The sequence below is a fragment of the Eretmochelys imbricata genome, chromosome 7 (assembly GCF_965152235.1).
Source record: "Eretmochelys imbricata isolate rEreImb1 chromosome 7, rEreImb1.hap1, whole genome shotgun sequence".
In the NCBI taxonomy this organism is placed as follows: domain Eukaryota; kingdom Metazoa; phylum Chordata; order Testudines; family Cheloniidae; genus Eretmochelys; species Eretmochelys imbricata.
Window position 1 is genome coordinate 82334941 of NC_135578.1, and position 71883 is coordinate 82406823.

At 45.5% G+C, this 71883-nt stretch overlaps 2 protein-coding genes across 2 annotated transcripts; both read left to right on the forward strand.

Moving 5' to 3' along the window:
• The first annotated feature begins 5961 nt into the window (after nucleotides 1-5961).
• Nucleotides 5962-6678, forward strand: NEUROG3 (neurogenin 3). Its single transcript, XM_077822846.1, has one exon. The coding sequence runs from the start codon at nucleotides 5962-5964 to the stop codon at nucleotides 6676-6678; it is 717 nt and encodes a 238-aa protein (XP_077678972.1).
• Nucleotides 6679-35095: 28417 nt separating this feature from the next.
• Nucleotides 35096-41120, forward strand: FAM241B (family with sequence similarity 241 member B). Its single transcript, XM_077822900.1, has 3 exons — nucleotides 35096-35167; nucleotides 36892-37019; nucleotides 39181-41120. The coding sequence occupies exons 2-3, from the start codon at nucleotides 36927-36929 to the stop codon at nucleotides 39433-39435; spliced, it is 348 nt and encodes a 115-aa protein (XP_077679026.1). The 5' UTR covers nucleotides 35096-35167; nucleotides 36892-36926; the 3' UTR covers nucleotides 39436-41120.
• Nucleotides 41121-71883: the final 30763 nt, after the last annotated feature.

The window sequence follows — 71883 nt, forward strand, 5'->3', positions numbered from 1 at the left end:
TATCACGTTTGTGGTAATATTGTGCTTGTTATGCTAACTATGAGTAAACAGAACCGACCAGTCATTGTGGCAATAGGAGAGAGTTATCAGAAAGTGCCAGTCTGAAGGTGATTTAACAATAAAGTTGCCTTGTTTCCCAGCAGGTGATGGCTGCCCCCAGCCCCATGATTAATGTTTCCCAAAGCACTCCACTTTACAATCTCTTGTAATTATTTATTAAACGAAATCTATTTATTATTATTTTAGCAAACAGTGGTACCAGGTGGGGCTTTCTTTTCCTCTTCAGCTTTTGTTTGAAGGACGTTTGAAGTGGGCAGTCTAAGGGTTGGAAACTCGCTCACCAGATTTTTGTCAACCATTTGCACAAGCACAAAAATCTGCCAGGGCCTTGCTATTCATTTTTCCCTTGTTGCAAATCTAAAAGGGCACACAAAATTCGAGAGGGAAGAAAAGTGTCCCCCCTTCCAGTCCCCCTGAAAAATGAACGAACAAGGCTTTCAAACCCCAAGCAGCCTCCCTTTTTAAAGCAATCACAGACACTCACCAGATGCACATGCCGTTGGGAGCCTCATGTTAACCCTGCCTCTCTCCTGCGCTTCTGGAGACAGCAGTGCGCAAAGGGGCACCATGTGCCAAGCTGGGGAGGGGGGAGCCCAAAGATCCCTGCTGAAGTGGGCAAGCAGCGAAGGGCCAGAGGACACGTTTCCAGCCCTAGAGAAGGAGCTGTTTCAGCACCACCGCTTTACACATAGATATCCGTTACAGCTCCCAGCTCGAATCCCCACGGCCAAACTTCAGTGATGTCAGGAGTGGTTTTGGTGAAGGAAAGTGAACCTTTAAAGGCTTCCAAACCATATTGTGTGTGCTTTAGAAGCACTCTTGTCTCTTCCCCGCTCTGGTCGATGAGTGGCTTCTGGACATTTAGAAATGTCATATCCTTTAAAATCGAAACCCTGGGAAATTAAACCTGCCTCCGCACAGACAAATCATGCTGCTCAGAATAGCTATTGCGCAAAAACCCCTGGCACGTTTTGCGCACTGAAGTGGCTGCTCCTGATCCTTTGCTCTGAGCGAGTTCTTCAGGAGGGAAAAGAGTTTAGGTCTCAAAATTGGTGACATCAGCTTTCCCTGGGGATTCTGTCTGCAGCAGGGCTCCAAACCATTCCCTGCGGGTGCTGGGGAAAGCTCCACTTCGCCCTTGGGAAAGAAAGCATCTGGCTTTGCTCACGGGGCGCCTCCCCACTTCTCCCGGACGGCTCGCAGGGAACAAGCTTCTCAGCAGAGCTCCTTTTCCCTGGGCTCCCCCCTAAGCTAAACACGTTATCTTTTTTGGCCAAAGGACCTAATAGCTCTTTGTTTAGTATAGCTGAGTCTTGAGAGCAAAACCTTATACTCATCTTAAAGGGGAACGTTTTTTTCTCACGCACAGGCTGGAACACCAGCCTCCTGCAATGTAAAGAAAACCAAATTGTCCCACGACTGGGCTAATAGCTGAATGCCATTGGTTTCCATCCTCACTGCGTGGATCCGGTCTGTTTTCTATTATTTTGGTCTTCTGCCTAATTTTTAGAAGCCTGCATAAGGTTCTAGTCCAGAGCTTTTGTTGTGCTCTCAGCTATTTATAAGGTTAAGCCCTCACCATCTAGTGGTGCTCCTCCATCTACTGAACTAGTGGTTCATTCAAACTAAATACAGGTATTGACTTACTTTTTCCTCATTCACATCATATATCTCTATATTTTTCCAAGTTAATTGGGTCCTGTTGGAAACCAGGATCACAGCCTGGCATGAAAACCATTCTGTTCTTATAAGGGAGGGGAGTGAGAGCCTGGCCAGAGAGGCCTTCCCTCTCAGATGCTCCTTGAATGAGAGGGGCAGCAGGCCTGCCTAGTAAGACATCCCTCCTCCCCCAAGTATCTGATTGTAGAGTAATGGGGGATGGGGAAGGGGCAGAACGGAATCTGAAGGATGGTTCCTTGATTATTGCTGGGCAAGCTGCTCAGATACCACAGTTTGTGGTCTGTATAAGCACTTAGATATAGATACAGAACCTTTCTTTGGGGGTGTGGAATGGCCTAGAAGAGGCCTCCCCATCTTGCTTTTCTTTATGGGGAGTAGGCGAGCACACTCTGGGAGACTCCGCCTGCTTTGCATTCTGCTGCATAAAGGAGGTGAAGTTGAAGAAGTTCACAGGTGGCTGCTGTCCTTTCCTCTCATTCAGTGGAGAGAGGGGAAAAGGGGCCAAAAGGAGCATGTGATTTAGGAGGTCAGTTTACATAGTGGGACAAGTGTCTCATGGGCAAGCGGATGTGAACTTGAGGCAGTTATGACGTACTATCTATTTACCTCGGCCAAGGCTAAACATATTACCCCAGCTCAATACACCTGCCCCCGTAAGCTTCTTAGGATCCTTGTGCTGAATTCACCAAAGAGAAAAGGGGTATATAAAAGACTGTACTGGATGCAAGTGATGAAAGGGTCATCCAAGGCATCTGAGCCTACACACATAGAATCAAGTTGAAGCAAACATGGAAAAACACGAAGAATTTTCTGGGTGCCCCTACATTGGCTCTCTTGCTAGACCTCTCTCTGTTACTACTTATTTACTTTTGTCTTAAGCCTTATTCCCTCCAGCTGATAGGTTAATATATATTTGATAGGAAGGTTGAGTATATCAGGAAGTGGGGACCGCACATGAGGAAGTGCCCCTTCACGGAAGGGGACCACGTATGGAGTTAGATGTCTCTGAAGGAGAAGTCTGCATAGGCATGGCAGATGTCTCACAGGCAGTCTGCATGAGAGGTATGTCTCTTTCAGGGGCAGTAGATGTATATCCCGGGCATCACGTTACGAGTGTGAATTTCTTGGGAAACAAACCATGGGGAACATACCGGGGAAGCGTACAGGGCGTGATCCTGCAAGCGGAGTCATTGAGAGCTTTGCCATTGATTTCAGTAGGCACAGGATCAAGCTCCAAAAGAGAACAAAATACAGCATTATCCTTTTTTTTTTAAGACAAGGAGAGGAAAAATAACTGGCAGTAACCTCCCACAAACATCCTCTAGGGCATCCCTTTTTGGAGCACGGGTGTCTTTTAGTTGCGTTGACTGTGCCATAGCTCTTGGGCACCTTTCTAGCAGTTACTCTGAGGCACGGCTACACGATTCCTTTAGCTTCGAGAAATGAAACGGCCCAATGAAAATGCCTAGATGAATGAGCTTTTATAGTGGTTAACCTCTCCATTTGATAGAGTTTGCCAGTTAGTACCACTTACCAGGTCATTTCGATACCGTGGCATTTCACGCCAGAGATGGCTGCCTTCCAATGGTGGTGGAAGTTATCCCTACCCCTAATCTGCATATCATCCTGCTGAGTTTGCATGATATAGTTTAGCTTGTCTAATACCCAAATATAAATGTAAGATATAAGTATTATTGCCAGTAACTATGATTCCACAGAGATATTGAATCCCTACAGTTTAATGTCAGCTGATCTATAGAAATATTTCCCAGAGCTCCCTGGACAGTACAGGTGTAGCAAGCGCAGGAATTCTTACTGCTTCAGGCTATGCTTTTTCTTTAAAGTCTCTCATTGCCTATTTTCTCAGCGTTGGGGCTCCTTGTTTTATTTTGCTAATATGGCACCTACATTTTATAATATATATATACACACACACATACATAGAGGCACTTAATTTAAATTTAAACATTTTAAATACCTCTAGTCAGTGTTAAGCCACGATGTGGATGTTAGGAGCTGCAAGTGGTCCGTCCACTTGGTGCAAGTGGAGGGAATTGATGGGAATTCTCTGCTATAAGACTACGGCAGCTAAACTAAAGAGCAAAGTGTATAAAATCGGGATTAGGCCAGCCATGAGGTATGGGTCAGAATGCTGGCCAATGAGGAAGAGAGAACAACAACTACTTCACACTGCCCAAATGAGAATGCTTAGGTGGATGCTGGGCAAGAGGAGAGCTGATAGGCTATGCAATGAAATACTGTGAGCCTGATGCAGGTTGCCCCCATCACAGAAAAGCTGAGGAGTATCTATTGAGATGGTTGTGTCATAGGAGATGCCTAACTGTGATATATGTTGGCCAGAGAGTACAAGAGCTTGTAGTCAGGGGCCAAAGACCATGAGACAGACCTATAAAAAGGTGGTTCAAGACACTGAAATAGGACATGAAGAAGCTTGGTGTCAAGAATGCTTGGTGATGAAGAACACCAAGAACCACCAACCTGGATTGACAGGGCAAGGCAAAGGCAAAGAAGATATACACAGAACATTGTCATTTTTCTCAACATATTTTTTCTTCCTGGAAACTCAATTTCTTGTATGAATCCAAATTTTAAAAAGTGCGTTTCAAGTCTCCATCTGTGGAAACCTCCAGTGTCTCTACCTGCTCCTAAAACAAATTGTGAAGTTGCTTATTATTTCGGGGACTTGTCAGTATAAGGAAATTGTTGCTTAAGTATCTCTGAGATCATGTTTCACCATCTTTAAAATCAGGTGGATTTACAGGAAAAAGAAAAGTTGGCACTGAGATCATTTAATTGTACCATTTAAAGTACGTTCCGAAGTGATTTACTAAAGAAAAGAAGTGATGTTGTTTGTTGTTCGTCCCACCATGTATTTCCCCGCAACCTCGTAGTTACTGGGCTACACCAGATCAGATATTTCAGATGCCCAATTCTCGGTAGGCGTTGAGCACAACAAGAGCTGTTTTGCCCTTGCCAAACCTGAAAACAAGGGATCAAGCGTGTTTAAGAATTTTGCCCCATTCTTGTGTAGCTTTGAAAGATTGTTGCGAGTGGTTTATTGTTGGTGACGCCTAGAGGGAACCGGAAATCTGAACCAGGGTGCATGGGAACTTCTCGGGATTTTGCTTGACCGCAGGGCTAAGGGGTCCCTCTCTCCCCACCCCCAGAATGGAAGAAATCAATAAACTGTGACCTTGTGAGAAGCTGGCGTAGCTAGTTGGGTTATTTACTTTGGATCATCTCTCCTGGCTGGAGCAGGTGCGGGCAGCACGGCGCATGGGGCACGCCAGTTAATCAGTTATAGTGAAAGAGCAACTGTCTGAAAGACGAGGAGAAGCAACTGAGCTCAGGGGCTAAATGAGCACCGATCCTGTGTAGGGTGAGCACCAGCCGTGTCCTGCCACAGCCGGGGGGTGCAGAAACAAATAGTTGCAAAGGAGAGTTTTCCAGCTGAAGGGCGTGTTCTCTGGTGACCCGAGAGCTGCTGAAACGATCCTTTCAGGACTATCGCCGAGGGAGAATGGGGCTGTAGCCTCCCCCCGTCTTCCTGCTCCTCCTCCCCACGCTGGCCTTTGTTGGGATTCCAGCTGTGCGAGGAGTAGTGAGGGGCTCGCGTGGCTCGGCCCCAAGCCGCCTCTCTGATTGGCCGGTGGCGGGCAGGAATGAGCCAGGCACACTCCAAACCGGGCTGATAAGATAAAGCGTGCCAAGGGGGCACACGCTGTATTGATCAGGAAATCCCCATTGTCTCAGGCCGGTATATATAGGAGCTCAAAGGCGGTCGTGTGCCTGACGCAAAGCCTTCACTCTGCTGCGCTTGAGAGGAGGCTGCTCCGCATCCCCAAGGGGTCAGAAGACGGGGAACCAATTTGGCTGGGCTCTTGCAACAGTGCAACTCCCACAGCGCCAGCTTCACCCCCGGGGGATCCAGGTAAGCGCCCTCTTCACTCTTTCTGCCAATAGCAGCGGGGAATTATTGCCCACTCGGATCTAAATCTGTATTTTAGGAGTACCTGGGCTCTCTCCCCCCACGTCCATAGCCTGCGCAGATCCAGGAGTCCCAGGGGACAGCTGCCTTGTTGCCCTGAATTAGACACAGGATCAGTCCCTAGAGTGTCTGTGTGAACAGGTTTTGTTGTGTAGCGTGCATGGAGCTGAATGGAAACTGACGATTCCCTGTGCGTTGGGTTTCCCTGCAGGATGTCTCCCAAGACCGATTGCTCTCCTGGTGCCCAGGTGAACAGCGAGGGGGATCAGTACTATGGTGTGTCTGACGATGAAGGCTCCGCTTCCTCCCCTGGCACTGGCAGCCTGCCTTCCTCTCCCAACCCTTCCCTGACTCGGCTGCAGGCAGGAGGCTGCCCTGCAGACGAGGGGCCCGGGAGAGCCCCCCCTCCGGAGTGCCCGCAGAAGAAACAGAAGGCCAGAAGGGGACGCACAAAAGCCAAAAGCGAAGTGGTGCTGACGAAGCAGAAGAGGAACCGCAGGATGAAAGCCAACGACAGGGAGAGGAACCGCATGCACAACCTCAACTCCGCCCTGGATGCTCTTCGCAGCGTCCTCCCCACCTTCCCCGACGACGCCAAGCTCACCAAGATTGAGACGCTGAGGTTTGCCCATAACTACATCTGGGCACTGACCGAAACCCTGCGGATGGCCGACCACAGCCTCCTGAGCGTGGGGCAGCAGGAGCTGGCCAGGGAGCCTTTCCGGCAGCCCCCTAGCACCGCTTGCCTGCTGGAGCTGACCAGTCCCGGCAGCATCTCGCCTTGTGAATGGGACTCGCTGTACTCTCCAGTCTCCCAGGCTGGCAGCCTGAGCCCCACTGACTCCCTGGAGGAAGGGCGCTCTTACCAGGCTGCGGACACCGCGGCCTGCCCCAGGCACAGCCCTCATGCCTTCCCAGAGTTTGTCTGAGGCCAGAACTGTGTTTTGGGGATTCCCCCCCAACCCCTTCTCTTTCTTTCCCTTGACTTGTTTGCAGCTGCAAACACAAAAACGATGCACGGATGGTCAAACCATGCACCTCTTTGGACACGCACTGCCTCCCGACCCCAGGAGAGGAGAATGATCTTGGAAGTGACTCTGAAATCAGCTTTTCTCGCTTTGCCTTAAAAGATAATGGGGATCAACCCAATGGATATGCACTTTCCAGGGCTCCTGCTAGAGCCGGAGCACGTAGGGTGCGTTAGGAACTCTGAATGCTTAGAGAGGGATACTTTTTTTCTTTTTGTAATTGGGGAACCTCTCGCTCACCTATGGGCGGTTTGGGTGTATGTGATCAATATTTCACCGGTTGGTAAGTTTCAGACAAAGTTCTTTTTGATGTAAGATGGTAGCACGTCTTTAAAAATCAAATTTTTGTACTTGGAAATGGTAAATTATATTAATTTTTTCACTGTTGGTATTTATTGATTATATTTCATAACGAATATATATTTTGTACATAAGATTATTTTTGGCACCGGTTTAAATGATTGTACTAAACAGGTTTGGTGATGTTAATTAAAAAACAAAAAAGGAAAATAAAGCCTGTCTCTTTTAGCGCTGTTATAGTATAGTGTCTTTTCAGAAGAATTTTTAGCACACACATTTGGGGGCTACCAACCAATGAGTCACCAAGGAGTTGAGCATGCTACTGTCCGTAGAATATTGCTCCAGGGCTCCACTTTAAATGCAGAAACAAAGAGAAACATAGAGATTTACATAATGCCTTTGATCCCTGCCTCCAACTCCTAATAGTCTCAAAATTTGCGGCCGATATTCTGTCCTGAAGTCGCACCATCCTACCGCCATATCTCAGCGGATCTCCTCGCCCACTAAAAACACATGCAATCAAAGCTTCACACTGAACTCAGACTAAACGTAACAACCCTAGCTGCTTGGCTGTTGTGGGCACTTTTGTGTTTACACTTATGAAAACATTCTGGGAGAGTTATGCAGCTGGTATGCACATTCCTCTCTGCAGTGTAAATCACTCACAGGGCGGCGAGCAGTTTTGAAAGTACCAAGTGCAACTGCTAAAAAACCGAGATCATCTTGATAATACAATAACCCCATAAGACTCTCGCACTTACTAAAGCCACCACCATACGCCATTTATATATAAAACTCAGTCTAATCTCTTTCTTCTTATCATCTTTCACAAGTAATCCATTTCACTTCCCCTGAAGTTTTCTACTTGAATTCAGAGAGAAGATATATGGCACTAATCAAAACCCGGATGGGGGGAACAGCAAACAGACGAATGAAGGAAGGTGTTGTTTAATGCCTGGGGATTTAATCTAATAACACGAGATTAATGAGTTATTGGTGGCTTATTGCAATATTTAGTTGTTTACAGGACGAGAAAAGTGTGCACCTGGAAACGTCAGGCTGAAAGTGTTATAGTCCCGCTGAATGAGAAATTCACAGCAGGAAGGAGGGTTAGGACAGTAATATATTTGGTTACTTTTTTTAAAAGTTGGGTTTTCTGGTGTAGCTGCTTCAACACTTGAGCAGTATTTTCATGAATGAAGGAGTAGATTATTTTTTTTAAGCAAAATTGCCTCTTTCCCTATAAAATCACTATTTCCTAGTCTTTGGTTAGATATGAAATGATTTCAATATGTTTTTGATATTGTTGAACTTCCCCCACTTTTCACGCACAAAGATTCTAAACTAGTCTCCATCTGAACACAACTCATGCATTTGTAAAAAAGAATATTTCATATTTCATCCCCCCAAAGAGATCTAGGTTACTTATACACTATGGGCTAAAGCTTCTTGCCTTACTAGAAGTCCCCATTAACTTCAATGGGGATATTTTCATGAATAAGAGTAGCAGGATTTGTCCTAGGAATCGCTTAACTAAGATGCAGCTGGCTCTGGGGTGGAACGTGGTGAGTATTCAACTGGTCACAGTTTCCTCACAATGCACATCTTGGGACAGAGGATCCATAAATTATGGAATAAGAAGTAGAGAATTGTATAAACAGTTTTGTGGCCTTGTGGGCAGTCGGAATGTGCATTGTATAACCTTTCCCTAGATAAAACCAAAGACACAATTCAGCTTCTCTTCCTTCTGCAGCACAGTTAGACTTCTCGCTGGCTTTTATCCTGCTTGATGTGGAGTAATTGGAAATCATGACCCAACTCCTGCTTCCTTTACTCTCTCTATCATTTCAGTGGGAGTTTTGCAAAAGGGGAGCAGAATTTGGCCTCATTATTGCGGTTTCAAATGCAGCTGCATCTCATCAGCATTTATACTCAGTATTCTAAGCATCTTTAAAATCCCTGAGGCGATTGCTCTACAGAATTCCATGGACTCTTTTCCCCGTGCCATTATCATTGGTTTAGCTGAACAGTTAAAAACGAAATAAAACATCTTCTCATTGCTGCTATCCCATGCTACAGATGTAAGTAACTTTCAGGAGCTGTGTGCAGATGAATGTAGCAAAGCATAGTTATTGCTTATAGTGAGAGTGCACTATAGGTATTTAAAGAGTGCTTTACAAACCATGTATACAGCTCCGTCCTTGCCCCAAGGAATTCCCATCACTCAGCCCAATGCAGTGACACAGCACTGAATGACGCTGAAAGTGGGGAAGCAGCTCTAAGGATCAGTGTGGGCAGGTTTAAAGTTTGTCTCTTAAATTAACTCGGTGCAAAATAATAAAATCTGAAACACGCTCCCGGGGACGGAGCCCTGGGGGATTTTGCAGGACCCAGACTCCAGCTCGCTGCCATGTCTTCCATTCCTTGCAACTGGAAGCACCCTAGCTTTGTCAAGCGACTTTACAAAATCGAGTTGCTAATTACAGTGTAGAGTTTCTCCATTCCCCATGGGTTTTGTCTGGGGCTTAGACTGGTTATAAAATGCTGTCTGAAAACATGAATCTTGTATTTTTTCCCCCTTCCAGGGGCTCAATTTGTAGTTGGTAGATTTATGGCCGCTTTTTATTTCCTCTTCTCCGCAGATTCTCGGAAAGCATTCTCCCCTGCCCCATTGCAATGTGGCCGAGAAACAAAGAGGTGCTGCTGGGCCAAAAGGCTATTGTGATGCTAATTGTTGTCAGCTGAGCCGATTTGCAAGCAGCAAAGAGACGCTATTGAGGCAATTTGTAGAACAAAAGAAATTTGGGTATTGGGAACAAAAACGCACGCACAGCCCCCACAGAAAAGGCAACAGTGAAAAATAACCGCTCGGGCTGGGAGCCTCTTCTCAGCTATTGTCACTGAGCCCCCGCCCCTCGGAGCAGCGCTCGCTCTTCACCGGCGCCCTGGACAGCCTGGCCCCAGGGGCTGCCGGAATGAAGCGTCCTAGGCCACTGCCCTTCCTCTCCTAACTCAGCGCGTGGGGAGAAAAGGGGCCCCCGGAAAGTCAGGAGCCGATGCAGCCGTTCCTAGGGCAGAGGCTGATTTGAAGGGTGAAGCCCAGGACGCGCCCTCTTCCCGAGCTAGCCACGCTCTAACCCGGCCCTCGCTGGCCAAGCCCCCCACGGGGCGTGTCCCGCTCTCCGCCCCGCGGCTGGCGGGAGCTAACTCTCTCTCAGGCCGTTGGTAGAGCTGGCCGCCGCTCGCAGGACTGGGGGCAGCGTCCCATGGCCCAGCTGGCACAAGACTCCCCCGGCGTAGCTCTGGGAGCCCCCAGCTTCGGTGTCCACGGGAGGGGAGTTCTCTGTTGAGAAAGGGGCACAAGGCCCCTGCCCATTTATCGCCCCTGGGCCGTGCAGGGCCCTAGCGCAGTGTGGAGGGCGCTTTAAAGCTGTTTGTCCTCAATTCTTCTCGCTCTTTTCTCTCTCTCCCCCCCCCCGCCCGGCTCCAGGCACCAGCCTCTTCCCCTTCCCCCCGCCCCATTGCGTCTGCTAGTGAGTGCGCGCAGTTCAGGAAGGTCCCGTGTGGGTGAGAGGGGGAGGAGAGAGACGCTGAGGGTGGTAGGATGGGGGTGAGGGGCGGGAGAGCGGGGCCTGGGGAGAGGAGGTGGGGAGGGAGAGTGGGGGGGTGAGGGGGAGTGGCGTCTGTGGGGCATGGGGGAGGGAGAGTGGGGGTGTGAGGGGGAGGGAGAGCGGGGGTGTGGGGGAGACGAGGTGTGGGGGCGGTGAGGGTGTATATACGAGGGGTGTGGGGTGTATTTATGTGGGGGGGACGTTGGCGTGGGTGACGAGAGGCGGAGCAGGGCTGTTGTGAGGCGCACTGGAGTGAGGAGGGGTGGCGGCTGTGGGGTGTGTCCAGGGGTGAGAGGAAGGGGAGGTGTGGGGTACACGCACGCGGGGCGAGGCGGCGACGGGGTTGCGGGTGTGTATGTGCCAGGTGATGGGGAGGGTGAGGGCCTCTACTAGGCGCCGGCATCTTCTGTTTCATTTAACAGCAGCCAGAAGAGTCCCTCGCATTGACTGCGGGCTTCATCGAGCACCTCCCTCAGGTGCAGGGCCACGCTGCCAGGACCTGGCCAGCATGTGGCTTGTGCTGTTCCTCAGTACGAGCGGGTCCCCTTTGGTTGATTGCTTCACTTCCCGCCTCTTTCCTTCAGACCCTTACAAAGGCTGCGCCCGGCGTGAGGCCCGCGACGCCCTTCCCGCCTCTAGGGCAGCGCCGCTGCGTGCGCCGGCCTGGCGCAGACCGGCTCGGCGGGAGGGTCCCCGCGGCGGCGGGGGGCGGGGAGGGGGGAAGCCAGGCCGTGCCCAGCCCTCGCTGCCGGCTTTGGGGCGCGTGGAGCAGCTTCGCTCTCCGCGGGGTTCGCTGGCCGCTCGCAGTTTGCCCGGCCGTGCCTGTTGCGCAGCCGCGCGGCTCTCGGTGCAGGGCTGCCTGCGCCGCCCAAGACTGGTGCTTGGAGCAAAACCGGGGGCGGGGGGAAGACACTGGCCATGGTGCTGAAAGCCGGGAGCCGTTCCCGTGACTGGCCGGAGCAGGCAGGGCAGCGGGTGTGCGGGCAGTGGGGGCTGGAGGGGGTGGTGGTTTGGGATTAAGCTGCCAGCCCCTCGTCAGGAGCCTGCTCGCCTTTCTGCTTCCAGGCGAGTCGCCATTTTCACGCTCCGCGGGCCAGAGTCAAACCAAGGCCTGCCCTTTCCTTTGAAGAGTTGTTGTTTGTTTAAACGAGTTTATAGAAAGTTTCTGTCACTTGCTTTGAACTCGGTGCTGGAAATGAGTTGGCTCTGGTGGGGCTTCCCCGCCCCTGTGTTAGAGACCTGGGCGCGCACGGGGAGGAATAGTGCCATGTGATGCTAGGCCCACTGCCGGATCAGAAAAAGTTGTGGGGGCACTGTGGTTTTTAGGGGCGGGGGGACACTGGCAATCGGTCCCATCCTCTGCTCAACTAGCTACTCAGCCCCAGCAAATGAACTCTTCCCCACCGTGACCCGGCACTGTTTTAGGAGAATATGCATCTGGAAGCACCATCAATCCGCCTTAGCTCCCCTCCCACCTCCCCGGCCTGCACCAGTTGCTAGCACGCAGCTCCCAGCCGCTGCTAGCATTTGAAGATTTGATTCGGCAACCAGGGACGGGACTCAGAGAGCTAGTAGCTGGGGCAGCGATTAGCGCGGCGCTTTGCTGCTCACTGTCTCACTGCAGGGCTGGGGCCTGCTCCAGGCATGGGTCTGGGGCCTTCCTCTTTCTGAGAGTTCCCCCTCTACTGGCAACCCAGGGCGGGGAGCAGCCTGGGACCTCCCTCTTTCATTGGCATTATGGAGTGCAGTGGTGTTGGTCCACTCCTCTGCCTGCACAGTGGATCGGGAAGCCACTAGGAAGGTAATTGGGGCTGGTAGAGGGGAGGGGAGAGAAAGCATGTGTCTAGGTGTGAGTGGGGTGTTATATTCCTGAATGACAGGTTTCAGAGTAGCAGCCCTGTTAGTCTGTATCCGCAAAAAGAAAAGGAGTACTTGTGGCACCTTAGAGACTAACAAATTTAGTTTATGCTCAAATAAATTTGTTAGTCTCTAAGGTGCCACAAGTACTCCTTTTCATATTCCTGAATGCTACCCATCCCCCACCTCCTTAGTGAAAGGCCTAATAGCATTACTCTTTCTGGCTCCTTAGTATATTAGTTTCCACACTGAGCGTCTTTTGACCCTTCCCCCCCAGTTCAGCTTGTCTCTGGTATCCGCCTTGTCTAAGACTGTCCCAGTGCCCTTTCAGTATGTGGATCAGGAAAAGAAGGATAAAAAATTATGACACTTACACTCTCAAACAATGGCTTGATCAAAATTGCACTTTTGCAAAAGTCATGGTGTAAAGTTCCATGTTTGAATGAGTGACAGAAGGGGAAAGAGCCCTACAATGCAACAAGTCACAGGTATTAGAGGAGGCCTGGAGGGTGATTGTTTCGTAAACTAGTTGTTTTTCTAGAAAGAGTTCACTTACGTGGGTTTTACTGTGTTGCAGCTCTTTTCTTTGGAGATTTAGGACGTCTCTGGTCTTTTAGCCTTGGTTCTGTGCACTGGCAGGGAAATTTACAACCACTGGAGAACTAGTGACTGCTTTAGGGTCTTGAATGCATCTTTTTTCTTTGCCTCCACATTATTAGGTTAATCATTGCTTGAACTGGTTGCTATGGTTTTGGCAAACCTTTGGAGACTTGATAATGAACACTGAAAGACTCCTTTTCCATTTATCTTTTTTTCAGTGTTTAGTGCATGATGGTTTCATTTCTGTTCACTAGGCTGTCCCAGATCTGGTGTCCCACCATAATAACCGAGGCTTCTTTAATGGCCTGTGCACTTTTGGATGTACAATAAACAGGTGGCCATTTGAAATGCATCCATTCCAAAGATACAGAAATTTACAGAATCTCCTGCTCATATAAATTTACAGAATTTCCTGCTCAAAATATAAATATTTTGAAGACTATTTAGCATGTGTTCTGACAGATTTAGTTGCTGAGAAACTTACTTGCAGGACTGACTTTTATTTTTGAAGACAGTCAACCCCTTGTAACATACTTACATGTTTTGTGCCTGAGACACACAGTTCTAGGTAATCTCTCTCTGTTTAGATAAAAGGATTTGAACAATGAAAGAATCATATGGAAACCAGAGGTGGCTGCATTTCAGTGGTGGGAGAATGTAAACCTTTATAGATTATGCTTTGTAAAGCATTTAGGGATCCTTTGGGATGAAATATGCTATGTAAAGACAAGACAATATATATTATGAAGGAGGGGATGCTTTAAACATCTCCAATTCAAACTCTCTCTTTCCTTAATGGTACATTTTTGGCTTGTTCTGGGTTTTTATATTAGTTTTCAGCCATAGAAGATTTGTTTTTAGGAACCACAGGCTTATTTTTCAGGCTGCATACAGTATTTAGCATTAGAGCAGGCTGGCTCATTGCTTGTAGCTGTAGATTCTTACATATAGATTGCTTATATATGTTTCTATCAAGATGACAAAAGGACAGTAAAAATAATGAACAGTGAAAACAGAGAAGGTAAATAATTTACATGAGTAAAATAATAAGCAAGTCTAATTATTAAAAGGCCTTGCCAAAGCTCATGACAGGGGAGCACAAAGCTGAGTAGTGGAAATGTTGGGGTTATTTTCCTATGAGAAACTTCATCAAACTTTTCTATGCTGATCCCTGCTCCAGGAGAAAGTAGCTGGATCAAATCATGTCAGATAACTGAGAAACAATTTATCTAGATTCCCATATTTCCAAGACAATTTATTTGACCTATGGCCTTCAGTCTCTGCTTAAATGTAGACTTAAGGGAAGTGCCTTCCCCAATATGCTGTATACATCTGGCATGTCTGTTCAGTCCCCATTAATAGAAAGCATCAAATTTTGTGAACTAGTCTCCAGTCCCTTCATATAATTAATTATAGATTAGCTGTCATTTCAACAAGTACGTCAAACCGTCTTGCATTTTCTGTACATCCTTCTTATATAAACCAGTTCTGTATTTAATCTGAGATACCACCACTGTGAAATATGTCTCCCTCATGTTTGTATTTTTCCCCAACCAATATTTAGCGGGGCTCTTTAATTATGAATAATTAATTAAGGAGAGGCCTTCATGCGTAATCTGCAAATTTGTACGCTTACATCTTAAAGAGAAAGGTTTCCTCCTCAGTGAGGAAAAGGTCTAAAGCCCATAGCTGTAAAGGCTAAGAATCAGGATACTTTCACATGGGCAGATTTCAAAAGTCTCTCTTTTTTTCCAGCTATAATGACAATCCAAAGAGTTCCTGATAGGGTTTTAAAAGATGCTTATTCATTCACTGTCCACCAAGCATGAAAATCCAGCTCATTTGTTTCCATTCTTAGTGCAAACGACCTCACAGGGTTCAGTTCAAGCTGAAGCCTGTTGCCCAGAACTTGTCACTCACACTTTTAACTTCTTTTTGTTGGGCTCCTTTTATTTAATTCTTCTGGGTCCCCACCTCCTTCACAGCCCCACCCTCTTTCCTAATCACAAAAAGAAGTCTGGAAATCTCTTTAAAGCTGCAGAGCTCCCTTTAAAAATCAATACAAAAAGCAATAGCTGAAAAGAGATCACAAGTATGTGTAAGATAGAAACTTCATTCTGTCTGGCCAGTGGACTCTACACACTAAAGGATTTAGAAAAGAAAATAGATCTGCTGCATGCCACAGTGCCTGAAAGCTGAACAGTTATGACCAGGAACCACTAGCTCTTTGGATATGAATCAAGTGTCACACTGTTAACATGAGTTGTTTTTTTTTTTTTGTATGAAAGGATGTGTAATTTGAGGGTTTAAGCACATTTTAAGGAAAACACAGCAGGGTTCTTCAAGAGCAGAAATGAAGGTTCAATGGAAGTGTCTGGAAGGATAAAAGCATCCCAGTGTACTGGGGGCAGAGTGAGAGTGTGGTTAGCTCGTATCAGCAACAGCACTGAAGGCCTCCCTGTTGGGAAGGATCACAGCATATTTTGGCCTCATGTCTCTGTTTGTTCCACTTGTCAGCAAAGAATAAGGAACCATCTTATCTTTCAGAAGGTGGATTTTCTTTTCAGTTTGGTGTTATTGGATGTTTTGGCGTATTGTGAGTAATGAGTGTTCTTGCTTTCTCAATGAAACCATCACTTGTATTCCTCTTGGTGTCCCAAATGACTGTTCTTTTTGATGGCTAATAGTCCATATTAGAGAATGAACAAGTTGAGAAGTCAGTTCACCTGAGTGTTGTGGATGCATTGATCCAGAAAAACACAGGTTTGTATTTGGTGTAGAGAATCTGACTAGAACCTGTTTATGAACATCTAAGCAGGGTCTGTGTGAAAAAAATGACAATGTTTGGTGGGAATATTAACTTTATTTCCAACATGTGGACATTTGACCAAACCTCACCACTCTGTGAAGGATAAACATGGTAAGAGTCATGACCTCTTACTTCATTCCTTTATATTGGAGTCTTAAAGTGGGATTTTCAAAAGCACTCAGCATTGGCCTAATTCTGTTCCCAATTGACTTCACTGGGAGCAGTAATATCTTTTGAAAGTCCTACAATTCATGTTTTATTGTGATTTCTAGAATACTATCTGTGAAGGTATCTGAGTCAGATGATTGGCTGCCTGAGGTATAATAGGAAAAAAATCTACACTCCGCTAGTTTTACAACAGTGTGCAGGTCAATGTGTCTGTTTTGAAGCAGTCATTTAAAGATGCAGCTAACACTCAGGAAATCCTGGCAACTGATTGAATGGAAAATTGTAGTGGGAAGAGAATGGTCATCTAGAAGTCTGAAATGGAGAACTTCACACTGTTAAACGCTTGTTATAATGCAAAGCACATCGTATTCTTTTCTTTTCCCCCATCACCATGCTGCTTTGCTTTCCTCTAGTATATTATAAGCAGAGGTAGGCCTGAGCGAAAAGTACAGATCTGAGCAGCCCCAAACTCTGCGGAAGCTGGATTCAAATGTGGCTTAGTATAAAGCCCATCTCAATAGCAAGGGTCAAAGATGACAATAAATGTTTACTATCTCTGTATCTCATGGTAAGATTTTAGATGGAAGAAGCTCACATTTATGGTAGTTCATACACATCACAATGGCGATTTGCAAAGGCACAAAGGGGAGCTGGGCACGCAACTACTACTCATGGCTTTGAAAATTTGTCCCCATGTTTCCCTTTGATCTATCCACTCATTTGTCGGGTAATCATATTCTGTACAGAGTTTGCTTTCTAGCTGCCTCTAGCTGTTTTTTTAATTTGTTCTTGGTTATATCTTTTATTGCTGTTGTTGGCAGTTTGATCCATTCTACACATTGTAATTACTGTATGGGTAAAGCAATTCCTCATTACTGTTTTAACTCCATTTTGTACCTTCAGCTCATGCCTTCTGTTTGAACCCATCATCCTTCCATGAAATAGTTCAATGGAATTTATCTTCCCAATACTCGTCAGAATGCCGCACACCTCAATCAATTACTGTCTTTTCTAATGGATATAAATGGAGCTTTCCTACTCTCTACACAACACTAAAACCCCTGAGACCCTTTATTATCTTTGTTGCTCATTTGGCTTTTAATTTAAAATATTTACACCATTCCATGTATGGTAGAGAGACATCTGCACAGTCATGAACTTTCCCCTTTCCTTTCCAAAAGAAACAGACTGGAACCGAAGAAAAAAAATCTTTACCTGCCAGGTACCAATCCATCACCCATAAATACTTCGGAAAACAAGGAGTGTCAAATCCATCTGGTTAGCATCTGCAGGTAGAGTGAAATGGGGTCCCTACCTCTGATTTTGCTCAATCCTTTTGCTTGGTCAGCAAACAGCTTGTTTTAAATACAGAGACCTCATGTATGTGGGACAGAAGAAGATTAATTAAACAGGTGCTTTAAGCCCAGAGCTGGAAAATTCACTGATAACGTTTCTAACTGAGATATGGCTAAGTCTAACTTAGTTACAACCACTGTTGTATCCACCTGGAGAGTGTGCCTGGGTATGAGTAACATGCAGAGGGGGAAACAAAGGATATGCTCTTCTTTGGGAAGGAGCAAGGACTAGTTTGTTTGTTCTGCATTATAGATTCTACCTGAGGAAGCTGACTAGTTTTCAGGTTTACAGTGCTGTGAGACAAGAAGGAATGAGAGGAAGATAGAGTAAAAGAAAAGAAAAACATTGTTTCCTTCTGGGTGGTGGAGAGGGGTTTGTGGAATAATGCATCAGTGTGCTCTCTACTCTGGAGAACTGAGCTGAAATCTTGGATTAGGTCACTGGTGAAGGTGAGTATCTGGGTCTCAGAATAAGGCCTACTGAGCTTTTGTCTGCATTACACTTCTTCCCTGCCCTCTGCCCTCCCACAGTTTGGCACAATTTAAAATGATTGTGGGTTTTTCCTCAAGAGAGACTCAGAAGTTGAATACCAAGTAGCGTGGGAGGGCAGCAGGATTGAAGAGATTTCACAGTACTGTGTAATGATCAATGACTGGGACAGCAGGGATGCTGCAGGTCAGAACTGAGAAGGATATGGGAACCCAGAACTGAAACAGCTAGAGTGTTCCATGTCAGGGAGGAGATGCATTGACTGGAGCTGTGTGGGTGAAGCTTACCCAGTGCTTGCCCACTCAGGCCATGTCTATATTACAAAATTAAGTCGACTTTATATAAGTCGACATCGAGCCTCCAATTTAAGCAAGTCAATCTTGGATGTCTACACTATGCTCATTGTGTTGGTGGAGTGCATCCTCACTATCAGGGCTTGCACCGATGCACGGAGCACTGCACTGTGGGTAGATATCCCACAGTGAATGTAGCTGAGCGGAATTTTGGGTAGCCGAGTGAAATTTTGGGTTGGGCTTGAAATGCATTACGGGACCAAAATATTGGCCTGGGTGATTATGGGAACATGGCGTTAGCCTCCCATGATGCACTTACCTCTCTCCCTCTCTTCTCCCCTCCCTGAAATCAATGGCAAACAAACCAAGCCTTTTTCACGCTTCGTTGCATAAGCCTGGGTTACCCACCCAGATGCCATAAGCACGATAAGCATGGACGCTGCTCAGCTGTACAGTATTGTGAGCATCACAAACACCTCGCACCTTATCCTGCAGTATTTACACAGCTGATACAGGAGCTACTGTGTGGAACAATGTGATACCACACAAACAGCTCTGCTGGAAAACATAGAGCGGAGCAATTCGCAGTTGCTGGCAACAGTCACGCATCACCTTGACATGGCTGAGCGCTGATTCTGGCCCAGGAAACAAGCACTGACTGGTTATGCAGTTATGGGATGATGAGCAGTGGCTGCAGAACTTTAGAATGCATAAGGCCATTTCCCAGGAACTGTGTGAAGAACTTTCCCCAGCCCTGAAGCACAGCAATACTAAACTGACAGTTGAGACGTGAGCGGCAATAGTGCTGTGGAAGCTTGTAACTCCAGACTGCTACCGGTCAGTGGGACATCAATTTGGAGTGGGTAAATCTACCATGGGATTTGTTGTGATCCAAGTTTGCAGAGCCATTAACAGACTTCTGCTAAGAAGGGTAGTCACTCTGGACAACATGCAGGACATAGTGGATGGTTTTGCCACAATGAGGTTCCCTAACTGTGGTGGGGCAATAGAATGCATATCTTCATCTTGGCACCAGACCACCTTGCCAAAGAGTACATAAACTGCAAGGGGTACTTCTCAATGGTGTTGCAAGCGCTGGTGGATCATATGGGCCATTTCACCAACATCTATGTGGGATGGTCATGAAAGGTGCATGACGCATGCATCTTTAGGAACACAGGTCTGTTCAGAAAGCTGCAAGCAGGGACTTTCTTTCCAGACTGCAAAATAACCATTGGTGATGTTGAAATGCCAGTCGTGATCCTGGGAGATCCAGCTAACCGCTTTCTCCCATGGCTCATGAAGACATAGACTGGCAGCCTGGACAGCAGTAAGGACCAGTTCAACCATAGGCTGAGCAAGTGCAGAATGGTGGCGGACGTGCCTTTGGATGTTTAAAAGGTTGCTGGCACATTTTGCTTACTAGGTTAGATCTCAGTGAAAGCAATACCCCCATTGTTATTGATGCCTGCTGTTTGCTCCATAATATCTGTGAAACAAAGGGAGAAAAGTTTCCACCGGGCTGGGAGGTTGAGGCAGATCTCCTGGCAGCCAATTTTGATCAGTCAGACACCAGGGCAATAAGGAGAGCACATCGAAGGGCTCTGCGTCTTTGTGAGGATTGGAAAACCAGTTTCAGCAATGAGTCAGAGTAACGTGACACTTATCTGTGTTGTTCCTTACCAAACTGATTCCTCCATTGAATTTTCTCCCCTGTAAGCATCACGCCCACCAACCACCGTGTGTTGAGTGAATAAACAGCCTTTTCTTCTCAATCCGTTAACTGTTATTATGCACACAAACGCAGAGAGACAGCAAAAGAAAGTAAGATAACTTGAAGCAAAAGGGCTGATAACACTGTGGGGGGAGAAACAAGGAAAGTTTGCTTACAGATGCACTGCAATAATCAAAGGTGTGGGAATGGGCACCTTCTGGTCCTTGTACCCTCCTGTGGTGTTGAGTGCAAGGGATACTGAATTTTCCTTCCCTCACCCCCATAGGATGTTTGTGGGAGGAGGATGTAGAACTGGGCCATGATGGCAGCAAGTTCAACGTAGGCTGCAGAGGGACTCTAGTATCCAGCTGCCTCTCTTGAACCTCAGCCATACGTCTCAATATGTCTGATTGCTCCCTCATAATCTGCAGCATCTCTTCCTGTGTGGCACGCTCTTGTTCCCTGCATGCTGTCCTGTCCTCCCTGTCCATATCGAGGTTCTCGGACAATGTAATCCTCCATGCTCTGAGCTCCGTCTTGTCACTCTCTGAGATGCGCATTAACTCATTGAACATGTCCTCCCAAGTCTTCATTTTCCGCCTTCTATACTGGGAAAGTCTCTGTCTCGGTGTGGAGGATGCACTGATGGACAAGGTTTCAGCTGCAAGGAATGCAAAGCACAAGGGTAGCATTGACAGTGCATACATTGTTTCTGGGGTGCAAGGTTAATTTTTTTTATAACAAAAACACCCCTCAATACACTTCACTGCAAGCCACAACATAATCACAACCACTTACAGGCCACTTAGGTCAGCGGAAGGGATTCAGTAGAGTAGAGACATACATTATTAGATCAACCTAATGCGGCTTATGTGGACCTACATTTGTAATGTAGACCATGCCTCAGTGACCAGATTTTGGCTTTAAGCCACTAGCCACATTTGAGGGGTGTGATCAGAGGCTGTACAGCAGGAAGCCCCAAATGATTTCTAGCTGACTCAGCCACATTCCACGAGGGGGACAGGACACATGGTGGAGCAAAGCACCTACACTCTATTGTAGCAGTCAGCATGTATTCTCCCCATAGGTTAGGCCAGCTGTGCTGACTGGTGTGGAGTGGGGTGGGGGTGGAGTGGGGGCTGGGGGTGGGGCAGCCTGTGCCTCCCGCATAGGCAGCAGCAGTAGTCTAGAGCAGTGCATTGTGATTATGGCGGGCTCCTGCACAGGGATGAGAAGGATGTGAGATGGCTCCTTGTGCTGTCTTTCTGCTCCCCTTGTGCACCTGCACAGGATAGCCACAATCTGTCCCTTCATCTTGCTTTAGGGTCTGATCCTGGAAAGAGATCTTCAAGAACAGAAGCTTATGCCTGCATAGAGCCCCATTGACTGTAATGGGTCTTGTCTCTTCATGTGCCCATATAGGTTCTTGCTTGCAGATCCCTTTGCAAGGTTTGACCCTTGGCCATACTATCAGCTTCTCATTTTCTTGAGAACCACATTCAGGCACATACACAGAAACACACATGAAACTAAAACAAAGGTACCTTCAACTTTAACATGCCTGGAACTGTTCATTTAATGAATTATTTAATACCTCTCGCTTATATAGCACTTTTCATCAGTCAATCTCAAAGGGCTTTACACAGGAGGTCAGGATCATTATTGCCATTTTTACAGATGCGGAAACTGAGGTGCAGGGAGGTGAAGTGACTTGCCCAAGATCACTCAGCAGGCCAATGAGAGATGTGATGGATAAAAAGTAGTCCGCTTAAGCAGGATGTGACTGAGATGTTAATGGAATCTTTTCAGTTGGGTCCTAATCTGGCACTGTTTTGACTGAGTAGATCTCTGTATGTAAGTTAGAGAAGTACCACAGTAGTTTGGTAAAGCCAGCAGGGACGCTAATGGAAACTCTTTGTGTTTATATGTAGGAAAGCCAGTGGGCACTCATATGATGGACTGACTTCATGAGCTACGATCCTTCTTGCCCAAATCTTCCCAAGCAAGCACCTAAAAGAAATACTATAAATGAACTATAGCTGTGCATCACATCTTTGACCACGATCATTCATGTGGCAAGGTAAGAAAAACTGATGCACTTTTTCCTGTTAGCTATCAGTGAGCTGCACTTCTTTCTCTTTATTTTGAATGTTTCTTTCAATAGATTGAAGGTGTGAAAACGAAGTATCTGAGTTGTTCTCCCACCTGAGAGATGTATGAAATGACACACATTAAAAGTGACAAATCCGCCAAAGGATTTGGAGACTCTTGAAATTAATAAATACTTACATGTTAATATTTTCATTATACCATGTATTTTAGCAATTTACCGACCTCACAGGGGTATTGAAGATTAATCTTTGTGAAACCACATATTATATTATTTATTTAGATCAGGATTTTCAAAGTGGCCTAAGAGAGTTAGGCTTCTATATCTCATTGACATTCAATGGGAGTTGGATGTATGATTTTTTTTAGACTGCTTCAAAAATGATGATTTGTAACCCATTAACAAATTAGCCTCCAAAGGAGTGCCCTGAAAGGTGGGAGTATATTTGAATGTCCACTCATGTCATTGCTTTGAAGATGGAGGAAGTGTTGCCCCTCTTTTAGCCTGCAGACATTTTCAACATAAAAATTAAACCAGGAGAAGAAAACGCCACTTTGAGAAATGTAATTTTTTTTAAAGGCATAAGCATCTAACTCACTGAGGTCTCTGTGCAGCATGACTGAAGCTAACATCTTACGTTCTTTTTTTAGTAGCTAAGATTCCAGTTTCTAATAGAGTTTATCAGCTTTGTGGTTAACCTTATCATGGCTTTACTGATTGAGACAGACCGTGACAAAACAGGACTTTCACAGTTTACATAGTCTGATCTTATGAGTTAAACCTTTCCTGCAACACACACACACACACACACACACACACACACACACACACACACACACACACACACACACACACACACACACACACACACACACACACACACACACACACACACACACACACAGCATGTAGTGGTGGCATCCATATGATAAATTGCATTTATCATTTGTGGTCTGGCCAATAATCCATCTCCACTAGGTCTAATCATAGAATTCCATTCTGAGGAACTGTTTCAGATAGTTGCCATTATAACAGTTACAGTAGCAACAGTAGGGGAAAAAAAAAAAAGAAAAAGAAAAAAAAGCCAAAGAAATGTTTCCTCTCCCCTCCAATGCATGTAACAAATTACACCTGCCTGAGGCACAGCATGGGCAATAGACTCTTCTAGACCAGTGACGTGTTCAAGTCCACTTTCTTGTGAGCCTTTAGGGCTAGAACTGGGGAACTTTATATCATTGGAAAGAGGAGATTTCTAGCTTTCCAATGGGACATACAGCATTAATTTTATCAGGCTTCATAGAAAAACTGTTTTAAGGTAAGACTTAGAGAATTTTAAAATTTGTTAGGCCTGATTTTATTCTCATTTATATCACCGTAGATAGAGAGTAACTTGATAGAAGTCCCATGACTAGATTATTGGGTCCAGCCAAGCCCAGTTCAGCATAGTACCTGAGGAAAAGGGGGCCAATGGTGGCTGTATGCCTGTTTCCTGGGATAGTCTCACATCTGGAATTGTGTTATGTTAATTGTTGTGTAAGCTTGTGAGCCCTCTGCTCCAAAGCCACTAGGGCAGGGGAGCAGTTTGTGTTAAAGCAGTAGAAAGCATGCACGTGTGTGTGGTAGTTAATGGAGACTGGAACTGGGGTGCAGGAGCCCTGTGTCAAAATGGCCTTTGCATCAGACAGTCTGAAAGTGTGTGCGTGTCAGGAGGCCTCTATGCTTAACAGTATTTCTATAGAAGCTAAAGAAACCAACCCCAAACCCTCATACAAACAAGCCAAGAAAAGGTCGATTTAGCCCTTAATGTGAGGCAGCCGGCTTGGTGTCTGACCTTGTGGCTCTGGTAATGATTTAACTCCCTGAACGAGACATTCGTAAACCTGTCAGGAGTGAGGTTCTTGCTCCCTGTCACTGTGCAACTCCAGCCAAGCACTCTAACTAAGGGGGAGGAATAGAGGGGGAAACCTTCAGCTCACGGACATAGTCTCTGTCCTCAGGGTCCCCCACCTGGCCTCCCTTCAGCCATCTGCTCTGGCTGGCTGGTTCTATTGATCAAATTCCATTCAATAGCCCTACTCTCCGGCTAGACTGGGCAAAGCCAAGGTTTCAACCTCCCTCCCCATTAATGATTCCAGAGGGACTGCTGACTTAAAATTTATCACTACTCCTTTAAAAATAAACCATTATTTATCTCCCCTCTCCCTCTCTTTTTCTCCCTCTGTCTCTCTTTCTTAAAGCTCTGGTCTTTCATCATTCTGACCAGTGACTTCCAAACACTCCCCCCTCCATTTTCTTTTGGTTATACGAGGTCTCCCCCACCTTCCCTTGGGTGATTGATGATTGTTTCATTATTGTTACTGACATATATATTTTCCTGTTATTTCTCTGAGATTGTATCTATCCCCCACCCTCTTCCTCACTAGCCTCCTGCTATGATATGTAAGTGGCTGTCTGCCCAGCCTCTCTCCAGTTCATCCATAGCCCAGACCACAATAAAGCTGATCCATAACCTCCAAAGCATCAGGAAACATCTTTTGAAATGGCTCTTCCTAAGAGAGATGGAATTCTGATGGTCACACATGCAAACTTTGACACCCTGGAGAACTGTAGGCACTAAACAATATTTTAAATTGTGCTGCAACTGAGTTAGAGCTGGGTTCACACTAATGAAAAGTATGGGTTTCAGTTTAAATAAATACCAAAAATATTAGATGCTTATCTTGATATGGGCACCTACATGACTTGATATAGTCTCTTTTAATAATCCTAACTACCAGTGACATGGCCTGAAACAGAGAATAATGTATTCTGTTTGTTGCACGGCCTTCTGTATATGTCATGTTCCTTACAGGTTCAAAACCCACCATTACTGCATCCACCTCTTGGCAAATAATGAACTCTACAGTATAGTGTTAACTTCATGTAATTCCTACATAGGCAATTATGCCCCATCCTCTGGAAGGCATAATTGTAAGGCCCATGTAAGCCATGCTGAATTTTGTTCACAAAATGGTTTTCAAACTGAACCCTGATGGCAGGCTCAGAGGGATTGGAAGAAAACCAACTCCTGTAGAGGTACTTGAAGGTACAAGATAGAAAGAACATCCCACACCTAAGCTCTACTGTTCCCTCCATCCTGTAACAAGCCTTAGGACTTCTTTACCTTCAGCATCTTCAGGGGAATCTGGCAACTTATCATCAGGAAGGCTGTCAGGTTGGAGCAACAGAGCATGGCATAGGGAAGGGAGGTTTGCTAGCTTCATAGTTCTGAGAGAATCTTAGGCTCATGGTCATTGAACTTTCATGAGCATGGGTTGAGATTAATGCATGCAGGTCTACCTGGAACCAAGGCTGATTTTAAGTGCTTTGTGTTTTGAGTCAAAACATTTTGCAGAGCTCTAATAACTGTACTCTTATTTTTTTTCCTGCTATGATCATTTATTATGTATCCCTCTGTGATTTTTTAATTTTGAAAGTGATCATCTTTGAAATCATGTTTGTCAGGTACCCACTCTGTTAAAATGTTGTGGTTAAAGGTTCTAGTTTCTTTGTATTTTATTTACTGGTTTACAATACAAAGCTAATGGGTCAAGTCTGCAGTGGAGGTGGGTCCAAACCAAAACTCTGGATAAAAAACACCTTGAAATATGGGAGCAAGTTCAGATAAATGCCTTGGCTGAAATCCTGGCTCTGTTGAAGCTAATGGGAGTTTTGCGATTGCCTTTAATAGGGGTTTCCTCTCTAGCCTTTGTGACTTGCCTCCATCCCTAACTATCAGTGATAACATGTCCATGGCACTTGTGACCCTAAATTGAGCCACAAACTCCTAGCCTGGCAACCTCAAACATTTCCAACAGCAAAGCAGTTTTGCAATGGGTACGTGAAATAAAAAAGCTACTGGAAGCCAATACAGTATAATTGGAGATAATTTTTTTGTCACTTTTACAATGTTAAAAGAGTTTTTTTACTTTGGAAATACATTACTTCAGTTGTCCTTGCATACTAACGATCTGCCTTTAAACACCAAAAGCCAAGTTTGCCAGTATTGGTACATGAAAGTTTAAGCTTTTCTGTTAGTGAGCTCCCTATGGGGGATTCTCTGTGAGGAAGGGCAGCCTCGGGTACCCTCTTGGTCTTTCCATGTTACCTTTCCATTTTGTGCCACCTGCTTTTGGGGCCTTCCACTTTCCATCACTACAACTTCCCCTCCTGGTGGAGTTTCCACAGCTGAGGTATCAGAAACTGATATAAACCAGGGCTATCTGGACCCAAATATCAGCTTGTAAGGAATAGCTCTGAAAGGTGGAGTTTATAAAGGAAAATGCTGGAAACATTATTCACCGTAGTGCTGTCCCTGCAGTCATGGTGCTGTATGTTCCATATGGAATGCTGTTGTCTCTCACAAGCATTTCCAACCAACCGTGGTCTTTGGCTATATTCAGCTATAATGCAGCCATGGATTTTTTCTTTGGGAGCGGGGGGAGGGGGGGGATCAAAGAAGAAACCCAAGTCAGAGAGGAAACTAATTCAGAAATAAATAAGTGCAGCTGGCGATGGAATAGGAGCACAGAATGGTCACTGTGCAGAACTAGTGCATACTGGACTGGAGAGCAGTCTCAGCTTCCTGCTGGAAGATGTGGACATGTCTATAGAGTGTGGCAGCTAATTGCAACTGAAAGGGAAGCAGGAGAATCTCAACCCCTGGGAAGGGAGGAGTGCCCTGCAGGGACTAACTTGGCTAGCTAGTTTCTAACCTTTTGACCCTGGAGATACTGTTTGGGACCCTAAGATCATTCACTGGATTGGAAAAGAATCTTTACCCCCCCCCTCCCATTTTCTTCTATCCCATCCCCGCCCCCTGCCCCATACCCTTCACTGAGAAACCCCATTCAGTCATTCCGGGAGAGGAGTTCAATTAGCTCAGTCAATCGTCAGTAGAAGAAAGACACAAAGGGGCACAATGTGTGGGCCTCACCCAAGCCTGCGATGGCTTTGAAGCTGTGATTTGCTCACCCTGGGCAGAACCAAACGAATGCTAATTCACCTGCAGCTCACAGGGGCTGGGGGAGGGTAGGTGGGAGGTGCTGCGGCAAGGGGGTGAGGGGTGCTCTCCTCTCAGGCTGTGGATGGTTGAACAGACTGGCTGAATCCGACGGAGCAACTAGAAAGGATATCTAGTGTATGAACGGAGCCCCAGAATCTCATTACTTTCTTTTCCCCTTCCCCTGCTTTCACCCTGCCGTCTGGCCCCAGCTTCATTTAGGGTGACTGATGAAAGATATAATCCTTTTTCCTTTTCACTCCTCTGTGCTGGTGACAGGGAAGCAGTCTGCAGCCAAACAAGAGAAGCAGTGGAGAGAAAGCAGTGACTGATGAGCGTGTGCACTGATACTACCCCTGCCACACAGGCCTTGGCCATTGCTGGGTAATGTCCCATTTTAAGGTATTTCTGTCTCAAAGATCTATAGAGAGAGTTGTCCAGATCCTCTAGTCTGGCCAAGCTGAATTTGGCTTTATCCTCCTTTATACTTTTCTGATTCTGAGGTTTGCTGGGGGCTGATCAGTCCCTGACATAAATTAGAGCAGCCTACAAGTTGCTGTAATTTGTACCCAGCCGCCCATGACTCCGAAGAGCTGTTATGGCATCTGAGAATTGGCAGGGTATTGGAATGCCTGGACCATCCCCTCTTTCTCGTGGATATGCCTTCTGGGTTGAGTCTGGGGAAGGAGAACACTCTTGGGGCTGGTTCTGCTAGATTCTGTCTATTTTGCACTACCAGACGGATGAAAAAAACTGAAGTGGGACTAGGACTTGGCCTGGTTTCTCTCTGGGCCAACAAATCTTCTCTACCCAGGTCAAAAATGAGAATTTGCTCTGAAGTGCTTTTTTTCTTCTTCTTGGTCCTTTCAAAAAAGACTTTGCATTTAGAGACGTCCCAGGGCTAGTTGCATCTGTCCCACACTCATACAGGTAGCAACATTTTAATAATACTTTGCACAGCAGTTTTGGTCAAGGGATGTCAGATACTTTACCAGTATTAATTAAGTAACTCTCACAACACCCCCATAGTTGGAGGGGGAGTATTATTACCCTCATTTTATAGATGAAGTTAAGTGACACACAGCAAAGTCATATAGCCAGGAGTAAAACCCAGAACTCCTGGCTCCTAGTCCCATGTTCTAACTAGATTCCCTCTCTCTTTTCTTTTACAGCACTTAATTCTCTAATTAACAGCAGGAATTACACTTTCTTAGAGCTTTAATGAGTAATTTATATGCTGAGGAAAATTTTTAGATACCTCTCATGTAAGCATAAATCTATAGACCATTCACATATTTCTAATTTTTTGGAGGTACTTTGGCTCATTTTCAAAGATATTTGTGTTTAAATAAGGGGTTTTCTTCCCTCACAGTTCATCAGATGTCAAGAATTATAACATTCATAAACCAGTCGGAGAACACTTCAATCTCTCTGGTCACGCAATTACAGACATGAAGGTCGCTATCTTAAAACAAAAAAACTTCAAATCCAGACTCCAGCAAGAAACTGCTGAATTGGAATTCATTTGCAAATTGGATACTATTAATTTAGGCTTAAATAGAGACTGGGAGTGGCTAAGTCATTATGCAAGGTAGCCTATTTCCCCTTGTTTTTTCCTACCCCCCTCTCCCCCCAAGACATTCTGGTTAAACTTGGATTTGTGCTGGAAATGGCCCACCTTGATTATCATGCACATTGTAGGGAGAGTGGTCACTTTGGATGAACTATTACCAGCAGGAGAGTGAGTTTTGTGTGTGGTTTTTGGAAAAAAGGGGGGGGGGGGGAGAAAACCTGGATTTGTGCTGGAAATGGCCCACCTTGATTTTCATACACATTGTAAGGAGAGTGGTCACTTTGGATAAGCTATTACCAGCAGAAGAGTGAGTTTGTGTGTGTGGTTTTTGGAAAAAAGGGGGGGGGGGTGAGAAAACCTGGATTTGTGCTTGAAATGGCCCACCTTGATTATCATACACATTGTAAAGAGAGTGGTCACTTTGGATGGGCTATTACCAGCAGGAGAGTGAGTTTGTATGGTGGGGGGGGCGGAGGGTGAGAAAACCTGGATTTGTGCTGGAAATGGCCCACCTTGATTTTCATACACATTGTAAGGAGAGTGGTCACTTTAGATAAGCTATTACCAGCAGGAGAGTGGGGTGGGAGGAGGTGTTGTTTCATGGTCTCTGTGTATATAATGTCTTCTGCAGTTTCCACAGTATGCATCCGATGAAGTGAGCTGTAGCTCACGAAAGCTTATGCTCAAATAAATTGGTTAGTCTCTAAGGTGCCACAAGTACTCCTTTTCCTACCCTTAGCTTGGTTATGAAAATTCGCTTTTATCAGGGCTTCTTGGTTGCTTGCAGCTTGTTCAAATGCAGCAATGTGTTTATTCTCTGGTCTGAGCAAACGTGATCATATTACTTCTTACTACTCATATTACCATCCTACATTCATTACACTGGCTGCCCGTAAGGGCCAGAATCAGATTGATTTTAAATTGGCCTTGATGGTGTTTAAAGCCCTTACTGGTGTAAGCCTATATCTGTGACCTCTTTGAGCCTGGCCCTGAGCGGAACTGATACCACCTACCTTTCAGGGGCCTCACTGTTTCCTCTCATGTTAGCAGGTGGGCCCAGGTAGTGCAATTCACTTTTACATGCCATCTTAAAAGTGTGACTTTTCCCCCCATTAAGACTCTTGTGGGCCGTTTATCTACATCTACCCCCTCTGCCTTTTTCCTGTGTGTCACATCTGGTTTTATGAGAGCAATTTTATGACACTTCTATATATTTATTGAATTATTGTGCAGCATCCAAGTGCCCAAGATATGATCCATGCTGGAAATATAAATGTCAAGATTGACACTGGAAACAGATATTGCCATGATCTTTATGAATGCATTTCTCAGGGTCAGTGAGACCGTGATCCTCCCCCTTCAAGAGAAAAAGAATATATTTTTGGAATCAAGTGATGATGAGCAGAAGACTTATGTGAAAAAGTGCTGAGATTCTTGATTTTGGGACAGGATGGTCACATCAGTTATTAGTCTACAGTGGCCTAGAAATCTCAATGTGAGAGGCCAGTATTTTTTCCCCAATAGCAAGAGAATTTTTCATAGGGACTTTTTTTAAGCCTGACCCCTGGCATCTGTCTGGCCTTAATCCAGTCTTGCTGCAGCCGGCGGTCTCTTACTATGGCCTGTTCTTCTCTCTGCCGGAACGCTACGCGCATTGTTCCTATCTGTGATATGTGGACACTGCAGATCCCCCGCCTCCCTAGACTTGGGTTTGGAGAATGCTTCCCCACCTCTTCTTGCTCCCCACACACACTCTCCAAGTTGCATGGCCTATTAGGGAGCCCCTTTGTGATGTAATTGGATTTCTCCCCTTGTTAGTTTGCAATGAAAATGTCATCTATATCGGGGAGGCACTCATTCATCTCAAATTAAATTCGGTCGTCTCTTCGGTGAGCTGTGAAACTATTCATACAGCAGCAGGCAGCTGCAACTGGAGGCTTCTTTGACAATACCTCACACTGCTGTCTGAGTGCAGCTTCCCCAGTCCTGCAGAGCTGGCTTGCTCCCATAGGGTGAGTCAGGGGAGTACTCTGTTTCCTGAAAGCTGCAGGTCCGCCCCAAATTTATTACCGGGGACCAACATCCTGGACACACACGTACACACACACAAGAGAGAGATTAGAGGTGTTCTGCATCTACAGTTTAAAAAATGGCTACTGATTTTACGTGTCCAACAAGAGGCAACTTGAGCCCCCAAAAGAAAAGGATCCAAACTCAGTAGCCAGTTTTGAAAATGTCAGCCACAATGCATTGATTAGTTTACAATGGGGGAAGTACCTGTATACGTTTAAAATTAAAGGCAGTTGGTGGCTGAGTACAAGATGTTGTGATTAATAATTCATAATTTTATTAGGTTTTTAGGGAATTTTATATTGCGGCTGTTCTAAGTGAAGTGTGACTTCCAGCCATACTAGATGGAGAGCATTACCACTGCAATCTGTAGGGGAATGAACTTGATGGCGATAAGTGGAAATTGCCTTTATAATACAAAGCCATGAAGCGTTTTCATATTTTTGCTCAGATATCTTGCTTTAACATCACCATCAGACTACCTTTTGTTATGTTGTCCATTTAGAGAGAAACAAAGAGCCAAACTATCTTTTATTATGTGCTCTCATGCACAGCTAAACTTTTGGAATAGACAAAATATAGTAGATTAAGTCTGATTTTCATGAAATTGTACATATGCATTTATCTGGGTTTGAACTAGGTGAAAAATGTGACATATTTGTGACATTAATTTTGTATGCATTTTATTCATCATTAACAATATCAATAGACTGGAATTGCATTCTAAATACAATATGATTGCCCTCTGGTGGCCAAGTTAATGGCTATAATTTTTCAAACAACACTAACCTACTGAATACGGGGAAAAGTTTGTTTTAAATTTCAAAGCTATTTAATTCACATCCCATTGGGGCCAACGGCTAACTGAAGAGCCCATATGTTTCTTTTTTTTTTCTTACTGTCAAGTGATCACTACAATTTTAACATTTAATTATCTTTATCCTCCAAAAATACTCAGCAATTAAACATATCTAAACAACTTTACATATATATGACAAATATATGATAAACTTTAGTTACTAAGATGAATTTGGAATGAAAAAGCAACACCAAACAAAAAGGCTGGATTTTAGGGGATTTCAGTGCTAATGGGGTAGAGGGAAACTCTGGAAGAATAAATAGGAATCTCTGTTTGTTGAAACTTGTGGAGTTTGCTCTCCCCTACACTAAGGGAGAAGTGGGGCCCCAAACCAGTGTGGCATTGGTATACAACACAGCTGTTTAGTGGGATAGTTTGGCTAACCATCTAAATTCTGAACCTCTTGAAATTTCCTCATTTTTCAATTGGTAGGCTGGTTTGCTGAGTGCTTTTTTACTGATTGGTTCGTTTGGTTTTGTTCTGTGGAGGCTAGTCTACTACATGCTCATATGTAGTCTGTCTGAGATTTTATTTTTTTATTTCAGTTCTCTTGTAATGATAGAAGCAGAGTAAGAATAATTTAAAGTGGAAAAGAAAATTATTATTTCAGTTTAGCATTAACTGGGTAGTGGAAAACTGTTGGCAGTACTAAGAGAAGTGTAAGCCTCCTGTCCCTCCAATGTGTATTCAAAGCATGTGTTTAGTGAAGCATATACAGGTCAGATTCAGTAATGCTTTCCCTAAATACTTTAAACAGCGAGAAGGATTCTAACTGGGAAATCACAGGAGACCTGTCTACCTTTGCTACTGCTGATCCCGTGCCTGAATTTATTATGTCAATTTTATGGCTCATTATCACTCCTGTTGCTGTATATGTGCAGACCATAGGTCATAGGACTCAGTAATGCTTTGTCGTGTGTGTACACAATATATTGCAAATTCTGTGTGTGATTATCTGTGTGTTGCTCTGCCTTCCCTTGTCATCTCTCCGCAAGCCAAAATTGTGACAAAGAGCTGTCCTTGACCCCATATTTTTACTTGAAATTTTGAAAATTGAAGTTGATCCATGAAAAGTTTTTGGGTCCTCACAATTTCACAAAAGGCTAAACTGAACAGACTTGAACACTACATGGAACAAACTTGTAAAATCTCCCCCAGAGCATTTTTCAGCACTTTTGCTCAGGACTAAATATGATCACATTAAACTCCTAGAAAGTTGCCAGCATGGTTTATCTGGCCAATATAGATTGAACCTGCAGTATGTGTGGGGCCTGTAGCACAAACAGAGATTGCACATTTTATCCTTCAGATACTTGGAGTTGGAGAGATTGATTTTAAAGCGAAACCCAAAGGGATTTCCAGGAGTAAGAGGGCATCTGCAACATTCAGTTCAGTTTTAAAAGTAAGTGAAATGTGTGGGCTAAAGGGCTTGACAATGTCTCTTTAAGATTTTCTTTATTTCTGAAGGAGTGGGGGATTAATGTTGTGGTCCTAAACTCCAAACCAGCTTTCCCCACTTCCCTTTTGATTTTTGTCTATTAGAAAAGAAGTCAGCAATCTGTTAAGAGGATTAGCTCCATTACTTGAGCTCACAATGGGGGCCCCCCAACGAAGAAGGTCTATCTTTGTGAGTGTCCATCTTGGATGCTTTTCTTCCCCGTGGAGGTGCAAGCAAAGGGAGACCAGAGGAGATGAACAGGATCACCACCCTGTCTCTCTGTCCATGTCACATGGTCCCGCCAGTTGGTTTCAACTAAGCTGATGCCAAAGGCCTATTTAGATACAGACTGACAAAATATAACCCATTCTTATGTCAATAAACATGTCCCATTTAAAGCTTTCTGATCTAGAAAATGAACTGTTACTGTGAACTCTACACAGGGTAATTTGGACTGAGGAGAAATGGAGTGCCTCTACAAAGCAACATTTGTTACATCAGAACCTGGTAATATCCTCATGGTGTTATAGAGCATTGTATTCCTGTGTGGACAGAATTAACCAGGTTACTAAACTGTGTTATAGTCCTGGAATTTACAAGTCTAGAGCAGCCTAACTGTAGTCTGAACCCACGAACTCAACTGCTGCCAACTGCTAGCCAGGACTCACAAACCAGTCCCTACACTAAACCTAGCCTGGCCCCACAAACTGCTACCAAACTTTACCACAGCCCAGGTTAACAAGCATCCCCAAACCATATCCTAGCCTGCCACTGCCTACAAATTAGCTCTAAACTAGTCCCAATGTTAACCCTAGCATGGTCCCAGAAACTTTTGCCAGATCTCACACTCATCTGAGCACCCCCGCTGCCTCACAACCTTAAACCAGTCACAAGCCCTACCCTAGTTTCCTAGCCTACAAACTGGTCCCCAATTGGCCCCAAATTCAATCCCATACCATCCCCAGCCCATGAATTCATCCCAGTTTGAGGCACTTTAACTGCCCGGCAAACCTGGCTTGTGGGTTAGCTTTGTGAAAGTCAGGACAGTCCTACGGATTTGGAACAAGTGGTCGGTGTTTCAGATTTCTGATAGGCTGTAGCCTAGGCAGTGGCACTGGAACCCTTTTAATAGTGGGGGTGCTGAAAGCCAACCCCCTAACCCCCATTCGCGCCCCGCACCCCAGCTGGGGCCTGGAGCAGTTGTCCTGTCTCGGGGTGGGGTGGGGTCGGACAGAGGTAAGGAGGAAAAGTCTGGGGGTGGGCATGGGGCCAGGAGTGGAGTCCTGGGCACAGAGCCTGCAGCTGGGACCTCGCAGCTGGAGCCAGTAGCAGAGACCTGGGAGCTGGGGGCTGGGTGCGGGGCCCCGGAGACGGGGCCAGTGGCTAGGGAGGGGGCCAGCGCCCCAAGAGCAGAGCCCCAGGCTCGGGGACCCGGTCACAGGGTCAACGGCCGGGAAGCGGGGCCGGTGGAAGCTGGGACCTGAGCCCTGGGGGCAGGGCTGGGGAGCAGAGTCCTGGACCTGGGAGCGGGGCCCTGGCTTGGAGCCATAGCCGGGGAGCAGGGCTGGCAGCTGGGACCCAAGGCACAGGCTGGGGAGTGGAGGCCTGGGTGCTCAGCCAGTGGCTCAGTGTAAAATCTGGGGGTGCTGCAGCACCTCCCGCACACCTAGTTTCCACGCCACGCCTATGCCTGGGGCGCATTGCCCCATATTCCCTTCTCTTTGTGCCAGGGGCACTCGCCATGCCTAGATTTCAGATGCGTCGGGATTATTAGAGTTGTTTTGAGCAGGGTGATCAGAGTCATGGTGTGAATGAACATGCAGGCCAAGGGAGAGGAGTGTAGCATAAATACTGTGGAGACAGAGGGGCAGAGTTCAAAAGAGAGCTCACTTAATCTCCATAGCCAGTTCAGAGAACTGCAGTTTACTGTGGCGCCTGAAGAGGGGTTTGCTCAGCTCTGGAGAGCCCCTGGCTAGAAGAGAAACTGCCTGCTCACTCACCTCGCTCAGCTAACTTCCTGTGATGTCAGCCCGGAGGAAGCAGCAGTTTGGGTACAAGTCAGTCAGACTGTATGGAGTGAACAGAGAGAGGGAATCGCCGAGGTGAGTATGCTATTTCTGACAGTTTATCGGTAATCTGCTCAGGAAGCAGTACGGCCTCTTCTGCTTTCCCTTCTCCTCCCACCGCCCTAAGAGCTGCTTCTTGCAAAATTTCAAAATTATGTCAAGAAACGTGAGGCAAAGAAGAAGAGTTTCTGAGTACCGTGCAGAGTGACACAGGCAGCTTGGGTAGTATAGTGTTCCTGCTCAGGCTAATTTAAGCCATGTACCTGACCCAGAGGAATCTGTTAGTGCTTTGCTTCTACTTGCCCAGCATATGTGGTATGATCAGCATGCTCATGTGTCTGTGCATCTATCAGCCCTCCTGGGAATGGGAGAGACTGGCCTTCAGATTCATGTGACAAACTGGGTACAGGCCATTCTGAACCTGGTCTTGTAGAGGGGAAACACACTGCTAGTCTCTAAGGTGCCACAAGTACTCCTTTTCTTTTTGCGAATACAGACTAACACGGCTGTTACTCTGAAACACTGCTAGCTGTCTCTTTGAAAGGGGGGGTCCTATGCATTGTGCACTGTGGTGGTAAGGCATAGCTGCTATGTTGGATCTTCCTCATCCCTGGGCACTGGATGGAAGTTTCTAACCATCCCTTCCCCCCCCCCCAACCAACCAACCAAACAAACAAAAAAACAAACCCATAAGTTTGCATTATAGGCAAAGGTTCAGGTCAGTTCCAGTTTTCACCCTGTGCTTTGAGCATTGCTAGTTCTAATAGCCTGGAAACCACAAATGCCAGGTTTTAGAAACTAGATCCCTGGGATAGATGTGTTGTAATGGTCAGTTTTCCTGTCTGTGTTATAGATTTGACTGGTCAGACCAATTTTTAATTTATCAGCAGAAACGTGTTTGTTAAATCACAGCACAAAATATTCTTCTGTGCAGAGCCCTCCTGCATGTTTTTCCTAAGGTTCTGCTTCTTAGAGATTTGCTATTACAAGAGGGAAAACCTTACGGTATTTTAGAACCTTTTTTTAAGTTGTAAAACAGCTGACTTTATTGCAGTTTCTAAAACTATGTTCATATGACACTTTCAAAAGTAATTTTTGACAGCTTTTCAAAAATATTATTCTCTGGGGATTCCATAGCCATGAAAAAGTATCTTTTTCATTTTCTGGCAGTGGGATTTTTGCTGTGTCCATAAAAAAAATACATTTATAGTGTGGGTAAGTAATAGATAAAATGAGAGAGATAGACACACATTTCTTCCCATTCCCCAAGAGGCTAGATTGTGGCATTTACATCTCTACCTTTGGTATGGTGTAATGTGGAGCTGCATCACACCAGGATGTATGCTGGGGAGAAGGTGCCATGATGTCTCTGGGCTTCTCTGTGGGCACATTCCTTGGGATGGAGCAGATTTCACCCCTATTGCATAGGCCCTTTTCTGCAAGCTGGTGAGGAATGTGGGTTGCACCATGACGCTTATCTGCTCCCTACTCCTACCAACCCCTTGTTTTCTGTCTTTGCTCCCTGGTAGGCATCAGGATTGAACAGTTCCTACACTCCCCAGAGGCCTCTTGTGGGGGCCCTTATGCAGTCGTGCAAAGAGTGGGGGAAACTTCTTGCATGTCCCTCCTTGACTGCACTCACATTATGGCCCAAGATGTTTAACTGGTTCTCCCTGAGCCTCTCTTCCCTCCTGGATCAGTCTGAAGTAGCTAATAATGCTCAGAGGGGAACTACAGGTCCTTTCTCCTGTGTGTTACAGGTGTGACAGGGTGGGTATATTGCGTGACCCCAAGGATGGTCCGGATTTTGGCCAATGGAGATATTGTACAGGATGACGACCCCCGGGTGAGAGCAAATGCACAGCACAGGGAGAACACCTCCTGGCAGGTAATGAAACAGAAAAGTGTGAAGAAGTGCAGTGTATTTTTGTAATTGCTTAGATTTTTTGCTGAAGGAAATGGATGTGCATCAAGATTTACATCTTCAATGGATGCTTCATAATTAACATTCCCTTTCAGCTGTGTGCATGTGCGGCTGCAGAGCAGTGCGGTACCTACAGCACACCTCATGTGGCTGGAAGCATGGCTGGTAGCTGGGCCCTGCTTCCAGAACCTGCAGCAGCTCCTCTTTTGTGCCATGTTAAACCTCAAGCCAGTAGGGATGGGTAAGGAGTGTGTGTGTGTGTGTGTGTGTGTGTGTGTGTGAGGGACAGGAACCAGGGTTGCCATTTAGGTAGGGCACGGGGTGTTCGTGGAGAGGCTAGTCCCTGCCACTGGGAGCAGCCTCCAAGGGCTATCAGTGCTGAAATGAGCCTGGCCTGGCAGGGAGCTGTGGCATGGGGGAAGGGGGAGACTGTGCTGCCACTGCTGCTGGGGCAGGAGTGCCTGGTCTGTGTGTTCCTGCCCGCTCTGGGCTGCAATGGCAACAGCCTCCCAGGCACCCTGGTTTGGGAGGCAGGATTTCTTGGGAAGGCGTGGTAGCGGGCTCCCTCAAGGGCTGAGGCTCCTGGGAAGGGCTGGGTGTAGAAGCTTATGATAGGAAAGATAGGGGCTCCTGGTTTCCTAACTGTGTGTGTTTTTTAACTCAAGCTCTTGAAAGGTAATGGGTACTCAGCATGCATGTCTGTCCCAGATGCATGTGTATTACTAACACGTTGTTTTAAAAATTCCTTACACTGTTTAATGTAATATAGTGTAAAAAGATTTTTTTTAAAAAAGTCTCAGATTGCTACAAAAATGTAGCTCTCACTGGAATTTGGAACCCGCTCAGAGCAAAGAAAATGTAGAGGGAACATTGATCGTAACGTTCTGTCCAGAGGGCTAGGCAAGACAGAGTTGGGAGAAGCAGCATTCCACATTTTACTGCAAAATACTGGAAGAATCTTTGGGGTAGGCAGCGGAAATGACAAGTGCTGTTGTGGGTGCAGAATTTGGGTAGGAATCTGAGTTCACGTTTAGGGCCCAACCACCCCGACCAAGTTAAAACACACAGGAGGGGAAAAGATGCTGCAAATCACGGTGCGCTATGGCTGCTGGGCTCTGTAATGTGGGTATGTTGGCCTGGAGAATGGATTGACTGAGGCCAGGGATCTGCAGGAAACATTGGTTTAAGCTCTCTAATTCCCAGACATTGGTTCAGGGCCAGTTCTAGGGGTGGGTGATCACGGCAGTTGTCTTGGGTGCCAACTTCCAGAGGGCACTGTGCTGCTCTTTTCTGTTTGCTGTGTTTTGCTTGGCTGCTCTGGGGGTGCAGAAAATGTCTTTCATCCTGGCCAACAAAATGCCCACATTCCTGCATCGGTTGTCCCTCTGCCAGTCCTCCTAGAACCAGGAACATGGCAGCCTGGCTCTGGGGGAATCTTGTTGCTATCAGCTGTCCTACTGCAGTGGTGCATTGTAAGTCCCTTTGTGAGTAGTTGGTAATGTGCTGGGAGAGCTAATGCTGGTTTGAACAGCATTGACTCCATCTTGGATTTAAAAAATCTGGTAGTAGTTAGAGGAGCACGATCCTTGGCTCCATCCCCTTCTCTCCTGGCACACCCACCCCCCACCTCCACCAGTTCCATAAATCCCTGACCATGCAGAGTTTGGAAGGGCTTCAGGTTCTCAGGGAAGGAGCTTCTGTTTCCACCTGGCTGGGTTCCCCTTCACTTGTGTAAATGGGTGCGTGTGCCTGGCCCCAAGGGATTTACATACAGGGTGGGTGGGTGAAATTGTGTACTGTGAGGTGTAGCCCAAAAGGTGCAGTACCTGTAATTGTTCTAATGTATCCTACTCTCCATTCCTCTCTCCCCACAATTTCAACTTCAGTTTAGAGCGCAAAAGCCAAGCAGTTCCTAAGAAATGTTTGTGAGAGGAGGGGCAGTCAGTTGTGGTGCCTGCTCTCTGCCGCATTGTCTCTCTCGATGACCTCGGGATGATATTTTGCTCTGAATTAAGTAATAGGAACGTTTCTGAAATTTTTGCCTTGTTCTTTCCTTCAGCTTCCACCCCTTCTGTGAGTCTGATTCAGCGGGCTGAATTCCTTCTCTCTCTTGTTATGTTTGCAGGAGTTTTTCAACGTGGTGCCTAATGCAGGCCATGCTCGACCGCAGCAGCAGGCTGCCAGGCCTGGGGGGCGCTCTCCATTTTCAAAACTGAACCAGCAGCTAGTGAACTTGGGATTCCCCCTCTGGAACCTCGGGAACCAGGTGGTGGAGCCAGTGATGTCCATCCTGCTGCTCTTCCTCCTCATGATGGTGGGCGTGCGTGGCCTCCTCTTGGTGGGCCTTATCTACGTGGTCTCACACCTGAGCCAGCGGTGACAGTGCCCTCCCACTGGCCACCAATGCTTCCTGCTTAGTGAAAGAAAGACCAAGTTTCCTTGTCAGGCATGGGTGTGTTTGTGAGTGTGTTCCCCCACTGAGAGTGTGTGTATATGTGTATGTGTGTGCAGGTGCACAGTTATGTATCCTGAAAGTGTCTGTGTGTAGTGTTCAAGGGGAATTGAAGTGTGGAGTTGGGATGCCCGAAGGCACAATCCCAGGTGTAGCATTTCTTCTCACGTTAAGCTGCTCCTTTCTGAGGGTTGCCCAAGTGAGGCTTGGCTTGCCCAGGAGCTTCAGCCACTGGCTAGAGAGGTCATGCCAGAAGCCCAAACTTTGGTGCACCTATAGAAAGGGTCTGGCATGTCATGTTGTGTCATCCAGCACTTATCAGATACAGTGCCTAGACCTGAGGGGAACTGAAATGGGAGCTTAATTTTCATCTGCAGGTGTGAAGGGCAGTAGGGGTTTCCGAGGAGTAATAAAACAAACACGCATGAATGTGAGACAATTTGAAAATGGCCTGGTGAAGGCAGGGTTTACTTTGTAATTACTATTCTGATCTTAGAGGTGTATTGGAAGGGAAGTTTAAATTAAAAGAAGAAGAGGTATTGATGGGTTTGAGCTGACAGCACAGTATATGCTACATCTTAAACATATAGGATTGGAGAGCTGTTATAAGGGGCTAAAGGGGGACATTAAAAGAGAAAGTGGGGAGACCAAAAAGGAGTTTGAAGAAGATTAAAACAGGGAAGAAAAAAAGTGTCTGTAAAACAGGTCATGTCACCTGTACTTTTGTCTTGCCTGGGTTGTCCGGGATATTTGAACAAGAACTTGCTCCGGGACGTTGTCACTGTGGGTGATACCTTATCCCTGCTGCAGGAGGAATGATTCCAACATTGAGTAGCTGGGGAAGTTGGGCTTGGAAACGTGTGGATGGAGGAACCAATTTTTAAACAGTACAGTCCTTGATAATTTGCAGAAGTGGAAATTAAACATATCTGCTAAAAACATATTAGAGAGGGGTTATATTAGGTGTGTTGTATTTTAAAACTTTCTTCAATCCCTCTTTAAGGCCAAGAAACATAAGAACTTTCATCTTGATGAGCTGAGAATCAGTGAGCAATATTTCTCCTCTGTCTTATAAATAGGACTGGGCCTCAACAAAAACAGCAGATCCAGACTTTGGGGGAAGTTTACATCCCGATTGCATCCATACTTCAGGCCTGTCATTATAGTGGGCCAAACCAGACCACAGAATTTAAATTATCCCGCCCATCCTCCCACAAATTTCTGGAAGTTTGAAATCAGGTGCAAATACAGATCTGAATTGTGACTTGGGACCATATTGGCTTATAATAGCTTTACTGTGTGTGTGTGTGTGTGAGTGAATATGGAGAAGCCTTACTGAACACTTGTGTAGCATGCATGGACAAAGTGGTTCTTGTTTTTGTTCAATAAACTGAGTGAAGGAAATTGTGCATCACAAATTGACTGTAAATTTCTGCCTTCCCCAATGGAGTGTAAAAATGCCAAGAGCAACACCTCAAATTCTCCTCTGGTTCCTGTGATAACGAGAACCTTCTGCTAAAACAACAAGGAGAAAAAAAACGGTAACATGATGTTTTATTATAAGATTGAAATTGTTCTGTGACGCTAGTACATAAATCTCTTTCCAAACTGCCTGTTGTCTGAATTTCTTGCTGTTCTTGGGCCGGTGGCCAGCATGCCAGAGCTGGTGAAAGTCAGTGATAGCTCCCCAAGCGGAGCTTCCACAAATCCCAAGTGCTGGAAAATCTGGGAAGACACAGCTATGCTTTTAACTGGTGTATTGATTAAATACAACCCTACAAATGAACTGACTAGCTCATGGGATTGGAATAGCAAGCCTGTCACTGAGATGGAGTTTAAGAGTCTTACAGATAAAGGCTTGAGCCTGAATCTCACTGAGACTGTCCAGTGACCCAGGCTAGCTTTGTGGGGTGGTGCACTATCATCATGTTGTATTGCATTGTGCTGATGTTTTGGCAGGTTGCTTTGTTTAGGCTGAGGTTCTCAGTCACTCCTTCTAAAACTGAAGCCATCTTTAACTGCAGAGCTCTGGCATTAACTGAAATTTGTTACCTTCTGATGGTCGTTTGGTGACCTATATAAAATGATGTGATGATCTCAGCTCAGTTCCTGATGAACAGCTGTCTAACTTCATCGTGACTGGCACTTATGCTGAGAGTTTCAGCATAGAGATCAAGGACTGAATGGCATTCTGGGACTGAACCATGCATCCCTGGAGGGAATCCCTCCAAAGCCAACCTGAGGCATATTGGCAGGTTAGTGCTGGGGTGTGGGGCTTGCATGGAGAGTGGGCTAATTTGGGATACCAAGTCATTACATTGTGTAGAGATGGCAGGGGCTGACTGGCTTCCTGTACCCCCCTTGAACCCAAGTCAATCTCCCCAGTGGAAAACCAGCATAGGGGACTGATCCCATGGGATTCTGTGGGGTTTTTCCTGTCTGCATCACCAGCTCTTCCTCCACAGGGAGGCAGAGCATCTGAGAGGGACTCTGACAGAGATGGGACTTCAACACTGGGGGCCCCCCATTGTGAGCTCGAGTGACGGAACTAATCCTGTTAGTAAATCATTCCTGCTCTTTCCACAGAAGAGAAGCTCCTTGTGAAAAGAAACAATAAAGGTGAGCATAAGGGATTTGGGTGCTTCTACAACGGACGTGTTAATCACCAGACCTAATCTCCTAAACGACTGTGTTCCCGTGTCAGGTTGAATTTGAAGCCTGGATGCTCAGAGTGAGTTTGAGGGCTAGTGCAGTAGGCTTCATTCAGGCAGGAACTTAATGTATCCTAAAAACTGATTAATTGAAATGAATTAAACCCTGTTAATACCTTCTCCAGCCTGGTTGCTTTTATTTTCTTTTGTTACTATTCCATAGCAGCTCCAGTCCTAAACTTCGCACAATACTAGGGTGCTATGTCATTTTAACTTAAGGTAATTTGTCTCCTATACCTCAACAGGCATTAAGGTTGCGTTGCTGCTGAGGATGCTATGTTTTGTAGCCTGGACACGCATCCTTCCCCAGCATCCCAGAATTATGTTAAGGGATGCTATGCTAGTGGAGGTACTGTCCGTTTTAACGAGGCTATTCTCTGCATTCCAATGTCTCAATCAAGTGCTATGAAACATTATGTAGCTGATGTTTAGTGAACCATATTCCACATTAACGCAATTCTAAGAGATATTGGGCTTGTAGCAGGCAGGTTAATGAGTGTGACAATTTTGTGATAATTTACATGGATAAGAGTTTGTGAAAGACGAGGCAAGCTCCTAGACCAAGGTCAGAGCTTCTTAACACCTTCAACAGAAGAAAAAGGCCATGACTTGCATTGGCTTGCATCTGTACAAAATCAGTAGAGAAATATCTTTTAGGATCTTTCAATGTCTTGGAGATTTATTTTGATTCATATAGAGTACAATAACAAAGGGGTTGCTGGCCATGCCAGTCTTAAATCCTGGAAAACTCCCTTTCCAAGACTAGGTAAGTGGATGATGGTGAAAGTGCATGTCAGGGGAATGTGTCTATGTATTTGTGTGTGTGTGTTAAGCACATGTCAGGTATGTGCCTCAGGCACACCTGTCGTGCTAATTTTACGTGTCTTCTGCAGGGTCACTCAGCTATTTCCCATATGTAGATGTATGTCAGTCGTGCATGTCTCTGCTGGTGCTGGCCAGACACGTGTGCCTTCATGTTGGAGCTCTCGGCACCAATTTTGAACGTATTAACATATTAATGTAGTTAGTTAACATGCAATTAATTAGTTGATTGATTAACATACCTCTGTTAAGCTTTAACTCTAAGTAGACCTGAAACACTCATGGGAGAGGAGAGAGGGATGGAGGATTTTGACTGGAATTTTGGAATTTGCACCCTTCTCACATAAGGGCTCCTTTTCTGCTGGATCTTTTAGCTGAGCTTTCTCTTCTGGGGTGTTCTTATAAACACATTCATTCAGCCATGGCCTTCAGCTTCCTTTTCGGCTTCCCAGCCACTGTGTGTAGTTTGGAGGGTTGCTATTTCTTAGATGGTTAAGGGATGGGCTGAGAAGCGTAATGGATGTGGGTAACAGAGGAAGCAAGTCAGCCCTGTGGGACGGGAGCTGCGCTTATAGAGCAGCATGGGGTATTGTCAGGGAAGCCTCCAGTTGCAGCTGCCTGCTGCAGTGTGAATAGTTTCACAGCTCACCGAAGAGACGACTGAATTTAATTCAAGATGAATGGGCACCTCCCCAATATAGATGACATTTTCATTGCAAACTAACAAAGGGAGAAATCCAATTACATCACAAAGGGGCTCCCTAATAGGCCATGCAGCCTGTGTGTGCGGTGGGGCTAGAGGCTTCTGCGCCACAACAATCCATTGCAGAGGGAAGCCATGCAAGCCATCCATCAGCCACACAAAGCAGGGGGAGAGAAACACTCACCCAACCTTTGTGTGTGGGGGACTAAAAGAGCATCATTCGAAAGTCCAAGAGACACAGAGATTGAGTGAGTGGCCTTTAGCGGGGAAGGGGTTTAGAGCGTCCTTTCCAACCAAGCAGTTTGTGTGTGTGCAAGTGTGTTTACATTTTAGCCCCTGTTTTGTGAGTCCTTAAATGTGGGGTTTAGGAATCTAGGCTCTAAAACTCTCTCCCCCTCCTTTTGCTCTTAAGTTTCTTCCCTCCCTTCTCCCTCTCAAGCGAGCAACTGGAATCCTGGTGTCAGCAGCCAGGACTGAACTGAAGTCCAAGGAGCTACATCTGTTTATGTCATGGTTGCATTTGGCCTTTTGTTTCTTTCCTCTCCTTCTTTCACCCTTTCCTCCCCTTTTTCCCTTTCAGTCTTTTCCCCGTTGAGAATCTCTCATCTATGCTATTTTATTTGAGTTGTTATATTGTACCCATCACCCTCTTATATACTCCCTCTCCTCCCCTGTCCCCCATCCTTGCAACAAAATCCATAAATCCTCATTCAATTTTTGTCAGCAGGTAAAAAATACGTGGTACTAGGTCACTGAAATAAAAGGATGAATGCAACTTGAGAGAGAGAGAGGGGAAGTCTGGCTGTTGCACAAAGACTCTAATTGCAACACCTGTAACCTGCTTTTAGGTCCACGGGTAATGAATGTCAAGTCCCATGATAAAACCAAGAATTTTTCTAGGAGCTGGGGACATATCAGTTGGAAGCGACAGAGGAGGAGAAAGACTTGGGTGTGCTGGTTGACCACAGGATGACTATGAGCCGCCAGTGTGATGCGGCTGTGAAAAAGGCTAATGCAGTCCTAGGATGCATCAGGTGAAGTATTTCCAGCAGAGATAGGGAAGTATTATTACCATTATACAAAGCACGGCTGAGACCCCATCTGGAATACTGTGTGGAGTTCTGGTCTCCCATGTTTAAGAAAGATGAATTCAAACTGGAAAAGGTGCAGAGAAGGGCCACTAGGATGATAAGAGGAATGGAAAGCCTACCTCATGAGTGGAAATTCAAGGAGCTTGTCTTGTTTAGTCTGACCTAGTGAAGGGGGAGGGTAGACATGACTGCTTTCTATACATACATCAGAGGCATAAATACCAGGTAGGGAGAGGAGTTATTTAAGTTAAGCACCACAAGAACAAATAGATATAAACTGGTCATCATCAAGTTTAGGCTTGAAATTAGATGAAGGTTTCTAACCATCAGAGGAGTGAAGTTCTGGAACAGCTTTCTAAGGGGAGCAATGAGGACAACAAAACCTAACTGGCTTCAAGACTGAGCATGGTAAGTTTATGGAGGGGATGGTATGATGAGACTGCCTACAATGGCATGTGGCCCATCTGAGATTGCTCGTAGCAAATATCCGCAATGGCTGGTGATTGGGCACTAGATGGGGAGGGCTCTGAGTCGCTACAGTGAATTCTTTCCCAGGTGTCTGACTGGTGGGTTTTGACAACATACTCAAGGTCCAGCTGATCTCCATAATCGGGGTCAGGAAGGAATTTCCCCCCAGGTAGAGACCCTATGCTTTTCTTTTACCTTCCTCTGCAGCATGGGGCACAGGTCACTAGCAGGTTTAAACTAGAGTAAATGGTAGATAAATTCTAAGTAACTTGAAGTCTTTGGATCATGAGTTGAAGATTTCAGTAGCTCAGCCAGAGGTTCGGGGTCTATTACAGGAATGGATGGGTGAGGTTCTATGGCCTGCAATGTGCAGGAGGTCAGACTAGGTGATCACTATGGTCCCTTCTGGCCTTAAAGTCTATGAGGATATGTCAGATGAACACGCCTAGGTAGAAGCATTTTTTTCTCTTTAATAAACAAAAAGGGAAAATTTGCTGCTTTTAGAAGTGAGGGACAAGTAGAATTACTAGAACAAAGCTCAGTGCAGCAGGTATTGTGCAAGCTTACTCTGACCTCAATTCTTACCTGTAATGACTTCTACTATTGTAAACCTGAGCATCTCCTGAGCACAGACTGCCAATCCTACTGAGTGGTGTAATGAGGTTTTGTCAAAACAGAACCATTTGCTGTAGGGTGTGGATCTGATGATTTTCCCCTGAACATCATTACATTAATATATTAATATTAAAATTAAATAAATAAAAACATTTAAAATAGGAATATTAAAGAATCACTGGAGATCAGTGGATTTCCCCCAGAACTCTTTTAAATCATTGGCCTTCTAGCTCCATAGCGATAATTGAATTGGGGACACCTTTGGCTTGAGCCTAGTAGAAGGAGAGTGGAAACCAGAACAGGAAATGAGTAGAAAAGAGATGGGGAAATCAGCATCCTTCTCTCTGGATTTGGAACAGATCTGACTACACAATCCAAATCCAGTGCAGATGCTTCCTATAAAATCAAACAGGGAATTTTTGATACCTCGCATCAGTTCTGAATCTGTGCCATGTGAATGCTATGTGAGTTATAGATGGAAAAGACCTATTCAATGATCTAGTCCACCCTCTTTTTCCAAAAATCCTCCAAGAGAAAGGGTAAAATTTTAAAAAGCTCCGAAGTGGCTTAGAAGCCTTAGTCCCATTGACTTTCAGTGAAAGTTAGACCCCTAAGTGCCCAAGTAATTCTGGAAAACAGGATTCAGTCTCCTAAGTCACTTCGGAGCTTTTTAAAATTTTACTCATGATGTATCAGATTGTAAATCAATACTGCACTTGCTAACTCACCAGGCCAGAAAGGAATGCAGAGAAAATGGAAATGAAAAAATCTGGTTCTGACTTGATTCTGGACATGGGATTTGGGTACTGAGGGGTCACGTGACTTTGGTAACCAGGGAGAAAAGGAGCACTCCTGAGCCATTTCTTCTTTGTGGGTCAAGAGTCAGGGAAAGAGAAACAGAACAGTAAGGACTGAGGCCCAGATCCTCAAAGGGATTTAGGGGCCTAACTCCCTCTCTGGGGAGAAGATGAGAGAACAAACACCACATGACTGATGTGTAATCACATTGCTTAGCATACTTCTGGAAGGCACTCAGCAACTATGGTGATAGGATTGCCAGCCGTCTATTTCAGAAATATGGGGCAGACCTCAGATGTTCCCAGTCTTGACTTGAGCCTCTGGGGCAGAGTCCTTTCTCTGCCCCCTTCCTTCCAAGGGGTTCTCTTCAAAACCCAGGCCTGTGGTGCCTGTTCAGGTTCTGTGTGGGTGCTGGGAGCTGAGTCGGAGGCTGACGTTGATGGTCTCCGCCTATGGCAGTGCTGTGCACCGCCAAGGATCAGGGCTGAAAGAAGGGGTGTGGCCTGGAGGAAGACAGCAGCCGAAGGAGGCTTCGCTGCAACCGCCAGGGGCACCATTAAAGATTTCAATGGGAGGGGCAACTTTCAGAGGGGCGGCCAGGCCAAATTTGAGTGGCATTTTCATCCTGCGCATCAGGTCAAGCGGCCAACTTTACAAAGTGAAGTGCCAGAGTACAGCTCTGTCCTGGATTTCAGACTCCAGCCTGATTACCCATACTGCTCCAGCAGCACTACCCTCCTGGTTGGAACATGGGGTACAAGGCGTCCCACCCTGATTTTGTATGGAACAGGCAATTTTTTATTTAAATAAGGACGTCTGTTGTAATATGAGACTTGGCAACCCTGTATGAGCACAGTATAAGAACCTGCATATACTAGAACAGGACTCCCACTGATTTCTGATTCACTGTCCTTTGGAGCATGATGAACCCAATGTGATGGGACGCCTGGCAGAAAACATTGAGTCAGAGCGCCACCTGGTGGATCATGGAGATGTCAGTACATTTTATGCAATTTGTTGTACAATTTGAATGAAAGAGTTGCAAAAAAGCGACTATCCTGTCCCTTTAAAATAGGTTTTCTGTAGAGCCGCATCTCCTTCTTCTTATCCCATCAACTGGGATCAAGTCACTGTGCAAGTACATGCCAAAGTGGCAGTAAGGTCCATTTCCTTACCATCGTCTTTGATGCAATCCATCTATCACTTCCTTGGTTTTCTTTGGGTCTCTTTCCTATCACCCTCTCCTGCCATGCTGTCATCATCAGGTCCTCTTCAGGTACCCGAACCACTGGAGTTATGTTTCATGGATTTTGTCAGCCACATCTCAGACTTTGACCTCCATCCTAATACTTTTATTATGACAGCTGTCTCAGTGCAACTCCTATTATGGCACAAAGACATCGCAAACACCTATGGGCCTTGAGCCTGCTGTCTCTATTACCCATGCTTCTGCTCCATACAGCTTTAATGGAAGCACCACTGTTCTACAGAGTTGGCTTTTCGTGACATATGTTGTCATACACAACCCCTGAGATCTTATTCCACAATCTTTCAGCATGCTTCAAGCTGGATTGTATCTCACATTTAAGCTTGCCATTTTCTGTGACTCAGCAACCAAGGCTCTTGAACTGGTCAGTCTGGTTTAGTCTCACTCATTAGTCTCTATGTTCGCTCTCCTTGTGACACCTTTACTGATCCACATGACCTCAGTCCTAGTCATGCTCACTTTCAACCCACTACAATTGAGTCAGTAATGCCACTGGTTTACTGTATCCTCTACACCTTTGCTTGAGGATGCCATATTGCTATGTCATCTGCATACAGGAGCTTCTCACTTTTTCCCATTGCTGATATAGTCGATGAATATGAAACCTAGCCTTGGATTTAGGGCCGACCTCTTGTGCAGTCTGACTTTCACTTCGAAGTGAGCCCTATCTCATTGTGCCCCAGAAAGGACACCTATCCTCTACCACTCCATATTATGAGTTCTTCTATTTCTGTTACTTATTGGAAAGATTTTATTCCCCCAGGATTTTATTTCCCCACTGCTGAGGTATTCTTTTCTAAGATGTTGGTCTTTATTAAGCATCTATATGTGACTCTGAAACATGCTCCTCAGTGCTGCACTATTACACTTACAGACTTGCGCCTGAGAACTGGTTCAAGCAAGCAGTGGGTATTGTATTATTATTTTTATATCACCAGCCCCTTTCTGGAATGCTCCTGCTAACAAGGATTGTATTACTGGCTCAGATATGAGGTATTAGTAGCTATGTGTGATGGTCCATTGGCTGGGACACTGGCCTAGGAGTTGGAAGACTTGGGTTTTATTCCCTGCTTTGCCACAGACTTGCTGTGTGACTCTTAGCAAGTCACTTAGCAGCTCTGTGCCTCAGTTCCCTATCTGTAAAATAGGGATAATAGCACTGCCCTAACTCAGAGGGGTGTTATGAGGATAAATACATTAAAGATTGTGAGGTGCTCTGATTCTACAGTCATAGGGACCGTATAAATACCTAGATTGATCACAATTTATTTCTGTTTGTGTTTCTTCTTTCACGTTGCGTCTTACCAGCACTTTATATGATGCATTGGGCTGGGTCCTCAGGTGCTGTAAATTGGCAGAGATCCGTTGTCTTGTGTTCATTAGGAATACCGTGGTCTCTATCAATAGTAAAAAGAAAACTTGTGGTACCTTAGAGACTAACCAATTTATTTGAGCATAAGCTTTTGTGAGCTACAGCTCACTTCATCGGATGCTCAAATAAATTGGTTGGTCTCTAAGGTGCCACAAGTATTCCTTTTCTTTTTGCGAATACAGACTAACACGGCTGCTACTCTGAAATCTATCAATAGTATTCATTTAAAGAGGGCTGATGAACATGCATTTTCCATTTACTACCAATAGGTGCCGCTGGCCGCTCAGCTGCTGACTTGTGCTTGTTCAGTGAAGGTGCAATTTCAGAGCAAGAAAAGGGTTCCCTCATAGTGCCCCAAAGGTGACATTCCTAAATGAAGCAGAGTGACAAATGGGTCTCATGATCATACAGTCCTGCATACAATAAGCCTCCCTTGGGATTCAAGGGCGGTTGGCATGACCCAGGCTCCTTGGAACCTGCAGTCCAATGAGCAATTAAAATAATTTGTCAACCTCTTTCTTGCTGTGGTTTCACTGCTGAAAAGTGATGGTTTATGGCACCAGCAGGATGGAGGTCCAGTCTCAGGCTGTAAGAAGCTTCCATCCTGCTCCAATACCAGTTTAGTGATGAAAAGATCAACTGTAAAGCAAGAATAAAGTTCCTCTGCTGGCTTGTTTCTGTGACCTGGGCTCCCTGAGGAGTTTCAGTGCATCGCCTTCCAGCTGCCTCTCTGAGTGGGACCGAGGCCAAGAGGGGGAAGGTGCTACCGTCTCTCTAAGGGTGTGACTGAGCCAGGAGCAGCAGCCTCAGCCCCTTCTCCTGACTGGAGTTTGAGCAATGCCCCAGCGCTAACCTGGAGTTTGAGCAATGCCTCCCTCTGTGATGAGGGAGGACGGCTGCAAAATGCAGCGCTTTTGTGAGATTCTGCAGGGGCTGAACTACCAAGTTATCACTGAAAAGTAAGATACGGGTTGAACTGTAGAGACAGACCTGAGCACGCAGGTCTGAACTTCGCCAAAGATTTTCTCCATTCTTCTCTCGTCTTGACATCCATTCTTCTGTGTTTCTTGTGCTCTCTTCCATTTCCCTTGTTTTCTGGGTGAGGCAGTAGGAGACATGTCATAAGGCATTTCCATGTTAGCAGAGGTGGCGACTAGGCACAATTGACTGGCCATGAGCCTCAGCCCAAACCTTGAACTGAAACGAACCTGGGGCCAGAGCCTTTTCATGGGAGGTTTCAAAAGGCTTCCTCTCCCACCAATCCTTGCCTCCGTTGGTGAAATCTGGCTGGAGGTCTCAGCACGTCTGGCTGACTGCAGGGCTGGCTTCAAATCATTCTCGCATCTGAGGCTGGGGATGGCATGACGATGAATTACAGGGTGCCTCTGGTTCAGGGCGGCCCTAGTGCAGTGGATGTTTGAATAAAGCAATTGGCCAGAGGATAGCAGGGCGACAACAAGACCTGCACCCTCTTTTCCCGCAATGAACTGTCAGCAAGGTCTGCTAGGAGGGTGAGAAGAGTGTGATGGGAAGCAAAGGATGGAATTGGGGAAGGTAAAAGAAACTCGTTAGACTTAGAGGAAGGATGGAGCTGGATGAGACTTGGAGAATAAAGGAGATAAAAAAGCAGCAGAACTAAATCAGGGTATGTCTACACTGCAGCTGGGAGCGTGTTTCCTAGTGTGGGTAGACAGCCAGCTGGTAGCACTGCTGGAACTACGCCACTAAAAGTAGCAGTGTGGGTGCAGCGTCCCAGGCTAGCCCCCCGCAGACACACCCGGAGGGTGGGGGTTGGTACTTGGGCCGCTAGCCTGAGCCACTGCCTCTGGTGCTGCAGCCATGCTACTATCTGAAACACACTCGCCTGAGCAGAGCACACGCCTGTCCGGCTATCTGCCCTGGGAAGGGTGCTCCCAGCTGCTGGGTAGACATACCTATAGAGTGCAAACTCCCCCCCTGCGTCAGAGACAGGGCTTATCCTCTTTCTCCAGCATCCTGCACACCAAGGTGGGATAGACAGTAAGACATAAATAATTCAATTGGACTTGGAATCCTTCTTTCGTTCATCTATCTCCTGTGAAAACAGATGATGCTGTTCTCTTCCAGGATCGCACCGCTTTAGAGCTGGTGTGGGAAAGGACAGGCTGGGCAGCCGCAGCACTGAGTCATCCAAACCACTCTGAACATTATTACTTCCTGCTTATATTATGGATGCACCCAGAGGCACCACTCAGTATCAAAGCTGCACTGGGCCAGGCAAACACACATGAAGACAGGAGTGTCTGCCCCAAAGAGTTTACATTCTACAAAAATGAGCTGACTGTCCTTTAAGGGTCAAGTCAAATTTTCCTTGCTCCCTCCATAGTATGGGAGAGACATAAAACACCCCTCGTGGGCTGCTTCTGGGTGGGACAATGACACTCTTTTTTCTCTATTATACAGAAATTTTTGTTTGCCTCATGATATGGAATGATGAAACTGCCAGAAGAACGCTTCTGGACCACCTCCCAATGTCTCCTCAGACCATTTATGAGCTACATGTCACAGGCTGTCAGCATAACCCATGCGTTTTGTGTATCCACGTCTAATGGCTGGTGCACAAATGATACGAGTCCACTACAGCTACCAGCTAAAGGATACTTTTAGCAGACACTGTAGAGCTGATGTTTTTGTGGGATCAGGTTCAATCTGTAATAATGACCGCCAACGGCCATTACAGCAATCCAGAATGCAATACTAATCACACATTTCTCAAGCCAACAGTTTATGCTCCATCAGAGGTGCTGGCCAGATGCATGATATTAAAGCTTCAGGGCTGGCGTCTCCTACTTATGGCAGTGTAAATCTGCTGTATCTCACCTGAAGTCAGGGGAGTCACGCCTAGTAGAACTGGTGTTAACCAAGGGAGAAGCTGGTTCACTGTATCGTCACTACACAAGTACAACTACTTTGTTAATGTGCAGTAACTTGTAGAGGTTGCTCCCCACTTTCAGCGATCAAGCCATGGCTGTTGTATATGTTGGCATGACAAGACAGAGGTCATGTGAAACCGTCTGCCAAGCAGGATGCAGGATTCATTTGTCATAATTAATAAGTAATACCAGGAAATGAGAAAGGGGAGCTAACCATAAAGTGGGGTCTCAGTGGGCAATTCAGTGACACAACTGGCCCTTTGTTCTTAGTGTCTCAAACCATCAGTGCTGTTTCAAGAAGGTAAACACACTGCTTCAGTTATCCACCCTCTTCCCAGCACAGTCCTGCAAGAAATGAACGCCAGAGAGTTTCTCCCAAATGCCTCATCCCCACCACATCTGCTGATACTAATTGGGATTATTATAGGAAGTCTGTTGTTTTGATGTGGTTTCCATGACAATGGTGCCTCTCTTTTGGCTTGGAGGTCCCCAGCCTGGGCAGGCTGTCGCAGGACCCTCACTTCATTTGTAAGTGAGGTGTAGGGTTGCTCTTGGGGAATACCTCCTGGTACAGATGATATTTTCCCATCAGTCCCTAATTATTAGTTGACCTTTGGAGGAGATAATTAAGTATGCAAAATAATGTTATTTTCTCCCCATTGCCCTTAGTAGTCTCTTGGAAATCCCTTCTTCCTGTACATAATATATTTATTATAGTGAGAAATCCCTAACAATTTTGAGCTAGTCCATTCCCTATGATATGCCCAGGACTGTATTTTCCATGTATTTAGCCAAATATATATGTCATCAGTAGCAATGGGTGCATACTGTGAAAAAGTATTTGCAAATAATATTCTGACTGAAAACCACAAATTAATTTCCCTGGGATTCAAGGTCCAGTCTTTTTATCTGCTTGTGGCGGTGTATGCATACTCTGTCTCCTGTCAGGGTGGATAATGGGTGTGCTGACACCGCGGTTACAGTCTAACAGATTGTCTGGGGCCTCACCACAATGAGGTACAATGGTTAGAGTCCATACAGCAGCCCCCCAGCCACAGGGCAGTGTGACCTTGTGGTCGGAGTCCATACAGTGGCCCTCAGGCACAGGGCAGCGTGGCCTAGCAGCCTGAGTCCATACAGCAGCCCCCAGCCACAGGGCAACGTGGCCTAGTGGCCAGAATCCATACAGCTGCCCCCAGGCAGAGGGCAGCATGGCCTAGCAGCTGAAGTGCATAGAGCACAAAGCAGCGTGGCCTAGTGGCTGGAGTCCATACAGCCATCCCCCCTGCCCCCCCCGGCAGAGGGCAGTGAGGCCTAGCGGCTGGAGGCCATACAGCCGTCTCTCGGGCACAGGGCAGCGTGGTCTAGTGGCGGATGTCCATACAGCAGCTTCCTAGCCAAAGGGAAGAGTGGCTTAGGCTTTGGGACCCAGGCGGCTGGGGGGGTCCAACCTGACCTGGAATGTCTACACTGCTGTTAAACAGTCCTGTAGCCTGAGCCCCAGGAGCCAGAGTCAGTTGACATGGGCCAGCCATGGTTGTTTAATTGCAGTATAGACATATCCTAAGTGACAGCGGGCCAAATTCTCTGTTGGTGTACATGGGGTAAAACTCCAGTGAAGTTAATACAGCTACAACCACTTACACTAGCAGGGCATTTGGCCCATGATCTAAGTAAGTTATTAAACTACTAAGCCAGGGTGTCTGATTCCAAAACTGTTTATTGTCTCAGGAACAAGGTGAGGAAAGGTGTGGCTTGATTTTTCCTTTTTTTGTCTGAATCAATGAAAAACAGACAGACTCCTCCCCTTTGAAATGTTACACTGGTCCCTTATTTGCATGGGGCCACATGAGACTATATTTAAGGCTTCAGAAATTATATTTATCACTCTCTACTTTTCGTATCCCCCTATTGTGAAAAACATTTGTTAAAAAATAATGCATCTGTTCATTTGCGTGCGCAGTTATTCAGTTTGCAACTGTGTGCCTGAGCCCCCTTTTCAAAATGAGGCCCCATGCTGTTATTTTGGACAACAAACTCCAGCCACCAGCACACTAATGAGTGTTGCTATTTTTAATTCTTATGGATTTGAGCTTCTTTTCCTTTGGAAGGCAGAAGGGATTGCCCATGGGTTTGGGATCTGCATCTCAGAGTTAGCTCAGGAAGGATCTACTGCCATCAGGCTAAAAACAGGCTCATGAGTCACAATTAGTAACTTTTGAACAAGTTACACAGTATTTTGGGAGATCCCCAATAGCGCACTACTTCAAGAGAGAAACAACAAAAACTAGCTCAGGAAGTTTCCTATGATGCTGCAGGAGAGGACCTAATTTAGAAAGAGGTTCATGCAATAATTGGATTGCTTTTATCCTGACTTTACTGGCCACTTGAAAGGAGGACTAAGAGCATTAGACACTCTTCCTTTTCATCAATTAAATATCTTTGATACTGTACATTTCATCCCAAAGCACTTTACAAAGCCACACTGCATACACTTCACCCACCACTGACGTGTGGCAGGGTGGAGGGCAACAAAAAGAGTGACGGGAAATTATGGCCAAGAAACCAGGACAAACTTCTGCTTGAACAAAAAGTGCTAACTGATCTTTATTGTACATACAAGGTAGACAGGATCTCATTTTCTAAAGTCTTTTATGAAAGATCCATACACACGGCAACCTAGATAGAACTAAGGTACCTTGGAAGGAGCAAGGGTTGAGTAGGCCCTGTCTGGATTTGATCCTGAAGTTACTGGGAGGCTAAGTATTTCAAACCTAATGTTTAAGCCATTAAACTCTCCTCTATTAGACAGAGTAATGATAAATTACAAGAGAACACAAACTGAATCTAAGAAAGAACCTGGAACTCAGGGCATTCAGTTAAGAGAAGCCCCTTTACACAGAGGGCCATTAATATATGGAGCAAGCGCTGGCAAAGGCAGCAGTACAAGCTGTAAGCAGCATCACATTCAGTAGGTTCAGACAAGCTCTTAGAAGGAAAAATATATCACAGAGAAGGTAAAATGTTAGACAGCTAACTGGAAAGACATGGATTAGTCTGGTTACATGGCTCCTTGCCCTTCAAAACAATGCAAGCTCTATATCAAGCATTTGTTCTGCTGAAAGATGGCCAAAATTGGCGTTAGAGATTTTAACATAGGTTTTCTGGTGTCCTAGAATCCCAAATGGATCAGCAGGGAATTACTAAGCCTCTCCCAGTGGCCCATCCCTTCCCTTTGGCAATGATAAAAAAAGTATTTCCCTGGTCCCCTTCTCAGATGATGCAATCTCCTCTGTCATAGAAATCCTGCAAAACCATAGAAAGAAGGATGCCATTGTGTGACTGAGCTTTGACAGTGTCCCGGACTGGCCAGGCTGTTTGCCTGTAAGTACTGCTGTGACACTGGCAGACCAGGCACCAGCTCATGGCAAGGTCCCCATGTTTCAAATAAATAGGGCCCTACCAAATTCATGGCCATGAAAAAAGCGTCACGTACTGTGAAATCTGGTCTTTTGTGTGCTTTTACCCTATACTATACAGATTTCATGGGGGAGACCAGTGTTTCTCAAATTGGGGGTCCTGACCCAAAAGGGAGTTGCAGGGGGGTTTCAAGGTTAATTTGGGGGGGGGGGTCGCAGTATTACCACCCTTACTTCTGTGCTGCCTTCAGCACTGGGCTCCCAGCCAGCAGCCGCTGCTCTCCACCTGCCCAGCTCTGAAGGCAGCGCCGCCGTCAGCAGCAGTGCAGAAGTAAGGGTAGCAGCACCGCAACCCCCCCCTTACAATAACCCTGTGATCTGCCCCCACAACTCCTTTTTGGGTCTGGATCCCTAAACTTACAACACTGTGAAGTTTCAGATTTAAAGAGCTGAAATCGTGAAATTTATGATTTTTAAAATCCCATGTCTGTGAAATTGACCAAAATGGACCCTGACTATGGATGGGCCCTACAAATGAACATTGACGGATACATAGCTGGGATCTGTCTGGCTCACTTGTGGGTTAATATTGATAAGATAGGCACAGTAGAACTGCAAAGATATGAACACTAGAGTTACGGACTAACTGGTCATCCGGACACGATGGGGAGCCAGAAGTAACCAATCAGGCAGCAGCAGACACCAAAAAAAAACAAACAAAAAAAACAAATACATTTCTATGCCTGTATTGCATCTTAAAGACAGGCACATCTGGGCTGCCTGTCCTCATCCCCACCCCCTACTCGCCATGGCTCAGGGCAGCCACTTACAAGTGGTGAACTCTGTTTTCCCTTCTCCCTCCCCTCTATCTGGGAGAGGGACAAGCTTGCAAGCTCAGAGCCTAGGAAAGAAACTTCCCAAGCTGGTACTGAAACTTTGAAACTGTGCTCTGGAGCAGCAGCTCACTTTCAAAGGGCCACAGCCTGCACCGTGCGCCCACTGACACTGTGGTGCCCCAGGGTGCCTCCCTCATCACCCATGCAGCCAGGGGGCTAGAACCAGCTGCCTGTCCCCACCCCCTCTCACCAGGCATCCACTGCAGAGCTGTGAGCCCCCCGCTCCGAGCAGTCCGCCCTGAGGCGCATCCCATAACAGCTTGTTCAGAGTTACGAACAACCTCCATTCCTGGGGTGTCCGGAACTCTGAGATGCGACTGTATTAGAATTATGAGCGAGTGTTTTGGGTTTAGACTCGATGGAATGCTTGTGAGTTGCTGCATGCATTAATTTTACTTGTAATAACTGTGTTCCATACTGTAATGCAGTGGTTCTCCGCCAGGGGTACACGTACTCTGGGGGTACACAGAGGTCTGCCTAGTTTTCCTAGATATTTGCCTAGTTTTACAACAGGCCACATAAAAAGCACTAGCAAAAGTCAGCACAAACTAAAATTTCATACAGATAATGACTTGTTTACATGGTTCTATATACTATACACTGAAATGTAAGTACAATATTTATATTCCAATTGATTTATTTTGTAAGTATATGGTAAAAATGAGAAAGTCAGCAGTTTTTCACTACTAGGGTGCTGTGACACTTTTGTATTTCTATGTCTGATTTTGTAAGCAAGTAGTTTTTAAGTGAGGTGAAACGTGGGGTACACAAGACAAATCAGACTCCCAAAAGGGATCCAGTAATCTGGAAAGGTTGAGAGCCACTCAGTGTAATGTAATATATGAGTGGATGTAGTGTGAGCCTCTGTGACTAGGCATTGCCACACAGGCAACGGTGCCAGAACCGGGGGCACCAGGGGGCCTTGAGGCCATATCCCATACTTTTTAACATGGGCATAGTTTGTGGGGGAGCCCCCCAAAACTTGCAAGCCTTGGTTAGGCACAGAGCGGTGCCGGCAGGGGAACTGATCGCTATTATCAACACTGCCCTTTGCCTCCAGACTATGTCCAGGTTAAAAAGTGAGGCGCAGGTGCCCCCCCCTCTACAAAGGTTCCAGTGCCCTTGTTCAGAGGAGCGGGACATTAATTAGTGTGAGGAGCTGCTCTTCTCCAGAAATTGTTACGCCCCTCCCGAAAGAGGAGACCCATCGATACCTGACGGGCTTTTCGGATCATCTGGCAACTTCCTGTATCCAGACTGAGGAATTGTCAATAAAAGGACTAAAGACTCTTGCTGTAGTTCTGCTTTCCTCCCTGTGAATGGACTTCTCCCACCAGCTGAGTTTGCAGCTGAGAGCACATGGCAGGAAGGAGGGGGATAAAAACCGCAAACAAACGCAACTAAGGAACTCTATATTGCTGGGACTCAGGAGGTGCAAGGAGCTTCCTAGATAAGAACGAGTGCCCCCAGCTGTTTAGCCTGGGTTACCCTATAGGAGAAATAGAGCTTGCTGATTATAGAAGCCTATATTACCTTTTGAAACCTAAGACTGAAACTCATTTGTGTGTCTATATTTGCTTGCTTTAACTTTGTAAATAGCTCTCTAGCTTCCTTTTCCTGTTTAGCAAATCTTCAGATAATTTGTTGGCTACAAGTGTTGTCCTTGGTGTGAGATCTAAGGTGCAACTGACCTGGGGTAAATGACTAGTCCTTTGGGATTAGGAGTAACCTGAATGTAGCTGTGATTCTTGGTTTTAAGGACCATCTATCACAGAGATAGACTCACGCTCAATCCATTCCCTGCACTGGTCCCTGGTCCGGTGAATCCTCAATGCTGCCAGCTTGTCTGCTATTTCTTGGTACACAGGGCCATTTCTGGTATTCTGACTGAAGTTGAATGTCTTGCTCACCTCCAACCACAGATTTATCAGAATCTGACTCTAGTCCCATGACCAGGTAGCTGCGTGCTTGGCAATGGACTTCTTTTTGGTGGCCATAGCAAATTCAGGAGACTGTTCACTCTACTTTCAATTTAGCAAACAAAATGGAAGGGTTAAACGCTGAACAGCTGCATTTGAACCAGGGGGCTCCTCTCATTTCTTGGGAGTCAACTGGCTGGCCTTGGGATAGAAAAGATACGAACACAGGCCCATGGGATTTTGGAATAGTATTGGGGCTATCAGAACTCAAGTCTGGGGGACCCAGACCAGGCCCCTGCCTGCCCAGGAATACCCTCTATGCCTGGTGGGAGGTAGTATGTGGCACCTCTGGGAGTTCCCTTTTTCACTGTTAGAATGGGCTCAGGCCCACCCTTCTGGCTGGGTTCTAGGGCCAAGTTGGACAGATACGTATATAGATGGCAGGTGGTTTTGGCTTGAACCTGAGCCCGGATTTACATTGCAGTGTAGACGTACTCCCAGCAGCCTATAGTTCTGACTCACAGCCAGCAAACCCTCTACAGAAAAAAGAAACAGGAAAACATTTCCACAAAAGCTGGCCAAAGAAAGATTGAAAAGCCTCCTAGGGAAACCTGTAATATTTCACCTGGCAGGAAACAGGAGAACTGTTGAAATTTAGGGATGGTGCATGTATAAATGGTTATACACCAACATTTTAGGGTTCATCTACTCTGCAAAATCAGAAAATAAACCCTGCAGCAGCAAATCTCAGAGCCCAGGTCAGCTGACTCAGGCTCACACTATGGGGCTAAAATAGCAGTGTAGACATTCCCTCTTGAGCTGGAGCCTGGCTCTGAAACCCAGCAAGGGGGATGGATCTTAGAGCTCAGGCTCCAGCCTGAGCGGGAATGTCTACACGGCTCTTTATAGCCCCATAGTGCCGGCCCAAGCTTTGATCAGGGGTCTGTGTCTCTCTCCACAGGTGTTTTGTGCAGTATAGATGGCCCCTTGGAGCCTCATTAGTGCAGTGGCGTCAAGCAAATGCATGAGCCTGTCACCTCTGGCCAGAAGTACTGGCCTCAGCCTACTCCACGTCATGAACAAAATGACTGCACAACGTGGTGTGCCAGCTGTCTCTGCTCAGGCATGGACTATGAGGCTTTGCTGTAGATCAGAGTTGAAGTGAATTGGCAGACTTGGGTGGAAACTTGGGGGGAAATTCTAGTCCTACCGCAGTCAAAGGGAGTTGACTTCAATAGGGCTGGGATTTTACTCCTAGAATTGAAATCGTCGTGTTTGTTGCAGGTCAGAACAGAAGGCAAACACACCGTATTTTAAGCATGTTAGCAATGATCACACACTCCTGTGTGTTATCCTCTCCAGCATTTACATCCTGCACTAATACATAACAGGATGAAGTGATGTCATGTATGTATGTTTCAGGCATGCCTTCAAGGTGAGAGGGGAAATGGCAGGTGCCTCCAGCAACTAAGGAACATGTATCCTGCAACAGAGACTTTGTGGCTGTGAACGGTGGTTTCAGGGCTCTGTCAGAGTTCTGATCCATGGGAGTTTTGGTCCTAACTACACACACTAGAATCTTTCCCAGCCTATCAGGTTGTTTGTTCAGCAAAAGGCATTATGGGAAACCTTATACAACACTTAAATCTGTTACGGGGGCGGGGAGGGGGAGGGTTTGACAGAGGAAAGGAAGTAAAGTGCTCTCCTAATGTTTATCCATGTCCCAGGGTCCATCACAAAGTCACTGGGAGGGAGCAACCCTCAAGTAGGAGGCTACACATGGCAATTTCACCCAGCCAGCACATAAGGATGATTTTCTCTCTCTCCTTCTGGAATAACAAGCTGTGCTTGGTCGTATGACCTCTCACAAATGCATTCTACTACGTACTGCTCATGCAAGGCCTCCAATGACCTCAGGAACTCATTCCTCATGATTGCAGGGGTGATCTGCTTCTTGACGCCAGAATTAGAAGGACAAAAGCATTTTTCCTCCAACCCAAACTGTGTCTGATCTTCAGTCCCCTACTTAAAAAGAAAAGGAGTACTTGTGGCACCTTAGAGACTAACCAATTTATTTGAGCATAAGCTTTCATGAGCTACAGCATGCATCCGATGAAGTGAGCTGTAGCTCACGAAAGCTTATGCTCAAATAAATTGGTTAGTCTCTAAGGTGCCACAAGTCCTCCTTTTCTTTTTGCGAATACAGACTAACATGACTGCTACTCTGAAACCAGTCCCCTACTTGTCCCTTTTTCCAGTCCTTTTTTATTCTACCAGGCCTCACTCAATTATTACACAGTCTGTGCTCAGTCAAACTCCCATTGAAATTTCCCTTCAGTGTGACTTCGCTTGAGTAATCACTGGGTAAAAAGTGAGGGCTGGATCCTTGGGGCCAGCCAAGATGAACTCCAAGCCACCTTTTTTTTCCTCTGACCTTGAGGCTCACAGAGGTCAAACTGGCACCATGCATAAATTAGAGCTACCAAAGGGCTGCTCTAAATGTCACCACCTAGAATGATCCCCTAGCCACTCCACTGACTGGGGTTTGCTGGGGTATAGTGTGCTTTCGCTATACCGCTTCCCATCCCATAACTGTTTCTCCTGCCTGCCCAGGAATACCCTCTATGTGTGCTCATTTTGAGGGCTTTATGCTATCTGGGAGTTCCCCATTGCACAGCCAGAATGGTGAAAAAGGGGCTGGACTGCAGAGAATGAGGATCTGGCTCTGAGTGTGGACCTCAGCACTTAGGAGAGTGTGGTGTATTGAGGACCATGTTGGAATTGCAAGCTGTCACTATACGGGTACATCTGCATTTTAACTGAGCAGGGCGATTCCTAGCTCATTGCACTAACTCTGCTTGAGTCAGTGTGCTAAAAATAGCAATATAGCTGGACAGTGAATCAGGCCAGCTGCCCAGGTGCAGAGGCAGAGGATCTGGGTGGGTATGCAGTCAGGGTATGTTGACACTGCACACTAAGCCTGGGCTCTGTCTCAGGTTTGATTCCAAGCCCCCTTCCATCCCTGTGACTCTGGTCTAAGCCCATACCTTCTGCAGTATGGCTGCAGCTCAAGCAGTGTGCCCAAGTCAGAAGACCTGCGTAGCGCAGTGTGGACATGGCAGCGAACTTGTGAGACCTGGGCCAGCAGTTGCAAACCCAGGTTTACAAAGCAGAGTGAACGCTCAAATATGGGCTTGGATACACTGAGTCCACAAGCCCGGGTCCCACAGACATACCCTAAGGCCTGGTCAACACGACGGGGCTAAATCGACCTAAGTTACGCAACTCCAGTTATGTGACTAAAGTAGCTGGAGTCGCCGTACCTTAGGTCAACTTATTGCGGTGTCTACAATAGGTATCAATAGGAGACGCTCTGCCATTGATTATCTTAGGCCTAGTCTATACTTGGGGGGGCGGATTCATCCAAGTTATGCAACTTCAGCTACGTGATTAATGTAACTGAAGTCGACGTAGTTAGATCTACTTACCGCGGTGTCTTTCCTGCTGTGAGTCGACAGCTGATGCTCCCACATTGACTCCGCCTGCGCCTCTCGCTCCGGTGGAGTTCTGGAGTTGACAGCAGACCGCTCAGTGGTAGATGCGATAAATTGACCCCCTGCTGGATCGATTGATGCCCACCAATCCTGTGGGTAATGTAGACAAGCCCTCACCCTTCTCGTTCCCAGTGGAGTACCAGAGTCGACGGGACTAGACCCGTTAAATCAACCCCGGTGGATCGATCGCCACAGCATTGATCCCCGATAAGTGTAGACATACCCTCAGTCTCAGACAGTAGAACTGCCTTTTCCCACCTCAGCCAGTCCTGTCCTTTACTAGAGTCAGTTTTAATTAAAATTTGAATTCTTTCACTATATTTTTCTCCTTCCATATATTTGATTATCAGAACCAAATGCCTACTATGAGCTGGTGCACTTTAGATTCAAGAGAATTGTTGCTAATTTTATTATCCATAGAGTACTGAGAGTCAAATAGCCAGGAATAATACTGATGGTCTTTTCTAACCCATCCAAAAGACTAAGGCTCTGATTCAGTGGATCTATTCCTAGTTTACAATGGTGTAAGAATCAGGCACTGTGACTTTATCATTCTGTTCTTTAAATGCACCTGGCTTATTGAAGCCAGAAGGGATTATCTCCAAAATCCTTACAAAATAATATTTCCAGCAAAAAAAGGAGGCGAAAAGAGCCAATTGCACTGTTATTGTGGTTCAGTTTTTAGAATAAAGCAACATTCCAAGGTCTGAAAAACATTTTCATGAGGTCTTTTTCTTGAAATAACTTGACATTTTTTTTCAATTGTGATGTTTTTGTCCACATGCCATTAATGTGCCATTAAATATTGTTATGCTTTGAACATAAGCTTATATGAATAGTAGGCATTTTTCTCATTTATTTCTTGCAGTTTTTTGTAAAGACACTTGTGCTTTTTCTATCTAAATTCATCTATGCGTGTGTGTGTGTGTGTGTGTGTGTGAATGAACATATTGTCCGAGCACGTGGGGATGCGTGGGAAAGTTTTGACACTTCACTGTAGAAAGCAAATGGAAAAACATGAATCTGGTAAAATGGAGCAGAATGGTATTGGCTCTGTCTGGTTAGGGAAATTCTTCTGGGAGCAAACTTTCTTGCACACAGCACCCCTTGCAAGCTCATTAGAACAAAACATGAAAGACGAAGGCTTGGAATCCTGACACATCCACTACTGAACCCACCTTGGCACCTCAATTTCTTGAGCACAAGCCAATCCTTTCAGTAACCAGTGATCTGCTTCATCCTAGGGCTTTGGAAGAGCCAGGTATTTTATTTTAAAAGCCTGGTCTTGAAAAACCATAGGCTGATGTTTTTGAAACCCCTGGGCAGGGGAAGGAGCATTGCCTCTCCACCCACATTTTAGTGTCTAGTGATGCTCTTTCTGTAGCCCCCATCGGCAGTAGCATGGCAGAGAGGTTGGGCTTCTAGTGACTCATGTTATCCTTACTGACAATTTCAGAGGCAGGCTCAATGACACAAGAGGGCTCAGAACAGCTGCAGAATAAAAAAAGGCAGAAGGGGTAGGGGTGAGTGTTGGGGAAGAGGCTAGAGTCTCTGAGTGCCACTCAGAGGTAATATGAGACGGGACTAAGCAACAGAGATAAAAGAATAGAGTGTAAGGGAGAAAAGAAAAAAATAATTGAAAAGTAAGTAGGAAAATGAGAGAGGAAATAGAAATTTAAAAGGAGAATTAGAAATACAAGGGAAGGTTTGCTCTGAATATTCGAGGGGGTAGCTTTTCAGTTGGTACCAGCCTGATCTCATTTTGTGGATAGTAATTCTGTGTGCACAGTTATTTGCATGTGTAATTCTGCTCTGCATGGGCAAAACTGCACATGCAGAACTAGAGGCCCTAGATAACCAAGGTTTGGTGCTAGAAGAGCAGTGGAGCTCAGTTTGACTAATAGTTACTGAAGACTGAACCAGTAAAAATATATATTCTTTGTGCAAAGTCAGATCCCCTAGAACGACCCACCTTTTCCTTTCTGGAATAGTTTGCAACTGTCAAAAAAAGATGATAGAACATATCCTCAGGTGGTTATTTGTTATTACCCATAGGATCAGTAGCTAAGTAGCAGGGCCCCATTGCGCTAGGCACTGTACAAGTGTAACGCATTGGTCAGTATGTTACAGATCCCCGTCTGTGCCCTGAATACCTTACAATCTAAAGAGATAGAATTAGGAATAGAAAAAGAGGCATGGAGAAATGAAGGCACTTTCCTAAGGTCACAAAGCAGGTCAATTGCAGGGCCACAAATAGAACAAAGGTCTTGTGAATCCCAGGCTGCGTCTACACTACTTACTTCTACCAGCATAGCCATGTTGATCAGGGTGTGAAAAGGTTGGATCCCTGTCCTACATAGCAGTACCAGCAGAAATCCCTACTGTAGATGCAGCTATACTGGCAAAGCTGTTACCAGTATAGTTGGTTTTGCTCGGGGTGTGTGGTTTTACTAGACAGCAAAAGCATGGCTTTATTGGTATAGCAGTGTCCACTCTAAGAGAGCTTTGCTGATATAGTGTACTGGTATTCCTATAAGGGTAAAATGCTCTTAGTGTAAGCAAGGCTCCAGTCCAATGACCTATCCACTTGACCAGGTTGCTTGTCCTAGGAAGTCAGCGGTGTTATGCTAATTTACACCAAATATTTCCAGATGGGAAAATACTATAAGAACAAAAGAAAACACCAGCCAACCTTCCCCAAAGTTCTGTACTTTGTATATTTTCCCCCACAACAATAGAGCACTTCAGAAACCCTTTAAGAAATCACTCAGCAAATATTAATCTAAACCTATCAGCAAATAATAGTGTATTCTCTTTGTGCAGGATTCAAGCGTTTCAGTCTTTTAAGTTTTTTGTTGTGGTGGAAAAGAAACAGAGAGGGGCTTCAGAGAATTTAAAAAAAGCTGCACTTCTTTAGCTCAACCCCATACTTCACTGGGCTAGGAGCTTTTTGCCATTGTGAATTTGACTTTTAAATAAACAGCCAAATTCTGACCTGGGATGGAAACCTGGAACTCCCACTGAAGTCAATGGGAGCCATGTGTACGAAGACAAAATTTAACAAAGTTTTCAGTTGAAAATGGTATTCTCCTGCTGGCATGTACCATCTTATAGGGAAATTACTTTACTCTGAAGAGTGATATTTTCAGAGCTGCCTTGCTAACTTGGACATTCATCTCCTCTTCATTTTAAATGAGAACTGGGCATCCAAATTCCTTAACAACTTCACAAATCTCTGCTGAAACTCTTCATTTAAAGTGACACATTGGCTAGTTTTAGGCCAAGCATTTAGATTTTTGTAAAATCAGAAACTATTATCCAAACCTAATATTATTAGGAGTTACAAAATGAATGCAATTAAAATAGAGGTTTTTTTCCTTAAAGGGAAAAGGGTCTTTTTTTATTACTCAGGTCAGAAATATTTAAAGGACACTGACAAATAAAAAATAGTATCATTCCCTGCTAACATTAAAGCAGGCTGGAAAGTGAGATACAGTCTCTTCACACTGGGGTTATTATCCATTGCTACTTTTCACAGGCTATGTCACTTTTCAGCAAGCTGGCCGCAACCCGCAGGATGCTCCGAAACAAATCTATTTCCCAGTTCATTCACAGTGAGACGCTTTCCTCGCCCTCTGAATTCACATGGAAAATCTTGACCTTCAGTCTAGCAGGGGGCTTTCACATGAACTAAAACCTGGAGGCTTTACATCTCCTTGTTTACTCTAATTTATCACTTCTGCCCCATTGTGGTGCAGCAGTCCCAGCAAACAGCAGAGGCAGGTCAATAGTATCACACTGAGGGGTTGAGAGGGCACCTGCTTCTCCCCAGTATGGGTCAGCACTTCAAACTGCATGACATGACCTGAAAGGTGAACCACTTAACCTTTGGGCTTGGCAAAAACAGTCTGAGATTGGGTTAATCCAATGAGCCAAGTTTACAAAACTTGGATTTATACTGTGACCCCAATTCTCTGCCTCCCTGAGTTTCCCTGATGCCCCTTCATACTGCGCTAAATGGAGTCTCTTGTGGCTCTCTGATTACCAGTGCTGGCCCTGACCCAGGTGTAAGTTAGAGCAGCCTTCGGGCTGCCTCAGCCTACATCAGCTGGCAATGGTTCCTGAGAGGCGGGACACCAGTTGGAAATAGTTGGAGTGCAGCTTGCTCCAGCCACTCCTCCTCCTTGGCTCTTCACACTCCCAACATGCTCCCCATTCCCTAGCCCAGGGCTGGTACTGGCTGCAGTCAGAGACAGGCTACCAGACCTTATGGAACAATGGTCTGATCTGGTGCAGCAATTCCTATGTTCCTGTGCATTCTGAGCCTGTATCAACACCCATCTTTTTACCTGATAGCAGCTCCTGCCCCCATTAAAGCCAGCCACCAGGCTGCGACACAATGATAATCTTTGGCCTTACCAAATTCTCACTTACTGTACTGCAAATCCAGATATACAGGCCACCTCCCACCCATTACATATGGGACACTGACCCAAAAGTAGTTCCTCCTTAACTTCAACCACCCACACTTTGACAGGAAGAACGACAGATATCTCTTTTCTTATCCTGAATACTTTCCAGAAGAGATTTTAAATCCACCATATTGCTATGAGCCTAAAAGTTCTGTGTGAATAGTGGTTGTAGTACCCTACAATATCTTTCATATATGGTGCAGATAGTCAACAATAAGAGACTATTCTGTCATCTGTGTCTTGATAGTACCCAGAAACCACATGTGGTGGGGCACCTGCCCCACACTGGCATGTAAAGGGTTAATGTAGCCCTAGGGACGCTGTGCAGAAAGCAACCACGAGGAGAGGGGCTGTGATAAGCAGCCAATCAGGGCCTGGTAGGCCCATATAAAAAGAGCTGTGGAGCAGAGCAGCTTCACAGTTGTTCCCTGGAGCTTGAGGAGTGGGAGCTGGTTGCCTCACAGGAAGAAGAATGCTAGCACCTTGGACAGAGCAGTGCTGGGCAGGATCAGGGGAGTGAGAGCGAGTTCCTGGCTGGTTGCTAAGACTGGCATGCTGAGGCCCTGAGGTAAAGGGTGAAGAAAGTGCTAGGGCTTCGGGGAAGTGGCCCAGGGAAAGGTACTGAGAAGTTGGAGGGGATGCAGCACATGGCTGCCATCTACAGGGTCCCTGGGTCTGGATCTGGAGTAGTGGGTGAGCCCGGGTCCCCCCCTCACCCCCACTTAAGAACATAAGAATGGCCATACTGGGTCAGACCAAAGGTCCATCGAGCTGAGTACCCTGTCTTCCAACAGTGGCCAGCGCCAAGTGCCCAGAGGGAATGAATAGAAGAGGTAATCATCAAGTGATCCATTCCCTGTTGCTCATTTCCTAGCCTCTGTTTGCCATTGATGGACAACAGTGTCCAATGCCAGGTGCCCACAACATATCTACTTCTTTTTTTAATCTTATTATAGTCTTGGCCTTCACAACATTCTCTGGCAAAGAGTTCCATAGGTTGACTGTGTGTTGTGTGAAGAAATACTTCCTTTTGTTTGTTTTAAACCTGCTGCCTATTAATTTCATTTGATGACCCATAGTTCTTGTGTTATGAGAAGGAGTAAACAGCACTTCCTTATTTACTTTCATGACACCAATCATGATTTTATAGACCTCACTCATATCCTCCCTTAGTCGTCTCTTTTCCAAGCTGAAAAGTCCCAGTCTTATTAATCTCTCCTCATATGGAAGCCGTTCCATACCTCTAATCATTTTTGTTGCCCTTTTCTGAACGCTTTCCAATTCCAATATACCGAGGAAGTGGCTGGACTGTCAGATTGCATTACATTCTCCTGGATGTGGGGACCACAGAGTCTGGCACAGCCAGAGAGCTGTGGAGGACATTGTGGTCCTTGGAATGGTATGGGTCCAAGAGCAGAAGTGAAGGTGGTGAGACAACACCAGAAGAAGGCGCACTGTCTATCAGAGCTAATCACTGGGACAGCAGTAGGAGGCGCTATAGTGGTGAGTCACACCTGGTCACACTACACTACAAAATAGCTTTAGTTATTATATACATCTTAGATTCTATGCACACCTACTATATGGTATTCTATAAAAAAACAGCAAATAATCCTGTATACCTGCAATAAATCCCAGGTATATACAGGGTCAGAGTTAAGGTTATTTGTGGACACTTAAATAAATGATTATTTTGTACCTAAAATATTCTAAGGTTTTTTTTACCCACCTTAAGTAATTAGTTAATTGCACCTTTAACTATTCTTTGTAAAGTTTATTTTTGGTCAGGAACATGCTTATTTCATTTTGATCAAAAGTGTTCTTTTAAAAAAAAGCCACCCCAATGTGCTGGTTCACGCAGAGCTATAAAATTTCATAAGGCGAAAAGGTTTCTTGACATTTATAAATTGCTGATTGCTTTTTAAACTGTGTTTTAAATAATGGAATGGGACTTAGGGGTCCCTTCCTGCTGGCATCAGATTTACTTCTGGAAAGTGACATAATCTGCAGTTCCTGGCAGTACTGGGGCTCATTGTTGCAGATGATAAATTTCCACCATCCAGCATTAATACTGAGTGAATATGAGAAACCCCTCAGTGTTAAACAATTTCATTTTTTTTACCAATAGTTACATTAGTAGAAAAGTTGAATGGAAACTGGTTTATGATCTTTGAATAACTTCTCCATAAGGCTCACAATAATTAGCCAACATCTGTGGGAACTAATGTTAACAGACACTACTGGAGAGAAGAGCTCCATACAAAATGTTCAGCCTGAAGTGGGATGGCTCTGCAGTTTGAAAGGTTGGCCCAAGTACCCCAGAATTTATTGCTGGATTATTGACTGGTTCTGGTAAACCTCTGGTTTACCTCTTGCCACACTTCTTCCCTTGCTTGCTTCTCTGATTCCCATGATTGACCTACAAATGAAAAGTTGGAGAGGCACTAGCGGGTGAACTACAGGAAAAGAGAGAGAAGGCTTGAGGTGATGATAGTTTACTTGAGTCCATCCCTCTTCCTGATTTTAATGCTCTTTCTCAGGCTGACGGAACTGTAACTGTTAGGACTTCACTCTGAGCACCCCCTGCAAGGTGCTGAGTGACCTCAACTCCCACTGATGTTGAAAGCACTCAACACTGTGGTCAGCAGAGCTCCGAATAACTGCAGAGGTATTTTGGATTGAAAATGGGAAGTATCCACTTACATGAACTTCCTTTATTTCCACACTCACCAGAGAGATTTTTGGACCTTAGGACTTTCCACAGGCACTCAGTCTGACTTGGCCTGTCCAACAAAGAACTGATAATTTCCCCAATATCTTTCCAACCCATCCAATGTGCAAAGAGGGGAGGGCATATGTGCAAATCAATATGATTAAAGGACAGAACGGTTTTCAAAACACCCCATAGTCTAGGAGCAAGAGAAGATACTGCTAAGTGGGGGAGGGGCGGATTATTCACTCTATAGTTGCTTCTGCAGGGCGCTGCCAAGTCAAAATGATAAATTGGTCATCACATCATCAGGCTGTCAGTGGAGCAGGATAGCTTAAAAATCAAGGGTCAGATCTTCGACTGATGTAAGTCAACATACAGTTTATAACATCTGGGAAGCCCTGTACACAAAAGGAGTCCACAGCTGTCTTGCTAGGGCAGCTGGCTAGCTGCTTTGCACTAAATGAGCAGTCTGCAAAGCAATTTTTAGCACCTTTAGTGTGAGGTGGGCTCTGAGGCTCCCTGCAGTGTAGAGCAGTCTGAGACTTGCCTTTTTTGATTAAGCATTTGCTTGACTGTGGAGAGTTATCTGTTTATTTCTGGGTGGGAGCTGGGTGCTGCCCATTGAGGGCAGGTTAAATTAATACAATGTTACATTTACTTTATGTAATATACATGTTGCAGGTGAAATATACAAAGAAACTCAAACTAAAAGGATCTGGCCAGTGTAGTTAGAGCCATAGGGACCTCCCCATTATTTTCTAACGTCACTGCTCTGACCATTGCATACCTGTAACTGAAGCTCTCTCCTCCTAGCCTGCACAGTTCACCAGTGCCACTACTTATCCAGCAGGAGGGATTGCTTTTGGGTGATAAAACATGATGCTTTCTCCCTCTTGGGCTGAATGTGCTCATCTCCAGCATCCCCAGGCCCTTCTTGACCTGGAAGTGAGGGACCAGCACTAGGAACCAACTGAACCCAGACTTCCAAACCATGCAGAGTATTGACTGACAAATCATTAGGATGGCCCAGAAGCCAGAACAAAATCTGTGGGAAAAACATTCCTGTACTATCTTTGACAGAATTATAGTGTCTCTTGGATTGCAAGTGGAAGCCATAAACTGTCTTCCAAAGCCAGTGAAGGAATTGATCATCTGAGAAGTTTCTCTGGCAGAAGATTCTATGATATGATAATCCTGCTTAGCAGCACAGCGTCTCTGGAACCACAGGGCACTTCAGTCGCAGCACATGAAGTGCAGGCGGGTTGATAGTAGAAGATGATAGTTGATGAATAGATCTAATTCCCATCCTGAAAAAAGAAACCGTTACAGGATAAAGAGGAGACTCCGACAGTGTAATCCTGATCAATAAACTCCGGTTCAGCAATTGATGAATTAGGTTCAGATCCAAGAGAGAAAAATCAAACTTGACAAGGGAATTCAGGACTGAGCTACAGAGTTTTCTGCCATATTGTTTTGTCCAAATCAGAGAATTAATGAGATTGGTAGCCTGGCCTCCTTTCCAAACCTGAGGCCAGTGATAGAGAATCATGCTTCAGCCTAAAGAACCACAAACAATGCTTATTTAAGTCTTAAAAGAAAAGCCTATTTAAATTTATGGTTTAATGGTGCTGTTTTGATAGCTCTGTAGTGTTTATCCACAGAAAAAGATCAGAGAGAGCATTCCTATAAATCCCCATCAAGGTCAGCTCCAAGCAGGTTCTCATTCCCTCAGTGGAAGCAAGTTGCTCCCTTGAGGGAGGAGCTAGGATGGAAGGAGCTGTCACTTTTGTACAGAGCCCCAAACTAGCAGCAAGTGTGTCTGCTTGCCTTGGCCGAGAACCTTAACTGTTCCCAGTGCTCTACAGCTTTATGCCTCTTCTGCGGCTCCTCAGAAACCCTTGGTCTCTACTCACACCCCCAAAATGGCTCCTTGGGCGAGGCAGGCAGCTTCTTCCTCCCCCCTGGACTAGGATGGGATTAGTGATGCTCAGATGACGCCTGTCACAAACATAATCAGACCAACAACCAGAGCCCCAGCTGGCAGCCAGGGAGTTATATGTGGGGTGTATCAATCTTAAACAGCAGGGCCAAATTTTCATAACCATATATACAAACCTAGCTTTATTCCCACAATAACTCACACTTACTATATTCAAGCACTATCACTGGAGCATACTGCTAATAGAATTTGCATCCTCATAGCCCATTTGTTCAATATGGCATGCACAAAAATAATACCTTTGAAAGTCTGGCCCTATAAGAGAACTTCTATTTTTTTTGTTAAACTGTAATTTGGGGTTTAGTAGACCTAAAATTTTGATTTTTTTTTTTTTTTTTTTAAAAAACATCTTGGGAGGGGAACTGAAAATAGTGCTGCATATACTTGAAATGATGATGCAAAAGAACAAACTGCAGCTATATTATCTGTGTTGAAATAGTCATTTAAAAGCCCTTTTTTATATTAATTTCTTCTATTAAGTCTGGCCAACATTCCCACATTACTCTTTTCAACAGAAACAAAATGTTTCTACCTGGAACCAACTGGATGGATTTTGTTCTGTGTGAGAGTTAGACTCATAGATTTTAATCTGACCTCCTGCACAATGTAGGCCACAAAACCTCACCCACCCGCTCCTGTAACAGA

Coding starts and splice junctions, on each gene's coding strand:
- NEUROG3 (XM_077822846.1), top strand. CDS start 5,962: ATGTCTCCCAAGACCGATTGCTCTCCTGGTGCCCAGGTGAACAGCGAG.
- FAM241B (XM_077822900.1), top strand. CDS start 36,927: ATGGTCCGGATTTTGGCCAATGGAGATATTGTACAGGATGACGACCCC. Junction 37,020..39,180: donor GGGAGAACACCTCCTGGCAG/GTAATGAAACAG, acceptor TTATGTTTGCAG/GAGTTTTTCAACGTGGTGCC.